We start from the raw sequence: 71,224 nt of genomic DNA, 5'->3' as shown, positions 1-71,224 counted from the left end.
ATTTTTAAGTTCTTTGATAATTTCACATATGTATATTATATATTTTGATTTCTTCCCTCACTCCCACCCAACAATCTCTCTCCTGTTTTTGACATCCCCAATCTCTTCTTTGCAAGCCTCTTGCCTACTTTCATCTCTTTCTGTTTTGTTGGAAAATGAGATCTTTGTTTTTCTTTTTTCTTTCGTGTGTGTGTGTGTGTGTGTGTGTGTGTGTGTGTGTGTGTGTGTGTGTGTGTGTGTGTTTGGGATTTGGTTTTGGTTTTTCGAGACAGGGTTTCTCTGTGTAGCCCTGACTATCCTGAAATTCACTCTGTAGATAAGGCTGGCCTCAAACTCAGATCTACCTGCCTCTGCCTCCCAAGTGCGAGGATTAAAGGCATGCTGGGAAATGGTTTTTTAAAGGTCACCTTTCCCAGGGCCAGGCAAGCCTAGTCTAACACCAGAGCGCATAACTGGGGAAAGGGTGCCCAAACTGGAGACCTGTCCCATCACACTCATCCTGGGAGAAAGGACGTGATGCAGGGCCTGGGAGAGGGTTTGTTTCTACTGGAGGTCGTTGGTTTGGGCGCAAGGTCTTTGACACGCCCTATCCCACATATTTTTCTTTCTCTGGGGTTCCGGCACAGACCCACCCTGTGCTGCCTCTGCCCCTGCCACCCCAGCCGGCCCGGGAGCGAGACGGCAAACTCCTAGAGGTGATCGAGCGCAAACGCTGCGTGTGTAAGGAGATCAAGGCGCGTCACCGCCCCGACCGGGGGCTCTGCAAGCAAGAGAGCATGCCCATTCTCCCCAGCTGGCGGCGGGGGCCTGAACCCCGAAAGTCCGGCACCCCGCCCTGCCGCCGGCAGCACACGGTCCTCTGGGACACTGCCATCTGAGGATGCAGGGGCGGCTTGGGACACTGGATTGGAAGGGGAGGGTCCTGCCCAGGTCTACTTGAGACTTGAGAGATGGGGAACTAGAAGAGGGTTCCTACTAGGCCCATCGTGGGGACTTGAGGTGCCAGTAGCATCCCAAGTAATTTGGGGGAGGAGGAGGGTTTGCTTGATGTTGGAAGGAGGGGTCTGAGCGTGTAGACTCCTTATTGACCTGAAGGCCAAGGTGGAGATCACCATGGGAAAAGGCGGGGCTTGGAGGAAGTTGGGGTGGGACATATAAGAGATTGACTGGAGCAACAGGGAAACAAGCTCTTTCATTGAGAGCGGGGGAGTGGGGAAGGGTATTTATTTTGTTATTTATTTTAGTCTGGAGGGCAATTCTGGGCCCTTCTGACCTACTCCTGAGCAGGAGGTGGAGAAACGAGGCTAAATTTGCACTCTCCCCAAGGCCAGTGCCTAAAGACCTCCGCCATCCTTGCCCGGCTAAAGATTTAGCCGGATGGGTCTGCTTGGGGAGCAGTCAGAGGCAGAGGCTCAGACAGTGACAGTATTTATAGTTTTCCCAGAATTTGGTAGTGAGTGTGGTCTGCTGTAAAACAGGCGTTTTATTTAGTTCTGGGGTAAGGGTCTAGCCAGGGACGGGTGGGATGATGGGGGAAGAGGGAAACTTAAGAGGGTGGAGGGGGTGGGGTATTTATTTAAATTAAAAAAAAAAAAGCTGTCAGGAACTTTTTTTAAATTCCTTTCTTTTCAGAATAATATATTAAAAGACTCATGATCCTAGAGCTGGCTTCTTATATTTACCCGTGTGCTCTGTCTTTTACACGTGTTCCTTTTCCCACAATGCCCTGGGTGGGTGGGAGTCCAAGGTGCCACCTGGAGCCGCCATGATCAGTCACAAGGAAAGGCAGAGTTTGAGGTAAGTGGGAATTCCATCATGCTGTCCATCACACTCTGTGTGTGTGTGTGTGTGTGTGTGTGTGTGTGTGTGTGTGAGAGAGAGAGAGAGAGAGAGAGGAGTGCACTTGTGTGTGTCCCCTAGTGTATGTATGGATACACATGAGGGTGTATGGAGGTCAGAGTCTGATCTCAAGTGCCCTCTGGAACCCTCAGTGATCCTGAAGCTCACTGATTCTGGTAATAGTAGCCGGCTAGGAAGCTCCAGGGATTATCTGCCTGTTCCTACCTGGGATCACAGGTGTGAATACCTGCTTTTCACTTGGGAGCTTGGGGTTCAAACCCAACTCCTTATGCTTGCTAGACAAGGGCACCATCGGTGAACTCATCTCCCCAGCTCTGGTCACTCCAATCTCACTGAGCATCTGCTGCGTTCCTGGCGCACACTGAGGCAGAAGTAGTGCTGGATGCTGACCTTGTAGTCTACTTCGGGAGCTGAAACTCCCAGACTCTGATAGACTGCTGCAGGGCTAACAGAGAAGAGGGCTGCTGTCATCTAAGAACACTAATAAGACAGGTGAGAAGGCCGGGGATATATGTCCTCAGTAGACCATTGGCTTAGAATCTCCCAGGGGAAGGCTGAGGAGGGGTCAGCCGTAGAGTTCTTGTCCAGAATCTCCCAGTAAGGGGCTGGAGATGTGGTTTAATACTTGTGTAAGAGCCAGGCAGTGTAGTGGTGGTTCACACTTTAATCCCAGCATTTGGGAGGCAGAGGCAGGCAGATCTCTGTGAGTTGGAGGCCAGCCTGGTCTACAGGGCGAGTTCCAGGACAGCCAGAGCTGTTGCACAGAGAAACCCTGTCTCCAAAAACAAAACAAAAGTGAGTTAGTTATAAGCCTAAGGGTCAATCACTTATACCACCAATAACAAATAAATAATGGTGAGGCATTAAAACATGATGATAGCTCTATGAAGGTTTTTAGAATGGAAGAAACTCCAGTTAGAAATAAATTAATGGCCTAATTGTAGTGGCTTATGCCTTTAATCCTAGCTCCTGAAGGCTACTTGAAAATAAATAATGCTAATTTGAGAGGGGGGTAAGATAGTGGACAGTAGAGATGCAGTCCTACAATGCCAGCCTTTGAGAGGTGGAGGGAGGGAGATCCAAAGTTCCAGGCTTGCCTGCCTGCGCTATAGAACAAGACCCCATCTCAAAAAACAAAAAGCAACAACAAACACCAATCAGTAGATATTTTTATGCCTGGTTAGAAAAATGAACAGAAGCCAGGGTAGTGGTACAGGCCTGCAATCCCAGAATTTAGACAAAGGCAGGAGGAGCAGGTGTTCAAGGTCAAAGCCAACCTAGGCTCTGAGAGACCCTGCAGAGAAGGAATGGAAAAGGTTGGAGAGATGGCTCAGTGGTTAAGAGCACCTGGGTTTGGTTTCCAGCACCGACAAGCTGGTTCATAGCTGTCTATAACTCCAGTTCCAAGAGATCTGATACCAGCACCAGGCATGTACAGTGTACATACATTCAGTCAAAACATTCATAGACATGACATATGATCTATACTGTACTATAACATGCCTATGTTATAAAGTATTTTTATTACAAATTTGTTTATTTAGAAAAGAAAGGGACCTGATGAGGTGGCTGAAGAGGCCAGGACCTTGCTGCCAGGCTGGCTGGCCTGGCTTTGATCTCCAGGACTGCATAACAGAAGGGGAGCATCAGCATCCCCAGGCTGTTATATGCACACTACGACATGTATACTCACACAGATATGAGTAAACAAAAAATAAAGCAAAAGAAAAATGAAACTAAACAGTACATTAATAACAGCAGCAAGAGTCATAATGTGGGGCCGGGCATGGTGGTACCAACCTTTAGTCCCAGGACTCAGAAGGCAGAGACAGGCAGACCTCTGTGAGTTTGAGGCCAGCCTGGTCTACATAATGAGTTCCAGGGCTCTAATAGTGAGATGCTGTCTCAAAAAATAAAACTGAAAAAAATCATAACATGGTCCTAGGGTTGTGGCTTAGATGGTAGAATGCTTACCTCATATGTTCAGAGCCCTGAGTAAGCCCATAGTAAGTCTGGGGCCTGTATATAAAAAATTATTATATGTCTGTATAATAACTATTATACATAATATTGTATGTAGTGAGTAACTTTAATATACAAATGTTTGTTTAATAAGTAATAGATCAATTAATAAAATCAACCTATAGAATCATTTAAAAAGGAAATCTGGAGAGTACATCCCTGTTCATAACACACACACACACACATACACCACCACCACTCCCACAGTGGACTGGAGAGTGACTCAGCAGATAAGAGCACTGATATCTCCTGTAGAGGGTGCAGGTTTGGTTCCTAGAAGCCTCATGGTTCACAAACATCTGTAACTCCCTCTTCTGACACCCTCTTCTGACCTCATGCTACACAGGACACAGCAGGCAAACACTCACAATAAATGAAGTAAATCTAAAACCAAAACGCAATAAATTAAAAAGCAACAAGCACCTGGTGTGAGAACTCAGAGGGGAAAAAATGCTTGTCACCAAGCCTAATGAACTAAGTTCGATCCCCAGAACCCATACAAAGGTAGATGGAGAAAATGAACTCTACAAAGTTATCCTCTGACCTTGACAGGAACACCGGGGACAGGATACACACACACACACACACACACACACACACACACACACACACACACACACCAAATATCTTAGGATAAAAGGGGCTGGGTGGTGGTGGCATATGTCTTTAATGTCAGCACTTGAGAGACAGAGACAGTCAGATCTCTGAGTTCAAAGCCAGCCTGGTCTACAGAGTAAGTTCCAGGACAGTTAGGATTGATACTCAGAGAAACCCTGTCTCGAAAAATCAAAGAAAAATAAAACAAAAAGCCAGGCAGTGGTGATGCACACCTTTAATCCCAGCACCTGGGAGGCAGAGGCAGGTGGATCTCTGTGAGTTTGAGGCCAGCCTGGTTTATAGAGCAAGATCCAGGACAGCCTCCAAAGCTACAGAGAAACCCTGTCTTCAAAAAACAAAACAAAACAACCCCCCCAAAAGAAAGAACAAAAAGAAAGAAAGAAAAAGATAAAAGGGTAAGATTTGTTTGAATAAACAAGAGTAAGGACTTGTCCTACATTTAAATTACTTAATAACAAAAGATGACAGTTTTCAAATGAATTTACCATAGCCCTAAGGGATTCATTTGGAAACTTGATAAAATTTGAAAGTTCATCCAGAATGATAATAGGGAAAACCAGAACATTCTGAAACAAAGTAATAGAGTGACCTGCCTTCCTGAACACTAAACATAAAATCAGAACATGTCAGCCCTAGAACAGAGCTCAAATATCAAATAATTCATCGGAGTAAGGAGCCCCAAGAGACCCTAGCATCTCACACTTCCCAAAGAGGGGGCTATCAGAAAGTAGTTTGGGAGTAGTTGGCTCTTGCAGGATGCTTGTGATCCCAGCACTCAGGAGGAAGAGGCAGCAGATCTCTGAGTTCGAGGCCAGCCTGATCTACAGAACAAGTTCCAGGACAGCCAGGACTATAAAAAAGGAACCCTGTCTCAGAAAATTTTTTTTAAAAAATAAAAAATTCTTTTTTTAAGGGCTTATGAGATGGTTCAGAGGATAGAGGTGCTTGTCACCAAGCCTGAGTGGTAGACTCCCACAAGTTGTCCTCTGACATCCACAAACATGCTGTGACATGCATGTATCCCTCATCATACCCACCCTCACACAGAATAAGTAAAATGTAGTGATTTTTTTTAAAGTAAGGATATAAAGATAGCTCAATGCTGTAAAGTGCTTACTGAGGGAGAATAAATAAAAGCTATGTATGTAAGTTCATACTTCTAATCCCTGCCCAGAGGAGGTGAGATGGGGTTCCCTAGGGCTTACTGCTGGCCAGCCAGCCTAGCTGAGTTCATGGGCTCCAAGCCATTGAAGAGACTTTCTCAGAAAACAAGGTGAATGGCACCTCAGGGTGTGTCACCCAAACTTGACCTCTGGCCTCCATGTGCATTTGCGCTCACACCCACATGCACTGGGTGCAAACACACAGACACTTGAAACTGATTTTAACATCCTATGTTGAGGCTCACATCTATAATCGCAGCACCGGGGAAGCTGAAAACGGAATGCTGTGAGTTTGACGACAGCTTGGTATACATAATGAGTTCTAGGATTGCATGGGCTACACAGTGAGATCCTCAACAACAACAACCAGTAGAACCAAATCTAAAATTTTCAAGTGTGTGTGTGTGTGTGTGTGTGTGTGTGTGTGTGCATTTTGAATTCAGGTACACATTTTTAATTTAGGCATGTGTGTGTCAGGGTGAATATTCGGAGGTCAGAAAACAACTGCAGGTGTCCATCCTTGCCTTTTTCTTGCCTGATTCATTTATTTTTATTTTATATGCATTAATGTTTTGCCTGCATGTGTATCTGTATGAGGTTATTGAATCCTCTGGATCTGGAAGAGCAGCCAGTGTTCTTAACCTCTGTCTGAGCTGTCTCTCCAGCCCCAACTGTTCTCCCTTCCTTGAGATGGGGTTTTCTTCTCACAAGGGCCAGACCAACCTCAAACTTGCTATGTAGCCAAGGATGACTTTGAACTCCCGACTCTCCTGATTTTACCTTCTGATTTACAGTGGTGCTGGGGTCAAACCCCTTGTACATGTTAGGCAAGCATGCTGACAACTGAACTACATTCCCAGCCCATCTGTGTTTCTTTTAATGGTTTTTAATTATGTATGTGCATGCATGTCTTGTGTGTGGTTGTGCATGTGAGTACAAGTGCCCTTGAAGGCACTGGGTCTCCTGGGGCTAGAATTACAGATGGGTGTGAACTAACTGCCTGATATGGGTGGTGGGAACCAAACTTTGGTCCTTTGCAAGAACAGTATGTGCTCCTAACCACTGAGCCATCTCTCCAGCCCCCTAAACTCCTATAAAAGCTAACTTAGAACCCGGTGGTGATGGTACACACCTTTAATCCAGCACTTGGGAAACAGTGAGAGAGGCAGACCTCCGAGTTCCAGGCCAACCTTGTCTACAGAGCAAGTTTCAGGACATCCAGAGCTACACAGAGGAATCCTGTCTGGAAAAAAATAAAGTTCACAGTTAACTCAGGACCTGGGAGATGGCTCAGCAGGTAGAGGTGCTTGCTGCCAAGCTTGATGACTTGAGTTTGATCCCTGGAACTCACAGGAGGGAAGGAGAGAATCAGTTCCTACAAGTTGTCCTCTACACCCATCTGTGGCATGTGGGTGTTCACACATATTCATACACAAAATAAATAAATATAATAAGATTTAACGTTTCCTAACATCATGTGTGGTGGCAGCCTTGGCTGTCCTAGAACTCACTCTGTAGACCAGGCTGGCCTCTAACTCAGAGATCTGCCTGCCTCTGCTGGGATTAAAGGCGTGTGCACTACTGTGTATGTCTGTGTTCCATATTTTTTAACAAGGTCTTGGCAGATGCATCTGGAGACAGATTATTACTCTATAAAGACATTTAATAAAATATTTCTCAAAGACAAGAACAATCAAAGAAACAAAAAACATTTGCCAGGCAGTGGTGGCACATTCCTTTAATCCCAGTACTCGGGAGGCAGAAGCAGGCAGATCTCTGTGAGGTCCAGGCCAGCCTGGTCTACACGGTGAGTTCCAGGGCAGCTTGGGTTGTCTTGAAAAAAAAAAAGTCCTAAAATAGATGGTGCTGGAATACTGAAATATGAATAAAATGACGTGTGAAGTTTGGCATTTGCTTCAAAATAAAATAAGAACAGGAGATGACCATGGTGGCCATGAGTATTCCCTGGAGGGATTACAATGGGCACATGAGTATTCCCTGAAAGTATTTTGTCTGAAAAGGAGTTTGAAATTTTCCACAATTTTCAAAATTGTTTAAGTCAGTATGACAAGTCAAAAATCTTTCCTCTTTTGGGAAAATAAAATGAGGGCTGGGATAGATAGCTAGGAAATCCCTCCTATAATAGACAACACCAGCTCTAAAAATACCCCCCCTTTTTGAGACAGTCTTATGTAGCCCAGGCTGGCCTCAAATATAGCCAAGGATGACCTTTAATGTCGGACCCTCCAACCATCTCCTGAGCACATAAGCCACTATGACCAATTTATGCACTGAAGGGATTGAACCTAGGGCTTCGTGCATGCCAATTAAGTACTCTACCAACAGAGTCGTTGACTCAGCTTCTAAAAAAATAGTCCCCTTCCTTTTTACAGAAGCAATGTGTGTAAGGTCGAAAATTTCTGGGCACTAAGAAGCAGAGCTAAAGGTATTTCCACTACCCACAAATTAGAGTTTACTGTATATTACAGAAAACTTTCTCTGCATATGTATGTGTACACTAAAACCAAAATCAGGCCATTGAGCATGTTTTAAGATGTATTTATTTGTTAATATTGGGGAAGGGTGGGGCTTGAGTGCCAGGGCATTGGTGTGGAGGTCAGCCCTCTCCTCTCCTCTCACCCTGCTGGAAGAATATAGACTGGGAAGGACTAGGGAAGTGGGCACGTCATTTATGTATCCATGGGGGAGTCATCATCCACTTGGGGTGTAGACCTTTCATTGTATCTCCTAAAGGCCACTCACACTCCTGCCCATAGCTAACCCCACCCCATTGCTCTGTAAGGAAGCATGAGAGGCTTGCTAGTTTCCCTGGGTGAATGCTGGAGTCCTATCTCCCTCGTCACTCGTGGCTTGTCGTTGGGACCTTGGGAGGAAGAGTAGGTGTTACACCTCTCCCAGGGAAGGAATTTTTAAGCAATATTTTCACACTTTTGAATCTCACACTTCTGTGACAAGTACTTGACCCACTGAGCCATCTCTCTAACCCCCTCATATTTCTTTGTTTTTAATTTTCATTACATTACTTATGTGCTTCTGTGGATGAATAGGTGTGTAAAGGTGCGCACGCTCCACAGAGAAAATGGAGGTCAGAGAACACCTTGTGGGAGTCACTTCTCTCCTCCCATCATGTGGGCCCTAGAATCAAACTCAGATCATCAGCCATGGTAGCAAGTGCCTTAACCTCTGGACCTGTTTGGGTTTAAGACAAAGTTGCATGTAGCTCATGTTGGCCTTGAGCTTCCAATTTAGGAAGGATGGACCTTGAATTTCTGATCCTCCTGCCCCCACCTCCCAGTGCCAGGGTTGCAGGAATGAACCATCCTGCCTTGTGGAATAGCATGGGCTAGTTGCCTTGGAGAACATAAAATCTCTAATGAGCTTGGTTGCTTCCTCAAAACACCGCCTACAGTTCACAGGAAGTGGGAGCTAGAGGATCCCAGGCCTTCCTCTTCAGGTCTCAGTGTCCCTGTACATGCAGAGAGACAGCCCACCTTGAGTGTCCAGTTTCCATGTCTCTGTCACCTACATGAGGGTGTGGGGCATGTTGTCTGGGCTCATCCAGCCCACTTTGTCCTCTGTCCACACCCTGGGGCAATCTCTGGTTACCAAAAATGGCTGACAGCCAGAACTCAGGTCGCGAGTCCCAGAGATGGCATTGCCACTGTATCAAAAACTTTCCGCTGACCAGATGGTGACCCTTCCTGATTGTGTTTGGCATTCCTTCCTTAAAGCTCAGGGATGGGTGGGACGGGATAGGAGCATGTACACATTCCAGAAACTTCAGTCATGAGGGGAAACCTGGAAAAATTAGAACCAGAGGGAAATTTTTAAATATATGCAGTATTTATTTCATGGCCCCCTTCCTATCTGGATTTACTAGGCTCATCTAGTAACTTAAAAGATAACTTTGCATTCGGGTCATGTACCGCTATGGTTGGTTTACTTAAAGACATAAAAGTAAAAAAAAATGTTGGGAAACATTCCCTCTTCCCCCTTCTCTGCATTTTAAGGTTGGGCTGGGTGAGCAAAAGATGTGGAGGAAAACCCATCTATCTTCTCCCACTGGGTTTTTGTTTGTCTGTTTGTTTGTTTTTGAGACAGACTCTCACATACTCCAGACTGAGTATCAACTCACTATATAGCCAAGGGTGATCTTGAACTCACCATCCTTCTTCTTCAACCCCTCAAGTGCTGGAATTACAAGTGTCTGCTATCATATCTGGGTTCCTTTTCTTACACCTCCATCCTTGGGTAGTATTGGATTTTATTTGAAACAAGGTCTCCTGTAGTCCAGACTGATCTCTAACTTGCTATGTAGGCAAGGATTACCTTAGTCCTGATCCTCCCTGCCTTCACCTCCCACATGCTGGGATTACAGATTTATTTGCCAGGTGGTAATGGCAAATGCCTTTAATCCCAGCACTCAGCAGGCAGAGGCAGGAGGATCTCTGTGAGTTCAAGGCCATCCTGGTCTACCGACAGTTCCAGGACAGTTAGGGCTGTTCCACAGAAAAACCCTGTCTTGAGAAAAAGAAAAGGTTTATTTATGTGCATGTGAGTATGTGTGTATGTGGATGACAAAAAAGGATGTGTATCCTCTGGAGCTGTAGTTAGAGGCAGTTATGAGCCACTGAACATGAGTGCTGAACCAAATGCAGGTTCTGTGGAAGAGCAGCAAGTATTCTCAACCCTCTCTCCATCCTCTAGAATCTTTCATATGCAACATGTTTCCTTGGAGAAAGAAAGGACCAGGACCCCCACAGCAACAAATCACAACTGGGGCCCATGACAAGTTAACTCTGAGAATCCTGAGGGGGAGATGACCACTCCCTTCCCATGTCCACTTGCTTCCCAGCCTGCTGCCAAGAAAGAAACACAGAAATGGGAACGCTTCCCTTTCTTTGATTCTGCCTAAGAGGGGGGGTCTTCTGGTGGAGAGGGGACGGTGGCCCTGCCTACCATTAGACCAACACACCCGCTCTCCTTTCAAATTTAATTTTTCAAAAATTTTATTTTATGTATATGTGTGTTTTGTGTGTCTAGGCACCACATGTATGCCTGGTGTCTGTGGAAGCCAGACGAGGGCATCAGACCCTCTGCAAGTGGACTAACAGATTGTTGTGAGCTGCCTTGTAGGTGGTGGGAATCAAACCCAGGCCCTTAGGAAGAGGAACTAGGGCTCTTAACCACTGAGCTATCTCTTTAGTCCCTGCCCAGTTTGTTAAAACAGGTTCTTACTATATAGCCCTGAAAGACTAGTTCAGGCTGGCCTAGAACTCACAGAGGTAAGCCTGCTTCTGCCTCCTGAGTGACAGGTTGAAGGTGTTCACCACACCTGGTTTATATTCTCTCTTTCTCTCTCTCTTTCTTGTTTATTTTTATTTTTAATTGTGTGTATTTGCTCTGGCAAGCGGGACATGTACCCGTGAGTTCAGGTGCCCACAGAGGCCAAAAGAGAGTGTCAGCTTTTCTGGAGCTGGAGTTACAGGCATTTGTGAGCTGCCTGATGCGGGTGCTGGGAACTGAGCCTTCTGCAAGAATAGCAAGTGCTCCTAAACCCTGAGTCTTCTCTTTCACCCAAACACCATTCTGGCTTTGTGGAGTCGAGGAGAAGGGGTATAGGAGTCCAGCATGAAGGCCAACCTTTGCTGCCGGAAGTGAAGAACGTAAAATCATTAGATGGGGCTCAGTGGAGGAGGCAAGCAGAGCAGCTGCCTGTCTCAGAGGATGGAAAGGATAACTGAAGATGACCAGAAAGTTGGGGTGCATTCAGCTCAGTGCACACAGTCCAGTCTCTGGTGGTTTGAATGGAAATGGCCCCCTTGGTTCATAGGGAGTGGTGCTGTCAGGAGTTGTGACCTTTTGTTGGAGAAAGTATCACTGGGGATGGGCTTTCAGGGTTCAGATGCTCAAGCCAGGTTCAGTCTCTCTCTCTCTCTTCCTGCTGCTTGCTGATCTAGATGCAGAACTCTCAGCAACCTCTCCAGCACCATGTCTGCCTGCACGCCACCATGCTTCCTGCCATGACCATAATGGACTGATCCTCCAAACCTGTAAGCAGCCCCAATTATGTCTCCCTTTCAAAGAGTTGCTGTGGTCATGGTGTCTCTTCACTGCAATAGAAACCCTAACTAAGACACAGTTCAAGAAGAGAACATGGTGCCCACAATATGTGCTCTTTGAAAGTTAGAATATGGGTCTTGCCCACCTCTCCTGGGACATTGTTGTCATTACTGAGAGTGGGAGGCTGAGCTACAGAGACCAGTGATACCACTAAATGTCCTACAGTGCACAGGACAGCCCCTCCCTACAACAAACAGTATCTGGTTTGAGTGCCAATATTGTGTTGAAGGCAAGGAGGCCTGAAAGGGGCTGGAGAGATGACTCAGGGTTCAGGAGTGTGTGTGTGTGTGTGTGTGTGTGTGTGTGTGTGTGTGTGTGTGTGTGTGTTGGCAGCAACCATCCTAATCATCCTCATCCAACCTTGGAAGGTTAAACTAATCATATATGCATGCCTACGTGTGATTCCGAAATCAGCATCCCCAGCTTCATCCTCTTACCTTGCCTGCAGAAGAACAGGGCAGTTTGCCCTAGGCTCACCCTAAAATAGCACATCTGCTCTTGAACTCACTATGGAATCGAAACCACCTGCCATGCCCTGCCCGGCCAGTAGTATCAAGGTCCACATCCCTCAGCTGAAATCTTTATGTAGACATCTTTATGTATGACTCCTTTTTTTGCCTCACATACAGTCTTGATTAATTAAGATATCAGATTCGCTGCTTCAAAACAGACTCCAATAACAGTGACCTAGCCTAAGTAGGGGGTTGTTTCTTCCTTGTATAACTATCTAGACATTAGCAGTCTAGAGCAGATGTGTGGTTCCAGTGGAACAGCAGACAGGCTCTGTCTGGTTCCCTGATATCCCTGCGATGTTGCCTTTGATTCACAAGGTCTGCCAGAGTAGTTTAAGACCAACTCCACTTTTTGTGCATCAGGATGGTACCTTGTGATATAATAGACACTGCCTCCAACCCATGCAGCACCAAAGATACTAGTGACATCAGGTTCAACTACAGACAATTGACTTTTCTTTCTTTCTTTCTTTCTTTCTTTCTTTTTTTTCCAGATATAGGTCAGTTGGTAGAAGCCTGGGTTTGTGGCTCAGTGGCAGAACCCCTGTCTAGAATCCCCCAGTAAGGGGCTGGAGGCATGGCTCAGGGGTATGAAGTGCTTATCTGTCATGGACAAGGTTTGAGTTCTGTCACCCAGGGCTATCAGAGAAGAAAAAAGGGTTCTTCAGTGGATAGTCATGGGTCCTCTGTTGCCCATATATTCATACCTTGTTTAAAAGGAAAATTAAGAGCTGAAGAGAAAAATGACAACAGCTTAACACAACTATATAAGAATGTTGTGATAAGCCTGGTGGTGATGGCACATGCCTTTAATCCCAGCACTCGGGAGGCAGAGGCAGGTGGATCTCTGTGAGTTCGAGGCCAGCCTGGTCTACAGAGTGAGCTCCAGGACAGGCTCCAAAGCTACAGAAAAACCCTGTCCCAAAAAAACAAAACAATCAAAAAACAAAACAAAGAAAAAAGAATGTGTTGTGAGGCCATAAGGATCATGAAAGGCCATTGATAGTGGCCTGGGGTGATGGCTCAGTGATTAACAGTCCTTATTTGTTCAATCATGGGTACCTGAGGTCAAGTTCCCACATAATCCTAACCAACATAAAAAGCCAGGTGTGGCCCCACACCTGTAACCCCAGCTCTAGTAGAAGACAGGAGGAGTGCTGGGGGCTTTCCGGCAGCCAGATGAACTCCAGGGTCAGAGAGAGACCCTGTTTCAAGAGAATAACCTGGAGTAATAGAGAGGACATCTTACACCTGTGCATATATATGAATGGTTACACACATGTGCATACAACACACACACACACACACACACACACACACACACACACACACACACACGGTCACTGCCAAATGAGTGGTAATAAAAGACTTTTTTTCTGTTTCTTCTTTTTGTTTGTTTTATGAGGCCTGGAACTTGCTATGTATGAAGATCAGGGCTGCCTCTGCCTCCCAAGTGTTGGCATCAAAGCATGAACCACCACACCCAGGATCAATTTTCTTTTTCTTTTCTTTTAAAGTAGTGTCACTATGTAGCCCAGGCTAGCTTTGAACACTTAGTTCTCTTGTCTCCTTCTCCCTGGCTCTGAGATGACCGTGAGTGCCACTACACCCAGCTCACTTCGGTGAAAGACATCTAGAGATAATAATCTTGTTCTGTGCTTTTTTAAAATTTAAATTAGAAACAAGCTTTTTTTAAACATGTCAATCCCAGTTCCCTCCTCCTCCCCTGCTCCCCACCAACCCCCATCCCGTCCCCTTTTTGCTCCCCAGAAAGCCTGTCATATCATTTGGAGCAGGGCCTAGGCCCTTTCATTCTGTGCTTTTTAACCCAAGTCTAAGAAGTTACCTGCGAAGACTGGATTGAATGTGCCTGGGCTTTTCTATCTCTCAACTTTCTGCACTTTCTGTTTAAGGATCTGAGTTATGGGCTTTTGAAACAGCTTAGCAAGTAAAGGTGCCTGCTACCAAGACTGATGACCCAAGTTCAATCCCCTGGACCTATTTGGTGGAAGGACAGAATCAATTCCAGCAAGTTGTCCTGTGGGCTGTGGCAAGTATGTACCGTATATAATCAACCAATCAAAAAAAAAAAGCTGGGCGGTGGTGGCTCACACCTATTAGCCCAGCAATCTGGAAGTCTGTGTGTGTGTGTGTGTGTGTGTGTGTGTGGTGGGGAACGCGACACACAGGCAGATCTTCGTGAGTTCAAGGCTAGCCTGATCTACAAAGCAACTTGTAGAACAACTAGAACTGTCAACACAGAGAAACTCTGTTTCAAATAAATAAATTAATGATTAACTAATATCTGGGTTATGTGTCTGGTTTGGGGCATTTGTTTCCCTTTTACCTCCCCTTTCTTGATATTCTTTGTTTCTCTATAATTCTGTCTTCCAACCTCAGCTGGCCCATCCATGTCCTTGCTGTGTAATTGTCACATATAAATCTCAAGTCTTTTCCTATCCGATGCACATATTAAGCAGTTTGATCAGCCCTGCCCTTAATTTAAAATGCAAAAGAACAGAATGTCCCAGGCCTCCATCTTGATCTCATTCCACCAAATCACACCTTCTTGCTTGGTCTTCCAGTTAATTAATTAATGTGCGGATTTGTCAGGTGAGATGTAGGCACAGGTTGAAAAGCCAGTGTGCTGGAAGGTTCCTCACCGAGTGCCCCACCTCTTTACACTTCTGACCTGCTCCTCTGATTCAACAGTTCGCAAAGTTGGGTTCCTCCCTGTTCCTAAGTGACAAGTCTGTGCATCTGTTTCTTGATATTTCAGTGTTATAATCTGCGAGCTTTTCAAAACAGGAAATGAGCCGGGCGGTGGTGGCACACACCTTTAATCCCAGCACTCAGGAGGCAGAGGCAGGTGGATCTCATTGAGTTCAAGACTAGCCAGGTCTATAGAGCGAGTTCCAGGACAGCCAGGACAATGAGACCCTGTCTTTGGGAGAAAAAAAGAAGTTCAAGGTAGTCTTCAGCTGTAGCGACATAGCAAATTCTGGCTCAGCCTGGGTTACAGGAGATCCTGTCTCAAAAGAAGACAAAACATTAAAGCTGCAGTTCCAAGACTTTGTTAATCACACATCAATCAATAATTTTCCCATCCGGAGTAGTCAGTGTCCTAAACTAACCATCTTCAAGTGTCTTGTGTTGCTTTGGGGGTCACATGTAGCTCAGGCTGGCCTTGAACTCACTATCTAGCTGACAGCCTTGAATTTGTGCTGTCAAGAGGGGGGATGCACAAACTTTCTCAAATTAATGTTTTATTTATCTGTATGGGTGTTTTTCTTGTATGTATGTTGGTATACCACTATATTTCTATATTGTTTACACTGATCCGTGTAATAGACTATGGTTATAGTTTTTCTCTTGGGGTTTCTTTTCCTGGAATTGTTCCAATTTTTTTATTGCCCGTCTATGTGTATGGTGCGTTTGTCCCCATGTGTGTACAGCTGTGCACATGATCCTGGAGGCCAGAACTCAACCCCAAGTGCCTCTCCTCAGAACTTGCCAAGTAGGCCATATGGGTGGGTAGGAAAGCCCCAGGGATGTATTCTGTCTCCCAGGGCTGGGATTACAAGAATCCACCACCAAACCCAGCTTTTTGGTTTGTTTGGTTTGGTTTTGGAGACAGGATTTCTCTTTGTAGACCAGCCTGGCCTTGAACTCACAGAGATCTGCCTGCTTCTGCCTCCCCAGCGCTGGCATTAAAGGCATGAGCCACCACTCCACTTGTGGCCCTGTTCTAATCTGTAAGAGACTTCCTTTCACCTTTATTTTCTAGCCCTTACATTGAATCTTTCTTTTTATTTAGTGTGTATGTGTGTGTGTGTGAGAGAGAGAGCGCTGACTGTTGATGTATTTATGTGTGTGAGTGTGTGTATGTGTTTGCATGTGTGTGAGGGGGTATGTGTGTGACTGAGTATCTGAATGTGTGTATGTGTGTGTATGAGTATGTATGTATAGGTGAGAGTGTGTTTATGTGTGTGTGAGTGTGCATGCATATGTGTGTGTGTGTGACAGTGTGAGTGTGTGTACATGTGTGTGTGTCTATGTGTCTGTGTGTGCATGTGTTATACTCATGAGCACAGGGGCCAGAGGAGGACATCAGGCGTGCTGCTCCCTCAGTCTCTGCTTTATTCCCTTGTCAGGGTCTCTCACAGAGAACCTACAGCTCAGCTGGCAGCCAGCAAGTCCCAGCAATCCTCCTGCGTCTGCGTCTGCCCCTCACAATGATGAAGTTACAGGTTCACTCAGACACTGGCTTTTTTTTTTTTTTTTTTTTTTTTTTTTTTTTTTTTCCTGAGGCCCTGGGTACTCGCTTCAGGGCAGAAACATCTATTCTTATCTAATCCAGCAAACAACAATATTAATCTTTTAAAGCCTTTCTTCCTTTTATTTTTTTTGCTCCTGCTTCCCCCAAGGACACTTGTGTGTGCTTCCTTTTGGTTCCTTCTCAGACACCAAAAGCTGGTTGACCTTCAGCTCCCTATTTATATATCAATACCCTTGTGCTAGGCACTTCATCCAGAGAGGACACCATCCATCACACACAGGGTGTGGAGGAAGATGTGAGAACCCTGGCTCCTAGAATTTAAGAAGGTAGTGAAGGCAGGGAGAGGACATTTGAAGGTCCCACCTTGCTAACAGTCCCCTCCCCTCAAGCCTTAGCTGGGGTCAGCCTCATTTAACCTCTCCAGAAGGTCATTGTTGCATCTTGAACTCCTATGATAAGAAGGTCATCGCCTTGTTCTTGGTAGGAGACTCTGTTTCTCACACCCTCCCAAGCTGGGGATGGAATCCACATTTTTGTGCATGTTGGGCAAGTGTGCTTGCCCACAGGAGCCATGCGCACAACCCCTCACTGCAGAATTCTAGGCAAGTGTGTTACCACTGAGTTACATTTCTAGCCTCTTACTGGGGGATTTCTAGAAGGTTTAGCCACTGAGCCACACCCCAGCCCCTCACTGGGGGATTCTAGGCAGGGGCTGTATTTCCTAGCTATGCACCCCATTCCCTGACTAGACTCTAGACTCCCCCAGTGGGGGGCTGTAGGCGCGGATGTGACTAAGCAGTAGATTCATTGCCTATCATACAAAAGTCCTTAGCAACACACACACTCCCACACACACACACACACACACAGAGTACAGAAAGTCTGCCAGACCCTCCCAAGTTAAGTGCCTATTCTCTGTGTACTCTCAGCGCCGAGTGTACATCCGTTCTCATTGTGTCAGTCATCTTTGCTGCACTACAAATTACTTCCAAGCTTAGTGTTTGAAACTGACAGCTCTCATTTACTGTCTCATGGCTCTGTGGGCTGGGCGCGAAGGGCATGATGGGATTGACTTGGCTCTGCTCCGCAGTGTCTGGGGCCTCAGCTGGAAGTCCTGAGGCTAGAGGGCTGAAGTCACCTGCAAGCTTGACTGATGCTGGCTGTTCAGCAGATGACTCACTCACCTGGCAAGCAGGTTGGGACTGGCTGTTGGCAGCCTGCCTCTGTTCCCCCTGGGTGGCCCTCTCCCCAGGCTGTCTGAAAAGTCTCCGTGGTATGGCAGCTGACTTTTCCCAAGATGGATGATTCTAGACAGTGGTGGTGCAAGTACCACCTACCCACCTCCGTGTGTGTGTGTGTGTGTGTGTGTGTGTGTGTGTGTGTGTGTGTGCAAGCCAGAGTTCAGTGGCAGATGTGGTCTTTCCTAATAGCTTTCTACCTTATTTATTTAGTCCTATTTTATGAGTTTGCCTGCACGTATATGTAAATGCACCTTGTATGTGCCACGCTCAAGGGGGTCAGGAGAGAGCGTCAGAACCCTGAGTCTGTAGTAACAGATAGTTGTGCATAGCCATGTGGGTGCTGGGACCCAAATCCAGGCCTTCTGCAAGAACAGCAAGTGCTCTTAACTACTGAGCCATCTCTCCAGCCTCCATTACATTTATTGTATCATATATTCTTCAGTACATGTCATACACAAATGGGATGTATTTGGATCATATCCACTGGTCACTTCTCCTCTCCAAGTCCTTCTACATTCCCTCATTCTCCTCCAGACTTCATATCTGCTCCTGCTTGCTAATAATCTATGGAATTCACTGTTAAGAGTGGTTTCTTGTGAGCCCTTCCCCTTATTTTTGAGACAAACTATGCCACACCCTCTCACTTGCTGAGTGTGATGGCTGAGGGAATCTAGAGTCATCTCTGAGACAATCCTCTTCACACCAGTGAGGAATGATCTAGTTCAGGTTAGCCTCTGGGCATGACTCTGGGATTATCTCGGTCCAGTTAATTGGGGCGGGGAAGCCCTTCCATTGTGGATAGTACTGTGCTATTCCCTGAGCAGCGGCCTTGTCCCTGTACACAAAGGACAACGGGGAGGGCTGGTGAGATGCTTAATGCAAGTGGTTCTCAACCTTCCAAATGCTGCAACCGTTTAATACAGCTCCTCCTCATGTTGTGGTGACCCCCAACCATAAAATTAATTTCCTTGCTACTTCATAGCTGTAATCTTGCTATTGTTATGAACCATAATGTAAATATCTGATATGCAGGATAACAACTGTCTGACCCCTGTGGGGATCATTACTCACAGGTTGAGATCTAATGGCTTAATGGGTAAAGGTGCTTATCACCAAGTCTGAGGACCTGGCTTTGATCCCTTAGATCCACAAGGCGAAAGGAGAGAAACAGCTCCTGCATCTTGTCTCTGACCTCCACCTGTGCACGCTCTGCACACAAGGTAAAATAAATAAATCAATGTAATTAAACAATATTTGTGTAAGAGAAAGTGAGCTAAGCTGTGTCCTTGCTTCCCTCCAGACGGTGACTATTGGGACCAGCTCCAACCTCCAGCTGCCTTGCCTCCCAACAACCATGGACTATACCTCACACTCTGAGCCCAAGAAAACCCTTTCTCCCTTAAGTTGCTTTTGTCAGAGTGTTTCATCACAGTGACAGGAAAAGAGGCCACGAGACTAGACAAACACAAGAGGGCTCCCCAGTACCCATCCCCACTTCCTTGGTCACCTAACCTTTGAAGATGCACTTACGCACACTGTCATTTCCATCACACACTGCTTGTTGGCATCGAGTCTCAGATTCTAAGACGCAGTTGGGAACTGGTGAATGAAACCCTACTTTGCCGTATAACTGGGCACAGTGGCGTATGCCTGTGTTCCCAGAGTTGGTAGGTGGGCTTGGGAGGACCAAGGAGTTCCAGATGATCCCTGATTATGTAGGAAATTCAAAGCCAGCCTGGACTATACCTCAAAAAAGAAACTCTAAATTAAATTAAAACAATTTGCCATGTGCACAGCTGCATCACTCTCCTGCCATAATTTCCTTTCCACCATGATGGACTGTGTACCCCCAAACTGTGAGCCAGCATAACCCCTTCCTTTTTTGTCAGATACTTTACGGAAGCAAAGAGAGGGGTAATGAATACAATGGCTGAGTCACTCTTACCATTAACGGCAAAGGCTGGTGAGACAGGGGCGCCTTTGTATATTCCCACTTCCAGTTTACCCAGAAACAACTAAGGTACCGCTTCCTTTTCAGGGGAGTTAGGGACACAAGGGGGAAAACCAGTTAGTGCCAGCAGATATTTGGGCCTGTGAGCACACCAAGCATCAATTATGGAATAGATAAAGTATATGTTTCCTTTACACACAGAGTTCAACTGTATGTAAATAAGAGATTAATGGAAGTACACGTTCACTGAAATGTAATTATGGTTCTGTTACTGTTTGGCTTCTTTTTTTTGTCAACACAGCTATCTTTATGAGGACCATAAAAATCTTTTTAATGTTAAAAGAGATGGAGGGGCTGGAGAGATGACTCACTGGCTAAGAGCACTGGCTGCTCTGACAGAGGGCCTGAGTTCAATTCCCAGCATCCACATGGCAGTTCACAAGCATCTGTAACTACAGTCTCAGCGAACCCCAGGGCACCAGGAACTCATGAGGTATGCTGATAAACATGCAGACAAAATGTCTGTGCAAATAAATAATAAATAAATAAAATGAAATGTAAAAGAGATAAACCAAAAGAACCAGGCATGGTGGCTTGGGGAGGTAGAGGCAGAAGGATCAGAAGATCAGGGCCATCTTTAGCTACTTACAGAGTTTGAGATCAGCCCAGGTCTCAAGCCAACAAAAGGAACGTGAGTAAGAGAGAGATCTCTAAGATTAGTGTTCCAGGTGTGCTGGTATATATGCAAAATTAAATAAATACTAGGATGACTATATGATACTAAACAACCATGGAAAAGAATGAAGAGACTCCCAAGAACTAATACCGAATAATTTCCAAGATATTAAAAAGTGAATTGAGGGAGCTATTGGGCTACAAGTTGTGCATTTGCTTATGTTCATTCATGAAGAATCGCATGACTTATCTTTCCCTGGAGTAAAGAGTGGGAGGTAAAACATAAAAAAAAAAAAAAAAAAAAAAAAAAACCAAAAAAAAAACAACCCAACCATCTGTAATTGGGGTAAGAAGAGAGATCTTCCATAATGTAGCCTTCATAATTTTTGGATTTTGAATCATAAGACTGTTTTGCTCATGTTTAAAAAACAAAGTAAGGGGGTTGGGGATGTGGCTTGGTGGTAGAAAGCTTCCTTAGCGTGTACAAGGTCCAGGGTTTTAGCCACAGCATCACCAATAAAAAATAAAGTAAATATTTGTCTTTTTATAATTTTTTATTTTATGTGTATTAGTGTTTTGTTCACATATATTTCTGTTTACCACATGTGTGACTAGTGCCTGTGAATACCAGAAGAGGGTGTTGGATCCTGTAGAACTGGACTTTCAGACAATTGTAAGCCATCATTTGGATGCTGAGAATGAAACTCTAGTCTTCTGCAAAAGCAACAAGCATTCTTTTTTTTTTTTTTTAACTTTTATTCTTTGCAATTTCCCCTCCCTCCACTCTTCCCCAGTTCCTCTTCATGCCTCCTATCTCCCCTAGATCAGCCTCTTCTCTGTTTCCCTTCAAACACACAACACACACACACAGAGAGAGAGAGAGAGAGAGAGAGAGAGAGAGAGAGAGAGAGAGACAGAGACAGAGAATCTACATGAGTGACCCTGATCCTGGCAACAAGTACTCATACCAATGAGCCAACTCTTTAGCCCTCTTGTGTTTGTTTTAGGTTTTTTTTTTGTTGTTGTTGTTTTTTTGAGACAGGCTTTCTCTGTGTCGCTTTGGAGCATGTTCTGGTACTCACTTTATTTTTATTGTTTAAAATATTATTCTTCAGTGATTTCTATTTATGTTTTATTTAGTGTGTCTGTGTGTGCATGGGTGGGAACATGCCATGGAATCTGCGTGGAGGTCAAAGGACAACTTGTGGGTGTGTGTCCTTACACCACCTTGGTCCTAGGATGAAGACTCGGTTGGAAGGCTTCTTGGCGCGCTTTCCTGCTAAGCCATCTCTAAGGTCTCTTTTGACAGCCTCTCATATATACACGGATGACAGTTTGCTCATTCTCCACTACTTTTGGGGATCATTTCAAATTCGCCTGCTCCTACAGCTCTTCTGCTCTGGCCTCTTACCTCTGCTTTCTCCTGGCTGCCGCCCTCCCCTCACTCCCCAGGGGGTCCATTCCCTTCCGCATCCATACTGTTGTTCATATTGTCTCTGCCTGGAAGCCCCCCCACCCCCCCACCCAAGCTGCTCACTCATGCAGTTTCCTGAAAAGATTTCTTGCCACCAGGGTACACAAGAGTGTTCAGAGGACGAAGGTGCTTGCTGCCAAGCCAGACTCCCTGGGTTCAATCCCTGGACACATGTGGTAAAAGGAGAGGACTGACCACTGCAAGGTATTCTCTGACCTTCACAGCAATGCTATGGCACATGTGTGCACACATGCACACACACACGTGTAAAAAATTGTCATTGTATAGTTGGCATTTTCTGTGGGCTGCCAACAAGCTCCCAAATAAAGACATGGAGTCTTATTATTAATTACGAATGCTTGGCCTTAGCTTAGGCTTGTTCCATTAGATCTTTTAACTTAATTTAACCTGTTTCTATTCATCTACATTTTGCCTTGGGGATTTTTTACCTTTCTTTCATTCTGTATGTCCTACTTCCCTGCTTCCTCTGTGTCTGGCTGGCTGATCTGGTATCTCTTTTCTTCCTCCTACTTACTGTCTCTGCCAAGAATTCTCATCTATACCTCCTCCCTCACTATTGATCCTAGACCAGTCAGGGGAGAGAGGACCCCTGTAGCCCCCTGATCTTAATAAAATAGGAAGCTGGATGTGGCGGTGCACGCCTTTAGTACAGCACTCAGGAGACAGAGGCAGTCAGGTCTCTGTGAGTTCATGGCCAGCCTGGTGTACAGAGTGAGTTCCAGGACAGCCAGAGCTACACAGAACCCCTATTTTGAAAAACTGAAGAGAGAACTAGAGAGACAGAGAGAGAGAGAGAGAGAGAGAGAGAGAGAGAGAGAGAGAGGTGCAGAGGGAGGAGAATCAGGGGTTCAAGCCTACCCTGGGCTATATAATGAGCTCAAGGTTTGAGGCAGAATGAACTACATGGAACCCTGTCTTTTTGTTTTGTTTTGTTTGTTTCAAGACAGGATTTCTCTGTTCTGAACTCACTCTGTAGACCAGGTTGGCCTAGAACTCAGAGATCCTCGTGCCTCTGCCTCCCAAAGGCTGGAATTAAAGGTGTTCACTACCACAGCCTGGCTGATGGAACTCTGTCTTTAAAAAAGTAATAATAAGACCACTGAGATACCAGTGCGTAAAGAAGCTTGTCTTGCCATCCTAATGATTATAAGTTCAACTCTCCTGAACTCATGTAAAGATGGAGAGAACCAGCTCCACAGAGTTGTCCTCTGAGCACCACTCTGGCACTGTGTTGTGTGTGCACCCCCATCACACACACACACACACACACACACACACACATTAATATATTATAAGCAAATATTTTAAAGTCTGGTGTGGTGACTCACACGTGCAATCCTGCATTAATCAGGAATGTGATGTAGAAGAATCAATTTGATGACTGGCCTACATAGGGAGACCCTGCGTCATACTACCCCATATCTCCCAAAAAAATAGACACAAAAAAGAAAATATAAAACTGACACAAAGCAGAGTCCTGGTGGCACAAACCTTTAAGCACTCAGGAGGCAGAGGCAAGCAGATCTCAGAGTTTCAGACCAGTGTGGTCTCCAAAAGACTCCCAGGGCAGCCAAGGCTACGCAGAAAAACCCCGTCTTGAAAAACAAAACAAAACAAAAACAAACCAACAAAACCAACAATAAAACCATACAACTCTAGACTGGAGGATGAAACCAGTGGTGTCCTAAGTGACTCTGGTGTCTCCACAGAGCCTACACCCTCGAGGGAAGTCAACTGTAGTGTGGAGTTTTCTCTCAGCCCACTACACTGAGTCTATCCAGATCCCCTACCCTCCTGGGATGCCGTGCGCACACCAACCAGTGTTATCATGGTGCCAAGACAGAACCCATTGTCTGCTTTATCTCTGCAGTCAGACTACGTCTGCCAAGACCAGGGAGTGGGCTCTACATTCAAAAAACGTTACATGAAGATGGGATTAGAATCAGGCCTTGACGAGTGGAGATAATTTTAACTGTTGCTGTGGATGCGAAGAGGCTCGTGGACACTCAGTGTGAGGCAACGAACGGGAAGCAAAGGAGGATGGGGTATGACCAACGGCAGAAGACCTGCAGTCTGCAGCAGCTATACACAAGGGCTTGTGTGCACATGCGCAGGGGAAAGGGCTATGTGAGACAAAGTGGCTTCGGTTTCTTAGGTTTTGATGTTCAGTTACCTCATGTGTCCTACCATAGGCTTGAAATTGCTGTATAATCTTTTTCTTTATTGCTTTGTGCGTGTGCGTGTGCGTGCGTGTGCGTGTGTGTACGAGCACGCGCATCCCCAAGCGTGTGAGCATGCACTGAGGATTGAACCCAGGGCTTTTGGGCAGCCAAGTGCTCTGTGACTTAGGCCACACTCCCAACCCCTCACCGGGAACTTGCTGAAAGAAGTTAGTCACTAGTGGAGCGGTAGGTCCTTGGAGAATCTGTCATCCGTATCCTCTTTCAAGGAGTAAAAACCAAGGGCTGGAGAGATTGCTCAGCGGTTAAGAGGACTGTTCTAGAGGACTGGCGTGCAGTTCTCATCACCCTCATCCTGCAGCTCAAACTGCCTGCAAATTCTGCTCCAGGGGGCCTGACACCCAAATGCAGGTGCACAGACCCACACACAGACACATATGCATGCAACATTCTTTGCCAATCTTACTTTGATTAGTTATGTGTAGGTGTGTGTGTCAGATGTAGGTAGTGCACGTGAGTTTAGGAACCCACAGAGGCCAGAGGTGTTGGATCCTCTGGAGCTGGAGTTACAGACAGTTGTGAAACACTTTACATGGGTTCTGGGAACTGAACTCTGGCCCTCTGGAACAGCAGCCATCTCTTCAGCCCCCACAATATTTTTTTTTCAGTGAAAAGCAATCTTAGCTGTATGTTCTAGCTGTTTTGGGGTTCTGACCAAGTGTGTGGGAACAACTGAACCGTCTAAAACCATGAATCACAACCCCCCCCCACCCCCTCACTCCTGCCAAGACAGGATTTCTCTCTGTGTAGCCCTGGCTGTCCTGGAACTTGCTCTGTAGATCAAGCTGGCCTCAGACTCACAGGGATCTGCCTGCCTCTGCCTCCCAAGTGCTGGGTTGAAATGTGTACACCATCACTGCCCAGCTTTAAAAGGTGCCATGGTGTATGTGTGGACATCAGAGGACAACTTTCAGGAGGCAGTTCTCTCCTACCATGTAGATTCCAGGAATCAAACTCAAGCCATCAGGACAGCATGCACTTTCATCCACTGAGCCATTTTGCTAGCTGCTGTTTAAAAAATGTTCTAAGAGAATAATAAGGAAGTTGGAAAACTGGCTTGGTGGGTAAAGTGCCTGCCAAACTAGCATGAGATAGACTTTTGGCCTCCATATGCACACACATTCATGCACACACACTCATGCACACACTGCTGCACACATATGTGTGTTCAGACACACACACTCGTGCACACACTCCTGCACATATGTGTGCGAGGACGCATACACTTGTATTCTCACACCCCCCCCCCAAAGTCAGGAAGATGGCCTAGTAGGTGAAGCTCTGCTGCACAAGGGGCAAGCCGGAGGGAGAACTGGGGTGTGGAACCCAGAACCCACACAAATGTTGAAAACGCCAGGTGGAAGTGCCAGCGGCCAGGAATCCCAGCATTAGGAAGGTGGAGACAGGCTCCCTCCGCCCCCCCCCCCCGCCAGGCAAGCTGGGTAGCTAGGCTGTCTGTATGGGTAAACTCAGGCTGAAGACCCTTAGGGTTCCAGACAGAGACAGACAGACAGACTGACAGGCAGGCACACACACAAACACACAACAAAACAAATCCCCAAAGCAGAAATCTAAGAGAATGACAAGGCGGGTAAGACTGGGTTGGATGAACATTTTCCAGATGATCAAGTGATTTGCGTTAGGATGATTCAGGTTGATGAGATGCAGTAGGTGTGGCTGACTCCTGCCAAGCCTGATGACCCGAGTGTGATCACCAGAGCCCATACGGTGAAGGAAGAGAACTGACTCATGCAAGTTGTCCTGACCTTCACACATGTGCCACGGCACTCCCCACCATATCACGTTTTACAAAATGAACAAATTTGCACTGAGTCTGTAGCTCGGTCAGTAGGGGGTTTGCCTAACAGACAGGAGGCCCTGACTCAGTCCCCAGCACTGTGCAAACCAGGCGTTGTGGGATGTAGCTTGGCCTTTCTATGAGGCCAAGGATGAAGATGAACGCCTATCTTCATGCCCGTCTGCTGGGGTGACAATCAGGTGCCTCCACACCTGGCTCATGTTGTTTTGTTTCTGTGCACCATAGGTAACATACAGAGTATACATCTTTTGTTGTTTTGTTCTTTCAAGACAGGGTTTCTCTGTGTAGTTCTGGCTGTGCTGGAGCTTGGACTGTAGACCAGGCTGGCCTCAAACTCACAGAGCTCTGCCTGCTTCTGTCTCCAGAGTGCTGGTATTAAAGGTGTGTGCCACCACCATCTGGCTCAAAGTATCCTTCCTTATGTCCTTTCAAATATGTTACAAATCTCTCTGCTAAATGTCTTATGACAAAATCATGACTGTTAGTTGCCAGTCACAACATTTATTAAGTTCACAATTTCACAGCACTTCTGTGGTTCAAATGAAAGGACTTGCTTATCAAAGACTGGAACTCTGATGGCTGCAAAGCAGCATCTTGAGGAGAGGGCATTCCCTGGCCTCCTCAGAGCCATTTCTGCTGCGTTCATGGTGAATCGCCACCGCCTAAGACGTCACAGGACGTACCAGGGAAGCAAGGACAGGGTGCAAAATGCAATCAGAGAAAAGTGGAATTATGGCAAAAGTTTCTAGGAATTTTTTTTACCTCCAAACACGTGTGTGTATGTGTGTGTGCATGTGTGTGTTTACCCTTGGAGGCCAGAAGACATCAGCTCCCCTAGAGCTGGAGTTACAGGCAGTTGTATAACACCTAACAAGGGTGGTAGGAACTGAACTCATGACCTCTGAGAGGGCAGCAAGTGCTCTAACCGCTAAGTCATCTCTCTAGCCACTGCTTTTTTTTTTTTTTTTTCTCCCCACCACAGGGTTTCTCTGTGTAGCCCTGGCTGTCCTGGAACTGTAGACCAGGCTGGCTTTGGACTCAAAGATCCACCTGCCTCTGACTCCCAAATGCTGGGATTAAAGGTGTGTAACACTACCACTGGCCTTCCAGCCCCAATTTAAAAAAGAAATAGTATGTATCCACATGAATGACAACCTCCTAAGTTTCTTGCTTCCAACCTTCTTTGAGACATGGCCTCTTCAATGTTTTTTCTACTACACATGCTAGGCTAGCTGGCCCATGATCATCTTCGTATTTTCATGTCTCCACATTCCATCTCCCCATAGATGTTCTGGGCCAAGCTTACAGTGGGTTATGAGGACTTGAACTCACATCTTGCTTGTACCAAGGTGCTTGCTTTACCAGCTGAACTTCCTGTGTTCCTTTGTCTGGATCCCTGACACTGCTCCATCTCTTTCTGTCCTCTTTCTGCCGTGACATTAGTGACTCTAGTTCTTTGAGTCATCGCTTGTGGTCACTTTGGCTAAGATCACATGTGTTTCTTTGCCCAGCTGCCACTGAAGAACTTGATAGCTCCTGGCACCTCACTAATAAATAAACATTAAAAATGAAGGACAAAAGGAACTAATTTGTCAACAGTGATCTGCTTGCAGCTGCCATTCCCCATCCGCACCCTCTAATGCCATGTTCTTATTTAGGACACAGAAAATGTTAGCAATGATGAAAGACCTGATTTGTTAAGCCCATTGTTGGGGCTTAACAAGTTAGCTAAGCCTGGGACAGGAAGGAGGAGGGTTAGCCCATATCATCTTTTTTTTTTTTTTTTTTTTTTTTTTTTTTTTGAGACAGGATTTCTCTATGTAGCCCTGGCTGTCCTGGAACTTTCTCTATAGACTAGGCTGGCCTCAAACTCACTGAGATCTGCCTGCCTCTGCCTCCCGAGTGCTGGGATTAAAGGTGTGTGCTGCTGCTGTTGCCAGTCACACACACACACACACACACACACACACATACACACACACACACACATCCATAGCACTCATGTGGAGGTCAGAGGACAACCTGTGGGAGTCAGTTCTCTCCTTCCACTATTGTCTATCCTGGGGTTTGAACTCAGGTCCTCAGGATTGCTGCAAGGTCCCTTCACTCACTGAGCAATCTGCAGACTCTCATATGAAATCACTGATGTGGCCCTGAGAAAGTAGGGAAACGGTGGTTAGACCCAAGAGGAGGAAGGTGAAGACCGTTCCCAGGCTGGGGCTTTATTGGGGGCAGGTTGGCATACCTTCAGGGTCATCCTAGTTGCTGCAACACTGAAAAGCTCGTGTCAGTAGAAAGGTCTGGCTGGGGATGTAGCTCAGGCGGTAGACTGCTTGCTTGACTGGCCTGCCTGAAGCTCCGGGTGCCATCCATAAATGACATGGTGGCATATGTTCATTAGCCTGGTACTGGGAGGTAGAGACTGGAAGATTAAAGACTCAGTGTCACCCTCCACTACACAGCGAATTTGAAGCCAGCCTCTCTCTCTCTCTCTCTCTCTCTCTCTCTCTCTCTCACACACACACACACACACACTATAGCATATACATATATTGTTTTTGTTTGAGACAGGGTTTCTCTGTGGCTTTGGAAGCTGTCCTGGAACTACCTCTTGTAGACCAGGCTGGCCTCAAACTCTCAGAGATCCACCTGCTTCTGCCTCGCAAGTGCTGGGACTAAAGGCATGCACCACCACTGCCCGGCATATGTTATAATATATACATTGCTGACAAAGATTTTTTTGTTGTTTGTTTTGTTTTTCAAGACGGAGTTTCACTGTAGCTTTGGAACCTGTCCTGGAACTCACTCTGTAGACCAGGCTAACATCAAACTCAGAGATCTTCCAGTCTCTGTCTGCAGAGTGCCAGGATTAAAGGTGTGTGCCACCACCTCCTGGCTCCTAACAAACTTTTATAAGTGCCCCCATCCCCACTAACTACCTCCTAGCCATCAGACCTCATACTTAGTAGCAACCAAAGAGGTATAACCAACATAGCAGTATACCTCCAAGAATTTGACTTTGTGATAAAGCAAGTATGTGTTTAAGTTAGGACCATAGCTGTGTAGAAGCCAGCTGCCGAATGGTCATGAAAAAGCAAAACCCAAGTAAATGCCATAAGTGGTTTGCAGAAAATGATCTAACACTGGGCTGAGGTTTTGACTTCTCTCTCCTTGGAGCGTTGGCAGGAGCTACACACCCAGGCCGGCCAGTGTTCTGCTTGATTTGTGCAGGAAAATAATGCCTTAGTTTAAAGAACAAAGGTCTGACTCAGGCCAGCACACTGCATACAGGTACGAGCTCTCTGGCCACAACCATCCTGGAGTCAGTCTCTAGTCTGTGCCACCCCCACCCTACCTACCCCCCCAGGGACAAGGAGAATGAGAACCTTGAAGGAAGCCCGCTCAGATGTCATGCAGGTCTCCAGAGTGGCTGGTACCAAGGATTGACAGACTTTAAAAATCAAAGAAGAAACTGGGTGTAGTGCCACACACCTCCAGCTCCAGCATTCTGGAGGCAGAGGCAGGTGGATCTGTGTGAGTTCGAAGCCAGCCTGGTCTACAGAGTGAGTCCCAAGACAGCCAGGGCTACACAGAGAAACCCTGTCTCAAAGGACAAAATCACTATTTATTGGGGCAAGAGAGACGGCTCAGCAGTTATGAGCACTGGCTATTCTTCCAGAGGACGTGGTTCAGTTTCTAGAACCTTCATGGGGGCTCACCACATCTATAACTTCCCGGGATCTAACACCCTCTTCCGGCCTCCACAGGCACCAGGCAAGCATGTAGGGCACTGACACACATGAAAGCAAAACACTCATACACATAGACATTTTTTTAAATTTACCATTTGTTATAGCTCATCATGTGCTGGTTTTTAAATCAGAGCACAGCCAATGAAATTAATGTTTGTTGTTGTTGCTCTTTGTTTTATTTTTAAAGAATAGACCAGGCATTGCGATGCACGTGTTTAATCCTAGCATTTGGGAGGGAGAGGCAGGTGAATCTCTCTGAGTTCAAGGCCAGCCTGTTCTACATATCTAGAAGGTTTATTTTTATGTGTGTGTGGTGTATATGTATGTGTTGTATGTGTATCTCCTAGAGTGCATGCATGTGCCCCACATGCTTGCAGGAGCCCTTGGAAGTCACAAGATGGTTTTGAATCCCTTGGAACTGGAATCACAGATGGTTTTGAACCACCATGTGGATGCTGAGAACTAAACCTGGGTCCTCTGGAAGAGTAAACAATATCGTGGCTCCTGTCCTAAACCCACCATGTTTACCTCACAGTTGGTCAAGTTTCTAGGAGCAGAATTCACAGGTATGCAGAACTGTTTATGGTGGGATGATACGCTGATGTAACGATGTCACATTTGTCCTGTCTTGTTAGACTTTGGGTTGTCCCTGTCTCTTGTCTACTGAGAGTGGTACAGGTATGAGCAATTACATGCATGTGTTTATGAGAGTGGCTGTTGTCAGTTCTTCTAGATATATCATTTAAGATAATTCTATATTTGAGACTATACAAAAACTTCTCACTATCCTCAATGACAATTATTATTTTCTCTGCTTCTTTTTCTTTTCTTTTCTGGCCTCAAACTCACTGTGTAGTTGAGGATGACCTTGAACTTCGGTTCCTCCTGCCTCGCCTCTATTTCCTAACTGCTTGGATGACAGGTATACAAGGCCATGTCTGGTTAAGAATCTCAGTATATTTTGCTTTTGTAGATAGTTTCTATTATGAATCTTGTGTCTAATATGTGTTCAATTAGACAATGCGTTTCATTTGTAGAAGTTAGATTTCAGCCTTTCTTTCAGTTTTGCTTGGCCTGTATGCTTGTTTTTGAGACAAGGTCTCCTGTAGTTGAGCTTGACCTTGAACTCCCTGGCCCTCTCACCTCCACCTCTGGAATACTGAGATCACAGGCGGGTACCACTACATGTGTGTTGTGTGATGTGATGAGAATCAGGCCCCAGCTTTCTGCTTCCTAGACAAGAACCCAACTGACTGACCTACGGTTTCGGCTGTGTGCCGTTCTCCTTGGAGCTTGCTTTTAAGTTCTGTCAGTGGAAGCCAAGTCACCTTTGGTCTGGAGCTAATCTGGCTGCACTGCAGCCTGTGTCTGTGGGAGTTCCAGCACTCTGGCTGCTAGGAATGTGAGCTATTCCCAGCCATGCTTTTCCATAGCTCATTATCTGGACTTCAGTTTCTGTACAACACATGTGCTGATGAGGGCACAGTGACTATCCAAGAGAAGGCTCAGGAGTGACTAGGAATCTCCCTCTCCTTCCCTCTCCTCCTCTTCTCCTTGTCCTTCTTCCTCGTCTTCATCTTCCCCCTCCTCTTCCTCTCTTTCTCCTCCTCTGTTCCCCTCTTCCTTCTCCTTTTCCTTTCCTCCCCCCCCCCCGTGTATCTCTCTCTTGCCTTCCTCCTTTACTTCCTCCTGATGTTTTCCCTCTTCCTACACCTTGCTCTGTAAACTCAAACTGTCTCAGCTTCCAAGACTCAACTCTTGAGACTCGGGTGGGACCCACACAGATTCTGTGTCTCCTTATACATATGGCAGATTGGAAACTGTCTACAGACAGTAAGTTACAGCAATGTTAGAGTTAACAAGCACAGGGACCTAAATTCAACCCCCCTAGTCAGGTATAGTGACAGAAGATTGTGGTCCGAGCCCTAGGTCACAGAGGATCCCTGGAACTTCCTGCCAGCTTAGCATAATCAATAATCTACAGGCCAGTGAAAGACTCTATCTCAAAAACAAGGTGCATGGCACCCAAGGGACAACACCTGAGCTTGACCTCTGGTAAGAATGCTCAAGCACACATGCACACACACACACACACACACACACACCCCTATACATGAATGCCTGTGCACACACAGGATAATATGTGCACAAGCATAGAAGAGAATAAAAGGCCGTTGACTGGGCAAGGGCCCTGATCATATTTCCTATGCACCAGAAGCAGCTGGTCAAATAATGACGATGATATGGTCCCTGAAAACTGAGCTAGTGGTATCTGGGAGACCACACCTGCAAGGCTGGACCTTTCTCTTGCTGATGAGGATGTGTGATCCGTTGACTAACATTCCCAGCCAAGATAGAAATGGAGTAACAAAGGTCTGGGAAGCGCTCATCATTACTATTCTCTGTGTGTGTGTGTGTGTGTGTGTGTGTGTGTGTGTGTGTGTGTGAGAGAGAGAGAGAGAGAGAGAGAGAGAGAGAGAGAGAGAGAGAGAGAGAATGTGTGTTAAGGCCTCAGGAGCCATCCAACCCTTTTTAAAAGTCTTTTTATTTTTAGGTATATTTATTTTATGTGTGGGTATTATGGCTGCATGCATATCTGTATACCACATCCATGCCTAGGGCCCTCAGAGGTCAGAGGAAGGCATAAGATCCCCAGGAGTGAATGGTTGTAAACTACCATGTAGGTTCTGGGAAGCAAACTCAACTATACAGCAAGAGTAACCAGTGCTTTCAACTGTTGAGCGGCATCTTCAGCCCTTTTGTTTTATTATTATTAACCACCTTGATTTTTGTTTATTTGTTTTGGTTTAGGTATTGTTTGTCTGTTTGATACAGAGCATCTCTATGTTGCCCTGGATGTCCTGGAACTTGCTATGTAGACCAGGCAGACCACAGACTCACAGAGATTCACCTGCCTCTGCCTCCAGAGTGCTGGGATTAAAGACATGAATCAGTGCAACAAGCTCTACCTATCTTGTTTTCTGGCACAAGGTCCCTCAGTTGGATCTGGGGTTCTTTGATTGGTTGGTAGTTGGTTGGTACCTACAGATGTACCTGTCTCCACCTTCCCAGAGTTGGGATTACCAGCTTGTACCATTATGCCCAGCTTTTTCAGATTGATTCTAGGAATCCCATTCATGTCTTCCTGCTTGCCTGACTTAGTATTAACCTAGGCCACCACTATTGTTCCCTTCACCCCCAATTATTGGTGTGTGTGTGTGTGTGTGTGTGTGTGTGTGTGTGTGTGTGTGACATGTGAGCCAGTGCCCTGAGGACAGAAAGATGGATCTCTTGGAGCTTGGAGCTCTGGAGGAGCAGTAAATGTTCCTATTTGCTGAGCCACCCCTCCAGCCCTGAAAAACATTTGCTTCCCACCCTCCAAATCACCAGGTTCTGACTTAACTCCACAAGGGCAAAGGGCTCCTACTAGGGAAGCAACCAAGGCTTCCAGCCAGTCACCAAGGCAAGAACAGAAGAGGGTGTCCCGGGCTGCCTGTGCTCTTGCTGATTGTGAGGGGGAAATAGGGTTGTTACTCCCTGATATGGCCTGGGTGGAGTAGTCAGAAGGAGGAAGCACCCGTTGGGTTGCTCTTGCAGACCACACCCTGTAGAAAAAAAAAAACTGACTGAAAGCTATCAGAGTCCAGTGGTCATCTTTATTTTCATTTGCTATCAGTGGTAGGTAAGTATACTGGTTTGTTTAACATTCCAAGAGGTGAAGAAAGAAATTGTTGACTAAAGAGAAGCTAAGAAAGGGATGGACATCACAGGCAAAATGCTGAACTTGAGAAAGTACAGAAGGCTTTCTTTTTTTTTTTTTTTTCCTTTGAGACGGGGTCTCACTATGTAGCCCTGGATGGCCTGAAACTCACTACATAGACCATGCACAATCACATCAGGAAGCAGTGTTAAAATGGACAAAGATGTTCCCCCTGCATATCCCGATGGGACTTAGTGAGTATCACCTCCTTTCAGGGATGAAGTGTATTTGTGGCTATGATAATTGGAGAGGTGACAGAGTAAATTGTCTACTCTCTCTTACATCTGGACTTCTTTTCTTTTCTTTTCTTTTTTTTTTTTAGATATAAAGCTGTTGGCCTGTTACCAGTGTTTCTTATTGGCTAGCTCTGTCTTAAGTATTAATCCATTTCTACATCTGGACTTACGTTTTTTCTTCCAACACTTCACTATGGAAGTGTGTGTGTGTGTGTGTGTGTGTGTGTGTGATCATGTATACAAGTATTTGAAACCAGAGATCAACACCAGCTCCTCAATCATTTTTCACCTTTTTTTGGAGCTCACTAATTTGGCTAGACTGGTTGGCCATCAAGTCCCAGGGATCCTCCTGTCTCTGCCTCCTCAGCTCTAGGATTACAGGTGCAACATGTGTTCTGGGGATCGAACTCAGGTCCTCAAGCTTGCATGGCCAAACTTCACTGGCAGAGCTATCTCCCCAGTCCTGTACTTTCTAGTCTTCATCCTAAGCAACTTTATCTACATAACTCCTGTGTACTGGTGACTCCTAAACTTGTCTCTCTGGCTCTGGCCACTGAAGATGACCTTGAGCCTCTAAAACTCCTGCCTCCACTTACCAAATGCTGGAATTACAGACCTGTGCTACCACTCTGGGCTGTATGCAGTATTGGGGATTGAACCCAGAGCTCAGTGCATGCCAGGCAAGCACTCTCCTAACTGAGATATATCCCTGGCTCCAGAGCAGAGTTTTTAAAATCAAGACTCAGATTCAAATTCTGACAGAGCCACAAACCAGTTTGTGATACACTTCAACATCTTTTTTTGAATAGTCTTTACATAATTTTTTCCTTGTGTGTGTATGCCTCTCTCTCTCTCTCTCTCTCTCTCTCTCTCTCTCTCTGTGTGTGTGTGTGTGTGTGTGTGTGTGTACACACTCATGGAGATCATAAGATAGCTTACAGGGGTCGCTTTTCTTACAGGAGTGAGCTCAGGGATGAAGTTGTAAGGGTTGTTGGCAAATGCCTTCATCCCTTAAGCTATCTTCGGCATCCCACCTCAAGCTTTTAACTTTATAGTGGGGGCTCTACCTACCACATGGTAAATAAAACATCTTTTATAGAGCATTCCCCCTTCTCTGTCTTTCCCTTTCTCCTTCAGCTCCTCCTAGGTCCTCGTCTTTTTTGCTTTGCTTGTCTCTTGCTCAGTCTGGAACAAGCCTTTGAAATTTGGCGGGAATTAGTTCCAGTCTGGAGGATGAGCACCGCGCACGCGCAAAACACCTCCTTCCTCTCGCACGCTAATTTTGCTACCTTAACAACCAATAAGAGTCAGTATAGGAAGCCGTGGCGAGAGGGGGCGGGGACAAGGGGGAGGGTACGCACAGTACTTGCACAGTGGGGGTCTCTGTGAACCAATGGAAGAGGCAGGAGGCCCGGTGACAGTGGGGCGTGGCTCTGGAGGCACCAGCAACCGGAGGCCGTCCCGAATTAGGCCAATCAGAGCGAGGAGGTGGGAGGGGACTAGCCAATCAGCGTGCAAAACAAGACGAGGAAGGGGGCGGCGGAGTCTCTTGCGGTCGAGGCTGCAGGAGCTGGTGTCAGGGTTCCCAGGCGTGCGAAGGCGGCGGAGGCGGGAAAGGAGCGAGCGGTTAAAGGGAGCGACCGCTGACTTGCAGAGGAGCTCGGAGGAAAGATGGTGATGGCGGCTAAGAAGGGCCCGGGCCCAGGTGGCGGGGTCGGAGGGAGCAAAGCGGAGGCTGAAGCGGCTTCGGAGGTGTGGTGCCGCCGAGTGCGGGAGCTGGGCGGCTGCAGCCAGGCCGGGAACCGCCACTGTTTCGAGTGTGCCCAGCGCGGGGTCACCTATGTGGACATCACCGTGGGCAGCTTCGTCTGCACCACCTGCTCCGGCCTCCTGTGAGTGGATCCGGGGAAAAGTGGTTTTGGGATGATGGGAATCCGCAGGAGCTCGGAGCGACCCGGGAGGCCGGGGGCGGGGGGTGGAACCCCGGTATTGGACTTGGTGATAGAAGGTCGCCTGCTGCAGAGATCTGTCGTGGGGGAAAGGGAAACCGCGCAGGGGGACGGAAGGCGCAGCTGGAGTCGCGTTGCGGAGGTTAGGATGGGGGCTGTAGAAGGACACGAGTAGAGGATTGGGGAAACTCCCTGAGGGAGGTGAAGGCGAATTGCAGGTGGGGAGAGTGAAAGTGTGGAGAATTGAAAGGAACTGGGTGGGGTGGGGGAGGGACTTAAAGGGCCAGAAATTGACATAGACCTTTAAAGGAAACTTTAGCTGGGGATGCATTGTATCTCAGTTGGCAGAGTGCTTGCCTAGCATGCTCCGAGCTCCGAGTTTCCATCCACAGCACTGTATAATACCGAGTACTGTGGTACTCGCCTGCAATCCCAGCACCGAGGGGCCTGTGTTCAAGGCCAACTAGGGATACTTGATACTCTCTCCCCTCCACTAAAAAAAGAGGTGGGGGGGGGGGAGGAAAAGAAGTAGGGAAGTCGGGCTTAAGCTAAAAGTGTCCTCCTGTTCGTTCTGGTTTGTGTCTTCAGTAGTACGACGTAGAAGGAGATGGAAAACACTACGTGCTTTAGCCCAGGTTGACAGCTTAAAGTAGCAGGTACGAAGCCAGGGATCAGGTGCAGAGCCTAATCTTTCAGAGCTCTGGAATGCGAGCTAGAGGGTAGATGACTTATGGAATCTAATAAGGGCAGAGAGCCAAAGTGTTATCCTGGCGGACAGCTCAACTTTCCCGAAGAGATAGGGAGCAGAATGGGATAGTCTTTTATTTTTCCTTTCTCTACACCCCCTCTAAAGTTACATTTTATTTGTTTATTTTGTAGACAGCTCAACTTTCCCGAAGAGATAGGGAGCAGAATGGGACATTCTTTTATTTTCCCTTTCTCTACACCCCATGGAACCATTAGGTTCCATGGTTCGTGTGGGGATCAGAAGACAACTTGTAGGAATCAGCAATTTCCTTCTAGTATTTGGGTCCTGGGGCTGGAACTCAGGTCCATAGGCACAGCTACAAGCTCCCATGCTTGCTGAGCCAGCTCAGTAGTATTGTTTTTTTAATTAGATTGAGTCCCATACAGTCCAGGCTGACCTTTCTTGTTTGTTTGACACACACACACACACACACACACACACACACACACACACACACACAAGGTTTTTCTGTGTGTGTTGCGGTGGCTGCCTTGGAACTCATTCTGTAGACCAGACTGGCCTCAAACTCCTGGCAGAGATCATCCTGCCTTTGCCTCCTGAATACTGGGTGGGATTCAAGGTGTCTATCACCATGAAGCCCAGGCTGACCTTTAATTCACTGTGTAGCTGAGGCTAGCTTTGGAACCCCTGATCCTCCTGCCTCTACCTCCCAGGGGCTGGGATTACAGGCACACACTGTCATCCTCAGCTGGGGTCATTCTTAAGTACAGTAAGCCTCATAATTTGGGGAACAGTGGCTTGGTTGTAATATCTACAATGCTACTCCAGCACGGACACTGTTTATTCATGCCCTGTGACTTGTGGTAACATCACTCGATCAGATTTCGTATATGGTAAGCTCCCCCTCCTTAGGGAATTGTTTGATTAGCATCAGGTACCAGATCTTTGGGTTTATAGGGACTTATCTTCCCTGGTTTTTTAGTACAGTGCTTTTTTTTTTTCAATAAGTTCTCTTATTCTTATATGCATAGCAGCCTTAAAAAAAAATAACAGGGAGTATTGTTCTTATGTGACAGATGGGAGATCAAAAGCAGAAAGAGGTTTAGTAATTTACCCAGTGCCATATGGAGGATCCTGTTTCCAGTGTTTGTTATTTAGTATGAGTTATGAGACCAGAAATGAGGATCCAGGAGACAGTTTGGAACTATATCTCTACTCCATTGTTACCCCCCTTTTTTTTTTTCTTTTTGACACAGAGTCTCATGTAGTCCAGCTAGCCTTGAATATGTAGTTGAGGATGAGTTTAAACTTCTGTTCCTTTTTCTCCCACATCCTGAGTGCTGGGATTACAGGTGTGCACTGGTTTGTGAGGTGCTGGGGTCCAATCCAGGCCTTTATGAATGCTAGGAGTGCACATGATTGGGCTGTAGCCCCAGCCCACTCTCAACTGCCAGGTTGAAAGTGATTTTTGGGCAGGTGGTAGTAGCACTGGCCTTTAATCCCTGCACTCAGGAGGAGGCAGAGGCAGTCGGATCTCTGTGAAGTCAAGGCCAGTCTGGTCTACAGAGTGAGTTCCAGAACAGTCAGAGCTACACAAAGAAACCTTCTCATCTCTCTCTCCCTCTGTCTGTCTGTCTCTCTCTCTGTTTCCATACACAGAGGAAAGTGCATGGGTTTGAGGGATGGCTCAGTGGATGAAATACTTGCCATGCCAGCATGAGGACTTGAGTTTAGATCCACAGTACCCAGGTAAATGCCAGTAGGCTGAGGTAGAGCTTGCAATTCTAGCAATTAGGAGGTGGCCATAAGGGATCCATGGACAAGACTGGCTGAATCAGTGAGATTCTGGTCCAGGACAGAGACATTGCCTCAATTGAGTAAGGTGCCCAATGTCAACCACTGGTGTCTGCATGCAAATGCACTCACAACATGGGAACACACATACACAGATATGTCTTCCCTGCCCCTCAAAGGGGAGTAAGTACATCATAGCATGTAGTAAAAAAGAAAGCATAAACCTTGACATCTGTTATGAGAAGAGACATCTGTTTTGTTTCTCTGATGCTTGGGTTTGAATTTACATGTGATAGGCATGAGCGAACCACACATCCCCAGGCCTGGAAAATCAAATTATAGCATTGGATTGAAGTGAAGAGAAGTCTTAATGACTCCTCAGAGCTAGGTCCTAGAAAGAAACTGCTAGGAGAAATATTAATTTGTTCTAGTGGTTAGTGGTGATGGCATGAAAGATAAACTTGTGGGGGCTGGGACTGGAAAGTTGGCTCAGGAGTTAAAAGTACTTGTTTTGTTAAAGACCCAGTTTCAGTTCCCAGCACTCACAAGGCATCTCCCAACTGTCTGTAATTCCAGTTCCAGGGGATCCAACCCCTCTTCTGCCTCCGAAGCACTAGGCATGCATGGTGGTATACAGACATACATACAGACAAAACACTCATTTATACACATATTCTTTGTTTCTTTGTTTTTGTTGTTTTGTGTGGGTTTTTTGTTTTTTGTTTTTTTTGTTTTTGTTTTTTGTTTTTTTTTTTCCGAGACAGGGTCTCACTATGTGACTTCAGATCTTTGAACTCGATCTATAGACCAGGCTGGCCTTGATTTTACAGGGATCTGCTTGCCTCTTCCTCTTCAGTGCTGGGATTAAAGATGTGGGTCACTACCTATCATCTCTATATTCTACATATTCTAAAAATAAATTTAAAAAAATTAGGGGGTGAAGAGATGGCTCAGCGGTTAAGACCACTATCTGCTTTTCCAGAAGTCCTGGGTTCAATTCCCAGCACCCACATGGCAGCTCACAACTGTCTATAACTCCAGTTCCAGAGGACCCCTCACCATCATCACACAGACACACATGCAGGCAAAACATCAATGCACACAAAATAAATAAATCTTTTTTTTTTAAGTACAACAAAACCAGATTCCAATGAGTAATAAAAAATCCACAAATCGTTGGCAGGCAGGGGATATAATATCTCATTAGGTAGAGGGTTGGCCTAGATTTCCTGTAGCCCCATCTTCAATCCTCCACACTATCTCTTACCTGTAATCACATCGCTTGGGTTGACACAAGAGGATGAAAAGTTCAAGGTCATCTTTAGCTACTTAGTGAGTTTGGAGTCAGCCTGTGATCCAGGAGACCTTGTCCTTTAAAAAAGAGAGCTGTCAAAGAACCTGCTGCCAAGCCAGATGACCTGAGTTCAATCCCAGGGATCAGAGGGACCCAAAAGGTGGGAAGAGGAGGGCTGATTCCCCCAAGTTGTCCTTTGACCTCTATGCACAGGCAATGGCACAGGTGTATACACACAGAGAATAAATAAACATGATTAAATTGGGGAGCTGGGCAAGGTCTCACTATGTAGCCCAGGCTGTCCTAGAACAGGTCATATAGACCAGGCTGGTCTCAAGCTTAGAGATCTGCCTCCCACATGCTGGGATCGAAGTGAGGTTTTAGAAAGATAAAAAGTGTGCATGAGCAGGAAATGCTGACACTGTTACCACTGTTCTCTAGATTTTGGTTTCAAGTATCCCCTGATAATCTTTGTCTTCTATAATGAACAACCCTCAACCAGGACAGAAGGGAGGCAAAGGGATCTAGGCCATGATAAAAACCTGATTTCTTTGGCTGGAAAAGTTAACTGCTCCGTATCCTTGCACAATTTGTAGAACCTTGTGCCTCTCCCTCGAGGTCATTGTTACAGCTGTTGGTCTCACTTATGAGAAAGCAAACCCCTGGGCTGGTGAGAGCACTGTGTGGGTAAAGGCACTTGCTGCCAAGCCTGATGACCCGAGCTTGATCCCCTGGACCCCCGTGGTGGTGGGAGGGGAGAACTGACCCCTCCATGTTGTCCTCGGACCTCCACTAGAGCACTGTGACACATGGGCACTGCATACACACACACACACCACACACTACACACACACCATACACAACACACAACACACACACTAGACACACACACACACACCACAGAACATACCACACACATGCATCATACACATCACATATCACACACTGTATATACTACACATCACACACTACACACATACACATCATACACATCACACACACATCATACCATACCACACATCACATACCACACACAGAACACACCACACACAGAACACACCACACACAGAACACACCACAAGCATCACTCACACTACACACATACCATACACCACACACAATATACACCACACACACATCACACATCACACACCACACACACTACACACAGAGGATCTTCTGCTCCCATGGCATTGAGTAAGAACTCAGTCTCAAATGGGATGCCTAGATGGCTCACTGCATAAAGGTTCTTGCTGCCAAGGCTGTCAACCTGAGTTCAATACCCAGAACCTGCTTGGTGGAAAGAAAAAACACTGATTCCAAAAGGTTGTCCTCTGATCTTCATACTCCTAAGTACCTTGACTGGACAATCACACAGAATAATAAATAAAGTATTAGATTGAATGTTTTAAAAGACCGTCAAGTGATGGCTCATACATTAGGATTTTGTGATGGTGGTGAGTTAAAATAGTAATAAACCAACAGCCTGCATACTTACTTATTTGGGTAGTTGACAGGTTACGGTTGAATAACTGAAACCCCCGCCACTCCCTTGTGCTCTCCGGATACAGTAGTAGCAGTTTACCAGCAGCTCCACGTCAGTGGAGCCCGTGGGCTAGAAATAGAGCCTTTCTCTGTGTGAGTATCTAAGTAGTGAGTCTCAAGTCCAGCAGAGCTCAGTGTGCGATGCAGAGCATTGTGTGATGCAAAGAAAAGACCTAGGGAGATGACTCAGCTGCTAAACCCTCTTGCTCATCTTAGTCTGTCCTCTATTGTAATGGTAAAACCCCATGACCAGAAGCAGCTTGGGGAGGAAAGGGCCTATCACTGCCCATCCTGAAGGGAAGTCAAGGCAGGAGCCTGGAGACAGGAACAGGAACAGGCCATGGGTGAACACTGCTTTTGGCTTGCTCTCCGAGGGATCTCAGCTGCCTTTCTTACACAATCCAGGACCACCTGCCCATGGAGGGCTGGGCACTCCCACATGGGTCATTAATCATGACAATGACTGGTTCGTTCCCGTTTGTCAGGAGACCTTAGCTTGTATGTCAGGTTGACAGAAACCAGCCAGTACACCCTCAAAGCATGAGGAACTGAGTTCAAATGCCCAGTACCTTTTGATGAGTTGGTCTCAAGTGCATTTAATCCCAGCGCTCAGGAGGCAGAGGCAGGCAGATCTCTACAAATTCAAGACCAACCTGGTCTACATAGGGAGTACTGGGCCAGGCAGGACTAGGGAATGGCTTCATGTATGTCTGTAACCCCAGGGCTATAGGGAACAGAGAGACAGGAGAGTCACTGGGGTTTGATAGCTCCAGTGAGAGACCCTGTCTCAGGAGAACAAGGTGGAGATCAATAGAGCATCGTACCCAGCATCCTCCTTTGGCCTCCATGAGTGATGTGCACGGACGTGTGTGTCCAACATCCTACACACAGCACAAATTAAATTAAAAATGTAAAGCATAGTCTTTGTAAAGATGAAGAACATATGTTTTTCATTTTTATTTTATTGTGTGTGTGGGTGTTTTGCCTCCGTATATATCTGTGAACTACTATGTGCATTCAAGACCAGAAGAAGCCAGAAGAAGGCCTCAGAGCCACTGGAACTGGAGCCACAGACGGTTGTGGGCCTCCTTGTGGGGGCTGGGAATCAAACCTCTGCCCTCTGGAAGAGCAGCCAGTGCTCTTAACTGCTGAGCCATCTCTCCAGCCTCCTGCATTCCTCTTTTCTTTTCTTTGTGAGACAGGGTTTCATGTAGCCCAGGCTAATCTCAAACTAGCTGTGTAGCCAAAGGTGGCCTTGACCTTCTGGTCCTCCTCCATCTACTTCTCAAGTGGGATTACAGATATGCATTGCCCTACTATACCCAGTTTATGAGACTTGAACCTATGGCTTCAGGCATGCTATCAAGCAACTCTACCAACTGAGCCGCATCCCCGACCCCCGAAGAGCAGATTGAAGAGCAAATACCACCCTTAGCGATCTGGATAGGTTTTATCTCAAAGGCCATTTTTCTGTTGAGTGTAATATAAGCATGGGTATCTTTTAGAGAGGGAGTCTCCTGGGCTCTGTGCAGAACTGCCAGGGTTCCAGTTTACCCCAATTGGCTGACACAGTGGAGATGTCTAGCCAAAGCTTAGTTCCTTAAGGTTTGAGGAAGGGGAAAAAAAAAATCACACTTTATTTATTTATTTTTGTGCATATTTGTTGTGATTGTATGTGTATGTGTGTGCATGCCTATGTCATGGTGTCCATGTGGAGGTCAGAGGACAACTTCCACTGTGTGGGTCCCTGGGTTCATGCTTAGCAGCAGGTACCTTACCCACTGAGCCATCTCACTGGCCAGAATTCCATATTTCGGCATTAGCAGATGGCCTTCCCCAACTGAATGCATGAGTTTATATGTTCACACTTCCTTTGTTTAGACAGGGTTCCTCTGTGTAGCCCTGGCTGGCCTGGAACTCATTCTGTAGACCAGGCTGGCCTTGAACTCAAAGATCTGCCGGCCATGCCTTCTGAATGCTGGGATTAAAGGTGTGCACCACCACCACTTGGCACACTTTTCTGTTGGTTAGTTGGTTGGTTTTTTGAGATAGGGTTTCTCTGTGTAGCTCTGACTGTGCTGGAACTTACTCTGTAGTCCAGGCTGGCCTCAAACTCATGGAGATCCACCTACCTCTGCCTCCTGAGTGCTGGGATTAAAAGCGTGGGCCACCGCCACCCGGCTACACACTTTCCTTTTTTTTAATGAATCTTTTCTCAGCTGTAGCAATAACCTGCCACATTGGTGTTCCTGAGAGAGCTGCTAGTTTGTGTAGTTTCTAAATTTGCATGCATTTGCATACGGGCTGCCACAAATGAAGTTGCCAAATTTGAGCTAGCTTTGATCATTTCGTTTTCTTCCAATCCCTAACTTCTTTCTTTGGCAGTACTGGGGATTGAACTAGAGACCTCATGCATAGGAGGCGAGCACTGTACCAGTAAGTTACAGCCCCAGCCCTCTACTACCTACTTTCTTTAACCAGGATTTAGATGTTTTGGATGTCCCCCAACACACACATATGCTTAAGATTTTTCTTTGTAACCACTTGTATTTATTTATTTGTGTGGGAGTCAGAGGACAGCTGTAAGCATTGGTTCTCTCCTTATACTATGTGGGTCTTGAGAATCCAATTTAGGTCATTAGGCTTGGCAACAAGTACCTTTATCTGCCAAGCCATCTCACAAGCCTTTGTATTGTTTTTGAGACAGGTTCTCACGTAGCCCAGGCTAGCCTCAAACCCCTCTATAACCAAGGGTGGCCTGCTACCTTACAAGTGCTGGGGTTATAGGCATGTGTCACTGGCTTGGTAATGGTTTCATGTGGTCCAGACTGGCCTCTAACTCCCTGTGTATTATGTACTTATAATATTAACTCTCCTACAGGAGGCTGGACCTACCTCTTGACATTGTTACTGAAAAGCATCCATGGAGCTGGTTTGACAGCATGCCATGTGACCCAGCACTTACAAGGCTTAGGCAGCCAGGTAGAGTTTAAGGCCAGCCTGGGTAACATATTGGGACCCTGACCCAAGGAAAAAGCATGTACCAAGTTTTGTATGTTTGTGTACATACATGCATGTGCAAACATACATGTGAGGGTCAGGGTTAAATTTGTGCCAAGTGTCTCCCTCCTTGTTTTTGTTTGTTTGTTTTGTTTTTTTCTGTTTTAAAGGCAGGTTCTCTCACTGGCCGAGACCCCACTGATGAAGTTAGGCTGCCTGACCAGCAAGCAATGGGGAGTGGTCTGCCCGCTTCTCTGGTGCTGATTATAGCCACATACCAACCCATCCCGCTTTCTTTATGTAGGTTCTGGGGATCGAACTCGGGTCCTTGTGCTTGTTCAACAAACGCTGTATGGACTGAGCCATTTCCCTGACCTTGTTCTTTCCCAGGCCTTCTTAAAGTGTGGGTTAAATCACTTCTGGAAAAAGGTGGGAGTCGGTCAGGGTGGCACATTCTGGCAGTCTCAGCACTTGGGAGCTGAAGGCTGCAGGATCAGGATCACATCTTTAGCTGTGTAGCAAGTTGAGGTCAGCCTGGCCTACATGAGATTCCTGCCTCAAATATCTCCCCTTCATCCCTCAAAAAGGAAAAGAAACTAACTTTGATGATACTTCTTTTTTTTTTTCCCAAAGCAGGCCATGCTTCTGTGACCTTGGCTGTTGGGCCCTTATTTAATACTTAAGGTCTCACTAATAGATACTTTCTTAAAACATGATTTATTTTTATTTTATTTGCATCAGTGTTTTGCCTGTGTGTCTGTCTATGTGAGGGTGTCAGATCTTGGAGTTATAGGCAGGTGTGAGCTGCCATGTCAGTGCTAAGAATTGAACCCAGATCCTCTGGAAAAGCAGTCAGTGCTCTTAAACCACTGAGCCATCTCTCCAGCCTCTTAACAGATACTTTTTACTCCTGCCCAACTTTACTTCCACACTGAGCATGAGACTTCAACAGGGGCAGGGCTCCAGGCGGGTTTTTACAGAGACGTGCGCGCGCTGATGTTTCCGGAAGTCCCCACCTGCCATGTGCCTCTGTTTCCCTGCCTGACTTGCCAGATGTGGTTCCTGGATGAGGCACCCTGTCTCTGTGGAAGGCAGGTGTAGTTGGCTGTGCCATCCTTCAGTACTTTTCCATCTGTTTGAATTGGAAAGTACACATGTACCTTGCCCTGTTTATTCCTTTCCTCCCTCCCCTCCCTTGTCTCTCGTAGCCACCTTCACTGGGCAGAGGTAAATGACAGAGTTTCATGTACTATTGATTTAGGGTTCATATATGGGAGTGCATGGGGGTGTGGCTACATGCTGGTGTTGTTCCTCAGGATTCTTCACCTATTTTTGTTTTTTCTGGTTTTGTTTTGTGTTTGAGACACTGTCTCTGTGTAGCTCTGACTATCTTGGAACTCACAGAGATCCACCTGCCTCTGCGTCCCTGGTGCTGAGAGTAAAGGTCCCAGGCCTGTTACACTTTAACCACTTTAACACTAGTTCTCCCTCTGGCCTGGGGCGTCTTTTTTTTTTTTTTTTTTTTTTTTTTTTTTTTTTTTTTTTTGAGACAGTGTTTCCCAATGCAGCCCTGACTGTCCTGTGACTCACTCTGTAGATCAGGCTGGCCTTGAACTCAGAGATCCACCTGCTTCTGCCTGTAGTGAGTGCTGGGATAAAGGTGTCCACCACCATGCCTATCAGCCTGGCTTTGGTTCTGGACATCAAACTCAGAGCCTTGAGCTTTAAAGGTAAATCACTATCCCAAAGACTGTGAGTTCTTCATTTTATATTAGAGGTCCATTAATAACTTGAAAAGCCTCTAAAGAAGTAATTTTTTAAAAAAAAAGGTGAAATGGCATCATAGCATAGGTCTGTAATCCTAGCACTGAAAAAGGATGATTTGGAAACTCAAGCCTAGCCTGGGCTACACAGACCCAATCTCAAAAAGCAAAAGAAGGACCAATAAGATAGCCCATGAGGTAAAGGCACTTGCCGCCAAGCCTGATGACCTGAGTTCAATCCCTAGGCTCCACGCAGTGAAAGGAGAGAACCGACTCCCTGAAGTTGTTCTCTGACCTCCTCATGCATGCACTCTATGGCACACATGTCCCTACACACGTAGACACACAAATAAGTAAGGGAGCCTTCGAGATGGGCCAGTGGGTAAAGGTACTCGTTGGATAGATAGATAGATAATTAGATAGATGGATAGTAAAGGTACTCTCTGGATAGATAGATAGATAGATAGATAATTAGATAGATAGATAGTAAAGGTACTCTCTGGATAGATAGATAGATAGATAGATGATAGTTAGATAGATAGATGATGGATAGATAGATAATTAGATAGATAGTAAAGGTACTCTCTGGATGGATAGATAGATAGATAGATAGATGATAGATAGATAATTAGATAGATAGATAGTAAAGGTACTCTCTGGATGGATAGATAGATAGATGATAGATAGATAGACAGATAGATAGATGGATGATAGATAGATGATAGACAGACAGATGGATACGTTTTTAGGAATAGAACAAGAGAAAAAGAAGCAGCTGGGGGTGGTGGCTCACACCTGTAATCCCAGCACTTGGGAGGTGAGAAAATAAAATAGAGGTGGCAAACAGAAAAGGAGGAAACTGTATAAAGGCTTGAGAGAGGAGAGGAGAGGAGCCAGCCGAGCTGCCAGGCAGGCAGTGCACTCTGCACAACAGAAGTGTTGTTTACATTCACAGTTGAGCAAGGGTGAGTGAAGTGGATTGAAGCAGCATTAGATAGGAAGAGACTTTTACATTAGTGAAATTGACCGTGGAGCAGGGTGAAGAGGGGGCCTTCCTCAGGACTGGTGAAACCCGTAGCAGAGACTTCTTGGCATGTGTCAGAGAAGATGGCTCAGTGGGGGAAAGGCATCCACCCATCATCCGCCCACAAGCCTGAGGACCTGAGTTTAATTCCCAGGAGCCCCTTGTTGGAAATTGCCCTCTGACCTCCCCACTCATGCTCTGGCACAGATGCACATCACATAAATCAATGAAAAGGGCTTATTTATTTGCTTTGTATTATAAAAGAACTAAATGGTTTAGCTGTCCCTTGGTCACAGCAGCAGAGTAGAGCTGCTAACAGTCAAGAAACCCAGATCCAGGGTGTTGAGTCTGAACACAAACATTCAGAGGAAAGGAATTCCCAAGTTTGAATTTGGCACTGATGAGAGGCAACGTTAGATGCTGGGTGGGACTGGGTTTTTTCCACTGTTGACCTGGCAGAACCTTCTAATCTCAGCCTCCCAGCAGGTTTGATGCTCTCATGGATGGAGAGCGAAACAGAAATATAGGCCAGCATGAGGGTGATGAGGTGTGGTAAGGTGGGGATACTTGTGTGCTTAATAAAATCAAAGGGGAGGAAAGAGAGGCAGGGAGAGGCCTGGGAAGGTTCTGGTGTCTGGACATGCATGAAGTTGCCTTTGCAGAGGACTCTGAAGTATTTTCAGTGCTATTAGGAGCCTGGTTATAAAAAGAAAGTAGGGTAGGGGCTGGGGATGTGGCCGTGTGTTGGTGGGATGCTTGCCAAGCGTGTAGGAAGATGCTGGTTGGTCACCAGTAGCTCATACATTGGGCATGGTGGTGCACAGGTATAATCCCATCACTGGGGAGGTAGAAGCACAAGAACCGAGAGCCCAATGCCATCATCGGCGACAGCACAAGTTCAAGGTCCAGCCTGGGCTACACGCTTCAAACAGAGTAGGGAGAGAGAAGGAAAAGAGTTGATAATAACACTGGCTTAAGGCTTGTGCCATAGTAATCCGTTTGCTCTCTACTGCTTCCCCCTGGGGCTGCAGAGATGCCCTGTGGGTAAGAGCTCTGAGTTCGGACCCCCAGCATCCATGTAAGAGTAGGGATGCTGGAGTTGGAGACAGGGTATTGCTGGGACTTGCTGGCTGCCAGCCTTGCTCCAGGTTCTTCAGCCTCTGGGTAGTAAGGCAGGAAGTGACGGAGCAGGACTCTGTCTTTCTCTAACCTCCCCACATTTGGCCATGCGTGCACACACTGCACGCACATTGATTAACTAATTTAAAATTATTGCCCAATTCGGGCTGGGCAAGGAAGTTTAATCTCTGAGTTTGTCTGGCATGGGTTTGCCATCACAGGAGGGCAGTACCTCCTCCTAATTTGGGGTTGAGGGGCTGGGGAGATCCTAAATTTTGTTGGGGACACTGGGTGTGAGCCAGAGGGCTGGGTCTCTTTCATTCCTGGCCAGTGAGTCACCTCTGGCCCATCACATGACCCTGGCACTCACATGACCCTGGCCTGGGCCCAACTAAACACAAAACACCTAGGCCAACTCAGCTGCTGGCAGGAGAGGGCCCTGTTTCTACATCTGTGTTCTCAGCCAGCAGTGGCCTCTGTATGATCCAGAGAGACATAGTCTGACTCATAGGCCCTCTTCCCGAGCTGCAGCCTCCTTGTGGAGTGTTCTCCCCGCCCCCCCCCCCAGACTGACTGTGGTTATTCATAATCCAGTCCCCAGGAATCAAGGTCAGAGCTGTGCTCAGGTACTGTACTACAGAAACATCCTGTTCCTTCAGATGCATTTGGGCTCCTGTTTTTCAGTCACTTCTCAGCCTTTCTTCATCCTGCCATAGGCCTCCCCTCCTCAGACACTCCTCCTGTCCAAGCCCGGGCAGGTCTACTGTTCTTTGTCGTCCATTTTTGATTGATGCCTGCCTGAGGCCCACCTCCTCCTCCTTCCCCTCCTCCCCTTCCCCCTAACAAGGAAGGGCCTTTATGTTTACGACTGCTAACAGTTCCTGGGTGTCCTTTCAGGAAATGTCAGTGACCTTCTTATGATAGGCTTAAAATCTGTTTTTGTAATGTGAACATAATACATTTCCCCATCCCCATGACCTGAGCGCCCTCTTCCTTCCTCACTGGCAGCATCCTGAATCCAGTTCTCTCTAATCCATCAGTGTCTGGCTGGCTGGCATCTGTTGCAGTGAAAGGTACTCTTGCATAGGCTTCTTGAGTCCCCATCCTTGGGTTCTGTTTGATTGGTTGGGTTTTTTTTTTTTTTGGTAGTGAGGAGTGGAACCCAGGGCTTTTAAATGTTAGGCCACTGAGCTACATCACTGTGTGTGTGTGTCTGTCTGTCAGTCTGTCTGAGTGAGCATGTGCACATGCATACGGGAACATGTGCACAGGAGTGTATTTGTGCATGTGTGAGTATACCTGCAAGTGTACATACTTGTGTGGAGGCCCCTGGTCAACCTTGAGAGTTGTCCTTGGGTGCTGTTCACCTTCTCTTTTGACGGAGCCTCAGTGGGACCTACGGCTTGCAGTTTGCCCTGGCTGGCTGACTGACAAGCCATGGAGATCCACCTGTCCCTACCTCCCCAGCCCTGGAGTTACAAGCATATACTGCAGTGCCTGCTTCTTCGAATCAAACTCCGAATCTCAGGCTCTCACAGCAAGCACTGTACAGGTTGAACTACCTCCCCGATGTCTTTTCCCAGTCTTGTTTCAAGGCAGGGTCTCACCCAGTTGCCTAGGTTGGCCTTGAACTGTGTAGCCAAAGCTGTCCTAGAACTTGCAACTCTCCTGCTTCGGCCTCCCAAGTAGCTGAGATTACAGGCCTATGCTATGCCGTGATAATGAATTCCTTGGGTCATTGGATACACTTGGTGGTCGGTCTCAGACCTTTAATTTTTGTATCCCTCCAAGTCCCCATTATAATGCCTTATACTTTGGCAAAGTAAGAGCCTGTTAGTGGCCTGGTGTTGTGGTGCAAGCTGGTAATCTCAGGAATCGAGTGGTAGAGGCAGGGAGATGAAAGGTTCTACGCCAACCTGGACTCCATGAAGAAATAAATGTTGTCTAAGAAACAAAAGGAAAAATGGGCCTGGGAGTGTGGCTCGGTTTGTGGAGTACTTGCCTGGCATGCAGGACGGCTTGGGTTCTGTCGCCAGCACACATAAAACACACCTGTAGTGTGTGCAAACCTGTAGGCCTAGCACTAGGAGGTGGAAGGAGGATGATCAGGAGTTCAAGGTCATCCTCAACTACAAATCGAGTTGGAGGTCAACCTGGGCTACGTGAGAACCCACCTAAAAAGACAAACAAGAAGGGCTTAGTAGTGGAGGGACAAAGGAGAGGATCAAACAGTGGATGGATAGCAAGGTGGACACGGGCTGCAGTGCGGAAGGACCTGGCGCTCTGAACAGGGAGACTCTAGAGGCTAAGCAGGATAAACAATAGAAAGGGTTTATTAAAAGCTGGCTGGAGTGGCTGGGACATACATAGCTCAGTTGGTAGGGTGTTCATGGACCATGCATGAAGCCCCAGGTTCAACCCCCAGCACACATAGAAAGGGATGTGGTCTCCACCACTTGTAATCCCAGCACTTGGGAAGTGGAGGCAGAGGGATTGGGAGCTCAAGGTCATCCTTAACCACATAGGAAGGTCGAGGCCAAACTGGTCTCAAATAGACCCTGTCTCAAAAATAATGAAGGGAAGAAGCAGGCTGACTCAAAAACCAAACCAAATCGAGTCATTACTGAGCATGCTCAGAGGAACCTAGACTACCTGGGAAACCCAATCCCGACAGACTTCAGGGCAGATCCTGTTTAAGAGCTGCTGTTTGCTGCAGGACCCAAGCTCTGCTGTCTGGTTCCCTCTCATCTTTCCTTAGTCATCATCCTCTTGGATGCTGCTTGTCATTTATAAGGGCATTTGGAGAGCCCTTACTCAAAAGTCTAGCAGCAGAATGACTGGAAATGACCTGGTCTGCAGCCTCCTGTGTCCCAGCCTTTGCTAGAATTCCCTTAATGAGCAATTCATCACCCAGGAGCAGCCGCCCTTCTCTGTCCCCTCTGTGGCTTGGCATCTGCCCCTCTCCACACTCTGCCGTCACATCTGCCCCTCTCCACACTCTGCCGTCACTTCGCTGGCATTCTTCCAAACTTGGCAGGGATACCCCAAGTGTGAATGTAGGTATATAGTCCTCAGTTAAATCTTGATTGGATTATTTTACATGTGTGGGCTTTTTGCCTGTATGTATGTCTGTCTACCATTTGGGCACAGTGCTTTCTGAGGCACCAGACCCCCCTGGAACTGGAGTTACAGAGTTACAGATGGTTGTGACCCATCGTGTGGTTCCTGAGAATTCAACTCAGGCCGTCTGCAAGTGCAGCCAGTACTCTAAACTACTGAGCCCCGTGTTTTCATCCATTCATTTCTTTCTTTTTTTTTTTTTTTTTTTTTTTTTTTTTTTTTTTTGAGACAGGGTCTCATATTCCTGGCTAGCCTTGAACTGGCTTATATAGCCAAGGATGGCCTCCTCCACCTCCCAGAGTGGTGGTGATTGCTTGTATCTGCCACCACACTCAGTTTATGCAGGCCTTCATGAAGCATTTACAGTCCCGGAACCGGAACCGGAGCCTACCCAGTGTCTCAGCGCCACAGAGGCCTCAGCAGCAGAGACACTCTTTGTGCATCTGTGGTCTCTCATTTCTTGGCCTAATTTATTTGTTTGGGCTTGGCTGGATTTTAAAGTATAAAGCAAGGAGGACCCGAGGGCTGGGGAGATAGCTCAGTGGGTAAAGACACTTGTCACCAAGCCTCATGGCCTGAATTGGAGCCACGTGGTGGAAGGAGAGAGCAGAGTCCTGCTAGTTGTCCTCTGACCACCACCCATGCACCGTGTAGTGTGCACACAATCAATAAGTAAGTAAATACATTTAAGAAAGGGGAACCCATGAAGCCCCCACCTAGCTGAGCGCAAACACCCCCCACCTCACCCCACCCCCATTTCCCATTAGAACTCCTCCTCACCAGAAGGCCAAGTGAGTAGGGCTAAGAAATCTTTCTTTCCTATTGGAATCCCACAGGGAGTCTGTGGGTAGACCTGGCTCCCCAGGGAGTTAAGAGCCAGCACGGCTGTGAGCCCATGCCATTCTATCTCAAGGTTGAACTTGACTTCTTCCTGCTTTATTAAGAGATCTTGAAGAAAGAAAGCCTTGGGTATTTCTTTGTCCAGATTCGGCTTCCTAAAAGGGGGTGGGGGTGCGGAGGACTGGTCATCCCACCCACAGCTCCATCCTTCTGTTAAGGGCGCGAGGCAGCTGGCTTCCAGATTCCCATTGTGCTCCACACGAGCCTATCTCCTGTGGTTGTCATCGGCATTAGTCAAGGGCCTCCTTTCTACCACGTCTCATGCTAGGGGGAGTCCACGGGACCTCAGGATGTCCCACCATAGATCAACAATAACAGCAGGAAATGGGATGTGGCCGAGTGTCTCAGCTCCCAGAAGTCACCCCTCAGCCTACAGGCCGAGCCAGACAGGATCTGAGCCAATCGAGAGGTGTCCAAATTACAGGTTCTGCCTCCTTCTCCAGAGTCACTGACAGGGTCACAATGTGTCTGTCTCTCATTGGAAGTCTACAGAACGTTCTCATTTACATGTCCCCACCCCTGCCCCGATATTAGGAATTAGCTTTTGGTAGGAATTTTTAAAGTTTTAATTGCGTTTATTTACTTAGTGTATGGACACAAGTGCCGTAGTGCAAATGGAGGTCAGATGAGAATTTTTGTGTGAGTCTTGGATCCTCAGGTCATCAAGCTCTGCAGCAGCAAGCTCCGATACCCACTAAACCATCTTGCTGGCCCTTGGCAGGACTTTCTTGTTGTTGTATAGTGTCCCCTGTTCCCCCTCCCCCTGTATTGAAGATAGAACCCCGGGCCTTGTGTATGATAAACCAACCAATTTTCTTTTCTTTTTTTAAGATTTATTTATTATGTATACAGTGTTCTATTGGCATGTATGCCTAAAGTCCAGGAGAGGGCGCCAGGTCTCATAGATGGTTGTGAGCCACCATGTGGTTGCTGAGAATTGAACTCAGGACCTCTGGAAGAACAGCCAGTGTTCTTAACCTCTGAGCCATCTGTCCATCCCAAGCCAACTGATTTTCAACTGATAAATCATACCCCCAGCCCCTCACTGGGGGATTCCAGGCAGGTGCTCCACCCCTGAGCCACAGCCCAGTCCTGGGATGGGGTCCTAACAAGGGTTATCTTACGTGCTATTGCTTTATTTTTCCTTCTTCACTCACTACATACATACACTGTTGTGGCTTACCTTTCTATCTCTGGCCTACAGGAGAGGTCTGAACCCCCCACATCGAGTCAAGTCTATCTCCATGACAACTTTCACTGAGCCTGAAGTCCTGTTCCTCCAGTCTCGTGGGAATGAGGTGAGCAGCCGCCACTGAGGGAGGAGGCAGCAGGCTGTAGCTATGCCACTTGCTAGCAATACTTTGTCTCAAGATGGTTGGAAAACCCAGTAGTTTCCTGTGCATTTACTTTAATTTAGTTTAATTGTTCATTATTTATTTTCTTTGGGGGGGCGGGGTTTGGAGACAGGGTTTCTCTGTAATGTTTTGGAGCCTGTCCTGGAACTCGCTCTGTAGACCAGGCTGGCCTCGAACTCACAGAGATCCACCTGCCTCTGCCTCCTGAGTGCTAGGATTAAAGGCGTACGCCACCAACACCCAGCGCATTTATTATTTTATTTTTGCTTTTATCTATTTAGAGTGTGTCTGTCTATAGGGGGAGGACAAGGTTCTCTGCTTTCACCATCTGGGTCCCAGGGATCCAGCTCAGGTCATCAGTTTGTCTTACCAGCCCCCAATAGTTTCTTTTGGGATGAATTTCCTATTTTTAGTATGTGCTATCACTTACTTTATGTATGTTGTTTATTTACGTAAGGCCTGACCTATTATTGGCTTATAAACTGGTGGGCAAGGATTCTGTCTGAGTTGTAGTTGCAGCCAGACCCCCCACTGTAGCCAAGCTCAGTAGATATTTTGCCTTTGAAGACATTGATCCGAAGTCATTAGTCAGAGGTCTGCTGATGGTGCCATTCCTATTTCATCCACTGCTCTGGCCCCATCCCTTCAGGTCTGCCGCAAGATCTGGCTGGGCCTTTTTGACGCTCGGACATCGTTGGTACCGGATTCCAGGGACCCTCAGAAAGTGAAGGAGTTTCTCCAAGAAAAATATGAGAAGAAAAGATGGTAAGGGGGAAAAAGGAGGCATGTGTCCAAGGCAGTCCCATATGCAGAGCGTTGCTGGCATTTCCCTAAGAGCAGGCTTTGACTCTGTCTTTTCCTCACCCCAACTCCCAGACTCAATTCCTGTTAAATTCTGACCTCAAAGTCACAAATTGAAACTGGGCATATTAGCCCATGCCTGTCATCCCAGTTCTCGGAAGACTGAGGCAGGAGGATCAGAAATTCAAGTTCATAGCTAGGCAGTGGTAGCACACACTTTTAGTCTCAGTACTCAGGAGGCAGAGGCAGGTGAATCTCTGTGAGTTCAAGGCCAGCCTGGTCTACAGAGCGAGTTCCAGGACAGCTAGAGCTACACACACACACACACACACACACACACACACACACACACACACACACACACAAACCCTGTCTCAAAAGGAAAAAAGAAAGAAATTCAAGGTCATCCTTGGCTACTTTGTGAGCTTTGGGCAAGCCTGGGCTACATGAGACCCCATCTCAAAATAATGAAATAACTAATTGACATGAAAGAAGAATTTGTTATGTACATCACTAACCCTGCAGTTCTGTCTGTTTGAGATATGTAGTCCAGGCTAACCCTGATTTCCCTGCATATCTAAGGATGACCTTGAACTTCAGAGTCTCCTGCTGTTGCCTTCTGAGGGTTGAGACTACATGTGTTCACCACCACACCTGGACTTCATGCATGTTTGGCTGGTGTTCTCCCACTGATCCAAATCCCTAGCCCTAACCCTGCAGATTCGATGTCCTCTCTGTCGGGGGAATGATTGTATCAAGGAGGCATGTCTGTCCATGTCACCTAGTTTCTACAGCTCAGTGAATACTGTATATACACATGTGCATCATGTGTGTACCAGGGCACTTGTGTGGAGGTCAGAGGACAGATTTGTGGAGCAGGTTCTCCTTCCAGGTGGGTCTCAGGGATTGAACTCAGATCGTCAGGCTTGGCAGCAAGCACCTTAACCCACCCAGCCAAATCACCAGCTCTCCATTTCAGTTTTTGAGGCAGGGTCTTTCAATGAACTTGGCACTTGCCAGTTTAGCTAGACTAATTGCTGGTGTGGAGCTGGGGTTACAGATATACTTGCCACCATGTCTGACCTTATGTGGATGCTGAGGGTCTGAACTCAAGTCCTCATGGTTCTACAACAAACACTTTACCCACTGAGCCTGAGACCATTTCCCTGGAGTGTCCTAGCTTTTAAGATGCTTCCAGAATAAGGATTGTATACAGGGAGTGGGGAGGGATTCTCCTCCAGCAGGAGCTAGAGGTTAGGACAGGCTGAGCTCCATGTTGGACAAGGTATAGACTTGTTCTCTGTGGAGGGAGAACTGAGAGGGAGAAATAAGGAAATCTGGTAATGCAGCCAATGATCCTAGCTACTCCAGAGACTGAGGGAGGAGGAGGAGGGGGAGTTCAGGGCCAGCCTGGGCAACTTAGTGAGACCCTGTCTCAAAGTGCAGAAAGGGTTACTGTGTAACCTGTGAAAGGCCCTGTCTTCAATCCCTAGCACTAAGAGACTAAGAGACAGAGTCAGGGAGAAACCCAGAAAGTTAAAGGGGCCTCTAGATGGAAGTTGGAGGGGCTGGAGGGATGGCTTAGCAGTTAAGAGCACTGGCTGCTCTTCCAGAAGATCTGAGTTCAATTTCTAGCACCCACATGGTGGCTCACAACCATCTGTAATGAGATCTGGTGCCCTCTTCTGGTGTGTATGCAGATAGAGCACTCATATAAATCAGATAAATTAATAAAGCTCTAAAGAAAAGAAAAAGGAAATTAGAAAATAAGAAAACTGCTCCATCCAGATCTTTGTGTTTTGTTTTGTTTTTTATGTGCATTGACATTTTGGCTATATGTATATCTGTGTGAAGGTGTCAGAAGTCCTGGAACTGGAGATACAGACAGCTGTGAGCTGCCATGTGGGTTTTGGAATTGAACTCAGGTCCTCTGGAAGAGTAGCCAGTGCTCTTAAACCACTGAGCCACCTCTCTATCCCCGTGTGTGACTTCTTAAAATCAAGATGGCTTGAGATCTCAAAAGAGGAAGGAAAGAAATCATTTTTTGTTTGTTTTTTGGATGGTTTTATTTTTCGAGGCAGGGTTCATCTATGTAGCCTCGGCCAGCCTGGAACTAATTCACTGTAGACCTGGCTGGCCCTAAATGCAGAGGTCTTCTTGCCTCTGCCTCCGTAGTACTGGGATTAAAAGCGTGCACCACCACCACCTGGTAAAATTTGTTATGTTGTACAATTAATGTATGATAATTTAAAAGTTCTTAAAAGAATCTGGGTGTGGTGATACAGGCCTTTAATTCAAGCACTTGGGAGGCAGAGGTAGACAGAGCTCTATGAGTTTGAAGCTAGCCTGGTCTATAGAGCGAGTTCTAGGACAGTCAAGGTTGCATATTAAAACCCTGTCTTGAAAAAAAAAAATCTTTAAAAGAGTAGAAAATAACCACAACCCAGAGAAACCTGAAGGAAATATTTATCAAAATCTGGGCACAGTAGTATACACCTGGAATCCCAGCAGTCTGGGATTGAGGCAGGAGGATCACTTAAGTCATTTATGGGTATTTAGTAACACAGTCTCAAGACGTCAAAACAGTAATGGCAAGAAAGCTTAGCAGGTAAAGGCACCTGATGACCCACCTGCCTGAGTTCAGTCACAGGGACTCACACGGTGGAATGAGACAGCTTGTCCTCTGATCTTCAGTGACACACATGCTTGTACACCTGTGCTTGCACATGTGGCACACACGTGCGCGCGCACACACACACAATAATAATAATAATAATAATAATAATAATAATAATAATAATAATAAACTCTAACATAAAGAAAGGTGCATTAAGATACCCCATGGGCAGCTGGGTATGGTAGATCCTGTCCAAGTGGTCTGGGGGTGTGGCTCAGTGGTAGAGCACCTGCCTAGAATCCCCCAGTGAGGGAGGGACTGGGGTGTGGCTCAGTGGTAGAGCACTTACCTTGCATGCACAAAGCCCAGATTGCAAAAGAGGAAAGGCACACTCAAGAGAACATTGTTAGATCACTAAATTCTTTTTATGCACAAAAAAAGAACCTGTCACTTGTGTTTTCTCAGCCACCTGAGCTAAGCACAGTCCTAGGTTTTCTCTCTTTCACAGCATAACTGTTCTTTCTCACAGGTACGTACCCCCGGAGCAAGTCAAAGGACCATCTTACAGCAAAGGCAGTGCCTCCACCCCTGTCCAGGGCTCTGCCCCGGACGGGAAGCCCGTGCGGACACTTCTGGGAGACCCTGTGCCATCTCTCTCTGATGCTGCCTCCTCTTCGAGCCAGGTGACGCTCCAACCTGATCCTCCCATTCCCACTGAGGTTTGGTTTAGATTGTGGGGGACAGGGACGTCACTTTCCTACATCAGTTCTCCTGGATTTGGCAGACCCGCAGTCCAGGAGCTGGAAGTTGATTCTCAGCCCTGCTGCTTCCTCTAGCTTGCATCTGGTATCTGGGACCCCAGCAGGAAGTGGTGCCTAATGACCTCAGCCCTGACCCTCCCTTCCGAGGATCTGGGACAGTGCTTCCTGTATCCAGCAAAGATGCAGAAGTGAGAACTCCTAGCCACGGAGCAGCACAATGCCAAGCATCCTAGGGCTGCCTCTGCGTGCTCTCAGATACCTGATTCTTGGGGCCAATGTTCTGAGAGAGGATTGGCTGAGTTACATGAGGTGCTTAGAGTTCTGGGGGCACCAGGTACACACATGGTATACATGTATAAATGCAGACAAAACACCCATACATGTAAAACTAAAAGGAAGAGAGCCAGGGTGGTGGTAGTTCACACCTTTAATCCCAGCACTCGGGAGGCAAAGGCAGGTGGATCTCTGTGAGTTTGAGGACAGCCTGGTCTACAGCGTGAGTGCCTAGACAGCCAGGGCTACACAGAGAAGCCCTATCTCAAAAAACAAAAGCAAAAAGAAGAAAAAAAAAAAAAGAGAGAGACACTTAGGTGACTTCTTCATGAGAAGCCTCTCAGCTGAGGGGACCAACTTAGTTTGCCTTCTCTCTGCTTAACTGGGGGCAGCATGGGAGGCTCTGGTGGGGCCCAGGTCATGGCTGGGATTCTGACTGTCACACACAATTCTTTTCCAAGTCTGTCAACCAGTCTCAGGCCCGTACAGCCCAGGCCAGGAGCTCCCAGCCATCCACCAAGAAAGCCAGCACTGACCTGCTGGCCGATATCGGCGGGGACCCCTTTGCCGCTCCCCAGATGGCACCAGCCTTTGCCGCATTCCCAGCCTTTGGAGGTAAGGGCCACCTGTATATGTCTGCACCATATATACTGCAAAGACATTAAGTCCATTGGAGCCTGACTCATCTATGTGGCTGGCAGGATGGGGGCCAAGGGACAGCATGGCCTGTATTTTGGGGTTTAGCCATAAAGCATATCAGTGGGGGCTCCCAGCACCTCCTTTAGCAGTCAAAGAGCCCATTTGGTTGCTTTATCTCTGCTAAGCTGGGAAGAAGGGAGCTGGGTGTAGTGGTGCATGCCTGAAGCTGGAGAATCAAAAGCTGATTCCCATCTTTTTGTGTGTGCATGTACATGTTCATGTGTGTGTACTCAGAGGCCAGAGAACTACCTTGGCTGTTGTTTCTCTGCTTCCCAGCCACCTTTATGTACTTTTTAAAAATATCTATTGACTCTGTGTGTAAATGTTTTGCATATATGTATGTATGTGCATCTCATACATGCCTGGTGCCCACAGAAGTCAGAAGAGGGCTTTGGAATTGGAGTTACAGATGGCTGTGGGTCACCATGTGAGTGCTGGCCATCAAACCCCAGTCCCCTGCAAGAACAAGTGCTCTTAACCATTGAGCCATCTCTCCAGCCCCCAGGCTGCTTTCTGCCCAAGGTGGTACTGCTTTCTTCGGGCTGGGCCCTCCCATATTAGTCAAGAAAATGCCCCATAGACTTGCCCACAGGTCAGACTGATGGAGGTACATCCCCCCCCCCTCTTGTTCTGCTGATGGGGTGGAGATGGAGGTCTCTATATAGCCTTGGCCATCCTAGAACTTACTATATAGACCAGGCTGTCTTTGAACATGCAGAGACTCCCCTGCCTCTGCCTCCCAAATGCTGGGATTAAGCGTGTGCACCACGGTGTCTGGGGGAAGCTCTTTCTCAATTTGAGGTTCCTCTTACTAAATGATGTTAGCAAACTAGCCAGCTATGGTGGTTTGAAAAGAAATGGTCCCCAAAGGGAGGCATGGCTTTGTTGGAGAGAGTGTGGTCTTGTTGGGGGAAGTGCGTCATCGTGAGGGCCGGCTTTGAGGTCTCCTGTGCTCAGGCTATTTCCAGTGAGTCCACTCCCTGTTGCCTTCTGATTAAGATGGAGCCAGCCCTATGTCTGCCTGCACACCACCGTGTTCCCTGCCATGATGATAATGGACTGAGCCTCCTAACTCTAAGCCACCGCCTCAATTAAATGTCTTTCTTTGTAAGAGTTGCTGTGCGTGGTCATGATGTCTCTTCACAGCAGTGGAGACCCTAAGACACCAACACATCTGGCTGTGTTGTATTCCCTCCACCTACAGGCCAGACTCCTTCCCATGGAGGCTTTGCCAACTTCGATGCCTTCAGCAGTAGCCCTGGCACTTCCGCCTTTGGAAGCCTCCCTCCATCGGTCCAAGCCCCATTCCAGGCCCAGCCAGCCCCTGGAGGTAAGCTGCCTCATCTTTTCTTGCTTCTCTGTCAGCATCAGCTGTCCATTTCCATGCATCACCCTCCCTTCCTTCCTTCACATCCCGTTGACTATAAAGGAGACATAAAAAACTGCTTCCGCCAGAAGGGTGTTAAGTGTGGGGGCTGCCACTCATGGACAGAGGGCACTGTGGTTCTATTTTTTCACATGAGGAGAATTGCTACATAGTCAGCACAGATTCTACCCCAAGACGATTTTCTTTCTTTCTGTTCTTTTCCTTTTTTTTTTTTGGCCCCGAGACAGGGCTTTTCTGTATTACTTTGGAGCCTGTCCTGGAACAAAAATTTTCTTTCTTATTTTTTAAAAAATATTTCATTTTACATATTTGCATGTGTGCATGCACACTCAGGCAGGCCCCTGATTGCCATGGCACTCATGTAGAGGTCATATGACAACTTACATGAGTGCTCCTGGGGACCGAACTCAGGACTTCAGATTTGAATAACAAGTGTCCTTACCTGCTAAGCCATCTCGCTGCTCCTCCGACCCAGGCAGAAAATTTCTGACTGGAAATTCTGGAGACCCGAGTCCTATAAAAAAAAATGTGTGCATCCTGTTCTCATTGTCTGCAATATCCTGCCCCAAAGGGTCAAGTGGCTAGGTCAAGTTCAAGATAATCCCCAGACATCCGCACCCAACCTTTCCAAGATCAAAGATCTTCAAAACCAAGGGTTGTGTTTTTAGGAATCACAGGAGACCCTGGATCCCTTTCAAGCCTCCAGTTCTTTCCCAAGCCCCCAGACACGGGTCTCCATAGCCCTAAGGCTGTCTTTCTTCCTTTGGCTGCTCTGGACACCAGGATTTGGCAGCTGAGGGGCTGTAGAAACCAGATGCCTAGGGACAAGCCAATGACTCACTCTCTCCTTTCCTCCTTTGCCCTCCCTTTCCGTTCTCCACCCTCATTGGCAGCCAATCGGATGCTTACTGGAAGTTACAGCTTTGGTGAGTCCTTCTCTGCAGCCCTCAGCCTACTTAAGGTCCTCTGAAGTCTTTAGAAGTGTAGCCGGCAGTGATGGTACACACCTTTAATCCCAGGACTCAGGAAGCAGAGGCAGGCAGATCTTTGTGAGTTCAAGGCCAACCTGGTCTACAGAGTTGGTACCTGGCCAACAAGGGCTACTTAGTGAAACCCTGTCTCAAAAATAAATTTAAAAAGGTAGCCAATGTATGGTAAAGTGTGTAATTAGATTCTATCACCAGAATGAAAAAAATATAGCATTATAAAACGGATGATGTAATTGTGCAACACAGAATGGCAGAACTAAGATTTCCTGACTCTGCCCTTAACATACACAATGTGCCACTCAGAACTGTAGGGCTGCTTTGCTTTGGTTTTGATTGATTGATTGATTGATTGGTTGGTTGGTTGATTGATTGATTTTGTGGTACTGGGAATTGAACATCAGTTTCAAGCAATCATTCTGAGCTACTCCTACTGTATTCTACCACTGAGCTACACCCCCAGCCCCTCACTGGGTGAGTCTAGGCAGGTGCTCTACCACTGAGCCACATCCCCAGCCCCTCACTGGGGGATTCTAGGCAGGTGCTCTACCACTGAGCCACATCCCCAGCCCCTCACTGGGGGATTCTAGGCAGGTGCTCTACCACTGAGTCATGCCCCAAGGTACTCACTGAGGAATGTAGTAAAGCACTTTACTACTGAATTATATCCCTCATCATTTTTAGTTCTAACCAAAATCTAAGTTGTCTATATTGGCCTTGAATTAAGGGAGGTTTTTTGGTTTGTTTTTTTTTTTTTTAATTTTTTTAAATTTATTTTATATAACAAAGTCCATTTAAATGAAAACAAACATTTATACACAGTATTTGGGAATTTGGGCGTTGTTCTTTCCAAACTACTTCCTGCTGGTAAGGGGTGCTGTCATGGGGGATTCGAAGAAGATTCAGAAATTTAAGGGAGGTTTTTAATGTTTTAATTTTTATTTTGTTTTTATTTATAGTTAGGTTGGTATGGTGCTTGCCTAGCTTGTCCACAACTCTAGGTTTGGTCCTTATCATCACATAAGTCAGGCATGGCAGGCCAGGCCTATCATCCTGGCACTCAGCAGTTTGAGTTCATCACCTACATAGGGGGTTCGAGGCCAGCCTGAAATACGTGAGACCCTGTCTGAAAAGACACAGAGAGGGCAAGGGCTGGGGAGATGCCTGCCTATAACACAACTGATTGCATCCCAGATAGAGCTGGTCTCTATCTGGAAGAAGAAAGATAGCAAGAAGAAAGTCCCGAGACTCGCAGCCCTCCCAAGGCATCAGGCCTGGATGTCTCTAACCGCAGATAGTCTATACCCTAACCCATATCCTGCCACTATGGGAAGGAAGGTCCTCACTGTGCACTTGGCTAAGATGAAGTAGAGCTGTTCAGACAGGAGGTAGCTCAGAGGTAAAGCACCTGCCTAGCAAATGTGAGGCCCTGGAGTCCATTCTCAGCAACACAAGGAACAAAGAGATCTGTTGGACTTGCTGAGAAATTTTGAGAGGTGGGTAGCTCTTTTGACAGGTTGCTGGGTTGTATTATTTGTTTTTAGTTTTGCGAGGCAGGGTTTCTCCGTGTAACAACCCTGGCTGTTCTGGAACTCGCTCTGTAGATCAGGCTGGCCTCGAACTCACAGAGATCTGCCTGCCTCTGCCACCCAAGTGCTGGGATTAAAGGCGTGCGCCACCACTGCCCTGTTAGGCTGGGTTTTATTTGTGTAGGCCAGAAGAGTGTACAAAAGGGAGGTTGCTAAACATGTAGTGACTTGAGGCCAACGAGATGGCCCAGTGGGTAAAAAAGCATTTGCCGCCAAGCCCAGTGACCTGAGTTTGATCCCTAGAGCCCACATGATGGGACAAGAGGACCAGCTAGTGTGAGTCCTCTGTTCTCCATCTGCACCCCGCTATGCAAAAAAAAAAAAAAAAAAAAAAAAAGAATATTAAACTGCGGCTGCTTTGGAGCTGGAGATGGCTCCATGGGTGACCTGAGTTTTAAGCCCAGCTCTGCCCTCTAGTGTTCAGAGGGAAGCACTTCCCAGACTGTGAGTCAGCGAGGGTGGAAAAAGCTCACTCTCTGGGGAAGCGGCTGGAACATGGAGACCCAGGCAGCACCGAAGAGTTGACTCATTCCTGGAGGTAGCTGCGTTCCTTCTCTCGCTCAGAAACCCCGTGTGCTCTGAGTCAGGCAGGCAGGGGAAAAGCACGACCCAGATCTACCTGCCTCATATCCTGTGGTTAGAAGCCTGGATGGGGGCTATCGAGATGACTCAGTGAGTTAAAGGCGCTTGCTGTGCAAGCCTGGTGACCCAAGTTCGATCTCCAGAACCTGTGGAAAAAACACTCACACCCACACACAAATAAGTGTTCAAAGAGAGAAAGTGAGAGAGAGAGAGAGAGAGAGAGAGTGAGAGAGAGAGAGAGAGAGAGAGAAATACAGACTTTTGAGGAAGCAGAGCATAGAAATTCAAATTACAGTGTTGGGGTATCTGAAAGAAACCAGAACGGAACTGGAATGTGACTTGGTGGCAGAGTACTTACCTATTGTCCACAATGCCTGGTTCCCTACCCGGCACCACTGGGGGTGGGGGAGGGGGTACTGAGTGTGGTGGCCTCCCAACACTCAGGAAGCTGAGTAGGATTGCTACAAGTTGGAGGTTTACCTGGGCTACGCAGTGAGACCCCGTCTGAAAACATGAAAGGCTTGGGACATAGCTCCATAGTAGGGCACTTACCTAAGTACACAGATCCGAGATTCCTGAAACTGTAGACCAGGCTAACCTCAAATTCAGACATGGGCCTGCCTCTGCCTTCTGAATGCTGAGATTAAAGGTGTGTATCACCATTGCCCAGCTAACTAATTAAATTTTTTTAAATAATTAGGAGCTAGGACTATCACTCAGTTGATAGTGTTTATCTTATACACACAAAGTCCTAGACCAAGTCCCTAGCCCTATATATTCCAGGCATACTTGTAAGCCCAGCACTTAGGAGGCTGAGACAAGGGGATAGAGGAGAGTTCAAGGACACCCTGGGCTATATATTGAGATCCTGTCTCAAAAAAATAAAAAGAAAAGAAAAGAAAGAAAAAGAAAAAAAAGAGAGAGAGGAAGGAGCCAGCTGGTAGTGGCATTCACCTTTAATCCCAGCACTCAGCAGCAATCAGGAGGCAGAGCAGGTGCATCTCTGTGAATTTGAGGCCAGCCTGGTCGACAGAGGGAGTTCCAGGACAGGTTTCAAAGCTACAGAGAAACTGTCTCAGAGAGAGAGAGAGAGAGCGGCATGCCATTTTGCTAAAGAGACAGGCAGACAGGCACCTGTCTAGGACAGATCCAGCTGTATGGCATGAAGGAAGACAACCAAGATAAGGGTGGTGGTTTACAGCACCGGGGAGCTAGAAAGGCTGGGCGGTTGCCTTACCCAGGAGTTCAGCAGATGCGCTCCGGCACGCTAGGTGGTCATGGGAAAGCTGGGCTGGCTCAGAGAGTCCAGGAGGTGCCTTACCTGTCATCATTCCACGCCTCACCCTCCACACCCCACCTCCATGCCCTCTCCTGCCCCTTGCATCCAGTCTCATCCAGCTTCTTTGTTTTATCTCGTCGTCCAGGGAGCAGCCAGATGTCTGCATTCGGGGTTGCTCCTCTTGCGGCTGCCACTCAGCCCAACAGCCTGGCAGATGTGGGTGGCCTCCTGGGACCCAGGGTGGCAGCTGGAGGTCTCCCTGGCAGGTGGGTCCAGACGTGAAGGTGACTCACCTGAAGGTCGGTGGCATTGTCCCAGACGGATAGCGCCTGATGGCGCACTTGTTACTCCCCCTCCCCCCGGCTCCCTGGCCTGGCCGGGGTTCCACAGTGGGCTTGTCCCCTTGCTCTGTTCTTCCTGGAGGATGCCCATTCCCACCTCTCTCCCTGTGCCACAGTGTCTTCGGGATGCCCAGCCAGGTTCCTGCATTACAGTCGGCTGTGCCAGGTGTCCACGGCAATGCAGGACTAACCTTTGGAGGTGAGTCTACCCCTGGAGACCTGGGTGGGAGACGCAGCCCCAGAATTGAGGGGACTCAAAACATCTTTTTTCCAACCCCTCTCTCTCTCTCTCTACTGTGTGCAGCCTTCACCAACCCCTTCACCACCCCTGCCCAACCCCAGCTGCCTTCTACCAACCCGTTCCAGCCCAATGGCCTGGCCTCGGGTAAGTCCAGAGCTGCCTTCCTCCTTTTTAGAGTGCAGAGTCCCCCGACCCTGTGCCTCTCGCTACCAAAGAGTAGTCAGCCACCCACAACTCCCCACCTGTGTCCACCAGCCCAGGCCACGTCCATCTACAGAGCCAAGCCACCCAGTGGGCTGAAAGTAGAAGCGTCCATGCCATAACAAACAGAATCTCACAGAAAAATCACACAGGTCAGGCATGATGGTGCCCCCACGCCCAGTACCAGTACTGCCTAAGAGGATCACAAGTTCAAGGACAGACTGGGGTATACAGAATGGTCCAGGCCACCCCTGGTCTATATAAAGTGACCCTTTCTCAAAAATAAAAGGAAGAGAAAGAAGAAGGAAGGGGTGGGTGGAGAAGAGGGAGGGAAGAGGGAGAACAACATGCCTTTTTCCTAGTCGTTTCTGAAGCGTGTGTTCCCATTGGCCGACGGTGTCATGATGCTGTTTGCATCCCCTATCCAGATCCCTTGGGGCATCCACCCTTTACCCCCATCAGTGCCCCAAGCCTAAGGTACCAGAGAATCACAGTGAAACACAGATCCTTATCCCTGTCCTTCTCAGCAAGGCCTTGCAGCGCCTTCCACTTACCCCCCACAGCCTCTGTAGTGTACCCTCAGACTCCTCAAATTCCCTTAGCTGGATGAAGTCCCGGGGCCAGGAAGAGAAGGAGACCACCTAGAGAAAGCTGAGCTACATGCGTGCTGGGTGCTTCGAATCCCTTAGCTCTCTCAGTGGCCCTGTGAGATGGGTACCATGTCCACTCTAGGGATCAAGGTGGAGCTGAGCAGGGTGGCACAGGTCTGTCATCCCAGCACTAGGGATGCAGAGGTGAGGATTGGAGTTCAAGGTCATCTTTACATACAGAGTTCAAGGACAGCTTGGGAGAGTGGGGGAAGACAGGGAATGAGAACAGTCACGATTCACCTTGTCTCTGTTATTTTTAAAGGGCCCAGTTTGGTGCGGTTCACAAGAACTGTGCCCGCCTAGCCAAGAGCCCCGGGTGCAGGGAGATCACAGGGTTGGTAGCTTCTGGGGGGAATTGGGGACACTGAATGAATCTCTGTATTCATTCAAGGTCCTTCCACTGTGGAAAAAGTGACCCCATTTCCCGATTGGGGGGAAAACCTGTTGTCCTCTCTCCTGCCTGAAGTTCACCTGAGCCTCCTCCCATCTCTGACTCCACAGGGCCTGGCTTCGGGATGAGCAGTGTTGGGCCTGGCCTCCTCCAGCCAGTGCCACCCACAGGGGCATTTGCCAGCCCCTTTCCTGCAGCGATGTTCCCCACACAGACTGCACTGACCGAGCAGCAGAATGGTAAGAGGGCTGGGTGTGAGCCCCATCTCCTCCATGCTTCCCACTGTATGTTAGTACAGTGTGGCACACAGGACCCCACACATGCTCTTTATGTAAATGGCATGTCATTTACACAGAGTCCCTGCACACTTGGTGTGCACACTATAATCCCAGCCACCCAAGAGGCTACAGTAAGTTCAAGACCTGACTGGATACTTAGACTCCATCTCAAAACTGAGGAGGCCAGAGATGTAGCTCACTGGTAGACAGCCCTTGCCTGGCGTAAGTGAGGCACTGGGTTTCATTCCCAGTACAATAAAGAAGGGAGGAATTTACACACACACAAACACACACCTTCCTCTCTGTGTATATGTGTGTGTGTGTGTATATACATACATACAAATATATGTATATATATACAAATACATATACATATATATATCCTTTTAGGAGGAATTTTAATTTTGTGTGTATGGGTGTTTTGCCTGCATGATGGTACTTGTGCATGCAGTGCCCAAAGAGGCCAGCAGAGGGTATCAGACCCCATGTACTGAGCTGCAAATGGTTTGAGCTACCATTATTCCTAATGGGATTTGAACCCTGGTCCTCTAGAAGAGTGACCTGTGTCCTTGTTTTTTTTTTGTTTGTTTGTTTGTTTGTTTGTTTGTTTTGTGGGGGTTGGTCCGAGACAGGGATTTTCTCTGTAGTTCTAGCTGTCCTGGAACTCACTCTCTAGACCAGGTTGGCCCCGAAATCAGAGATCCACCTGCCCCTTCCTCTCGAATGCTGGGACTAAAGGTGTGTGCCACCACTGCCTGGCTCAGGGTCTTAATTTTTAAATTTAATTACTTATATGTTTGTGTGTCTCTGAACACAGAGACCAGAAAAAGGTATCAGAATCTTTGGAACTGAAGTTATTATTTGTGAGTTATCCCATGTGGATACTGGGAACCCAACTTGGGTCCTCTGCAAGAGTAACATATGCTCTTAACCACTGTGCACATCCATGCACACCCATACATGCGTGCACACACACACATAAATACAACTTTAAATATTTTTAAATATGTATTTTTGGGGGGTGTTGTTTTTGAGATGAGGTCTCTATGTAGCCCTAACTGTCCTGGAACTCACTCTGTAGACCAGGCTGGCCTTGAACTAAAAGATTACCTGGCCCTGCCTCCTGAGTGTTGAGATTAAAGTTGTACACCACAACTGCCTGGCCAAAACATTTTTAAAGATATTTTTTCAGCCCATAGTTGCTTGAATCTCAGGAAAACAAACCTATGGGGGGAGGGGTGCCTGAATTTTGCAGACACAGAAACTCTTTCTGACTAGTGGGGGACCAGATGAGCTATAGACCTGGCGACTCCATACTTTCCTTTCGAGAATTCCGGAAGGGTCTCTCCTGGGTGTTCTCTGCGGATGTCGCAAATGGCTCCCCTCCAGGAAGGTGACAGATACACTCAGCCAAAGTATTGTTCTTGCCTCTTAGGCTCTTCTTTTTGTGATTTGGGAACCTCCAAGCTGGGGCAGAGGCCTCTGAGCCAGGCGCCTGGGATCTCTACCAATCCCTTCATGGTGAGTACTGCACTGTGACACTGGAGACGCATCTTTCCAGCAGATGGTAATGTGGGATATAACTAAGATCCCATCTGCTTGTGCATGTGTGTGTGTGTGTGTGTGTGTGTGTGTGTGTGTGTATGCGCGCGTGCGCGCACGTGACCATGCACCCACCGATACCAAAGGAGGTGTCTTTTGGCGGTCCTTCTGTATCACCCAGCTAGACTGGTGGCCAAACTTCCTTTCACTGTCCCCACAACCCTGGGGTTGCAGGTGTATGAGTGAGCCAGCAGCCTCTTTCCTGGGTGTCGATTGGTGCTCCTGCTTGCATAGCAAGCACTTTTACCCTGAGAATCGTCTCTTAAGAATTTATTTGTTGTGCATTGGTGTTCTGCCTGTGTACGGGTGTTAGGTCCCTGGAGACAGTTGTGAGCTGCCACGTGGATGCTGGGAATTGAACCCGGGTCCTCTGAGACAACAGCCAGTGCTCTGAACCACTGAGCCATCTCTCCAGCCTCCCTCCTGCCCCTTTTTTGAGACTGGGTCACACTTTGTAGCTCAGGCTGGCCTAGACCTCATGGCCCTGCCGCCTCAGCCTTCTGAATGCTGGGATCTCGGGTGTGCATCACCACACAGGGCCACTCTGGACCCCACTCGCTCCACCTCCCATCCATCTCCCTTGCTCTGTTGATCCTTGAGCACAGTTATGTTCTGTGGCTTCCAGCAGTCTAACCTATTAACCTTTTGCTCTTTCTTTCCAGACTGGAGCCTCAGCATTTGCCTCCAAACCTCCAACCACAAACCCATTCTTGTAGCACTGTGTCCTTGGGGGAAGAAAGGGCTCTCCCCTACTTGGAGGGGGAGGCTCTTCCGTCTCCTTAGAGCTCTGGTGACCATCGGCCTGTGGGGCATGTCTGTGGGTCTGAGGCTGGGTTTGGGCCTGGTTTGCAGGGTTAGGGAACCGGGAAGAGGGGAGGTCCTGACCAGTAGCCTGAGGCTGTGGATGAATCAGACTGTGGCCTCCTGGTCTGCCTCTCAGAGGCTTCCTCCTTGCTTACTGTCACCTACCCAGAAAGAAGCCCAGAAGGAACAAAGACACCCTTACCAGGAGGCTCCACAGCGTGTATTTCTGTCAAATTATTAAGTATGAAGATAGCCCTCTATCCTATCCCTCCTGGCCTGTGGCAAGAGAAGTTAGCAGCCTTCCCCTGAGGGAGCAGCTGCTCCACACCCAACCTTCCAAAGCTGCCTCACTCCTCCCAGACAGAAGCAAAGCCGGGAATGTAGGGTAAAGAGGAAGCCTGGTGTTGACAGCCAGCAGACAGCCCTGGGACTGGGAAGCTTCTGGTGTCCAGTACTTTTGTTTTCCTTCCTCCATCTCCATTCTCCTTCCCAGGCTGCCCCCATCCTGGCACTCAGATGTGGGAGGTTTACCTACAGAGTGTATGTGCCCAGCTCCTTTCAAGCACTTTAGTTAGCTGTGTCATGTTTGGATACCAGTGTTTTATATTTATAAATAGAGAATTTTCTAATATAGCCTATTATATACATACATATATAGATATATATAGATACACACACACACACACACACACACATACACGTAAACAGATATACACTCAGCCATTCTTCCTCTCTCAGACAACTTGGGGGATGGAGCTGAGCTTGGCACAGGCCTGTAATCCTAGAACTTGGGCGACTGAGATAGGAGGATCACAAGTTCAAAGCTAGCCTGGGCTATAGAGGGAGTTCAAGACTGGTTTGGGTAGCTTAGCGAGACTGTCTCAAAATGAAGTAAAAAGATAAAAAGTAAAAAAGAGGGCTCAGCATGTAGTTGAGTGGTAGAGCCAGGCCTAGAATCCCCCAGTGAGGGGCTGGGGTGTGGCTCAGTGTTAGAATCCTCCTACGAATTTGAGGTATAAGATGACCCCTGTCTGTGCCTGGATAATCGAACCTGGAGCCCAAGGGGTAGAGAGAGGATAGCCATGTCCTCATTCTCTCCACAACACATGCAAACATCCATGAACATGTACCCTAGAGCCTAGGGTTTGTAATGAAAAGGTCTGCGATTGGCTGGGGAATTTGTTCTTTCTTCACATTCCTCCCGCTGCTCCCAGATATCTGCACCAAAGCTTGTTTGGAGGCAATGTTGGAAAAGACTGCATCTGAAAGAAAAAAATGGCTCTCGGTGTCTTGCTTTGTGCCAGCTGGAGTGGACACAGTCAGTCAACACCACTGATCCTTGACTTGGCTCTTCCGATCTGCACTGTCTGGGCTGATAAACATGTGACCTCTGCCAAAGGCTGAACTGTGTACCCTCTGTTAGCAAGAGGAAGGGACAGTGAGGGCCCCCAATCTGGAGCTGGAGCTAGTGTCATGGGGCAGGCAGGGACACAGGTGCCGCAGGGATTTGGTAAGTAAACAGGACCCCGCCGCCACCAGAGTTCTCAGCGCTGCTGTCTGCAGGTCCTCACCTGGGGCTGTTGTGTCAGCAGCCAGGTGTTTGGGCTGTTTGTGCCTGGGATAAATCCTCCTCTGTCCCCTTGAGAAGAGACCTGGGCCTTGGCCTTGCCGTTTACCCCAGCAGGCCTGGAGAGGCCCCGCCTTTCAGACCTCAGCCAAGAGTTCCTAGCCCTTTAGACTATTCATTCTTAGGATTTCTCTGGGCCTTCCACAGGGACCAGCAAAGGGATGGGGGAATTAGGTTATCAGTTTCTTTGCTTTATAGAGTTTTCTGGAAAGATTTCTAGCTCTTAACTATTTGCTAAGCCAGACCTAGCCTTCCCTCTTTACAAGAAGATTCAGTCCCTCACTGTTTCCTACTTTTCTGGGAAGGGGGGAGGAGGGAGAGCACCCAGCTGGCCCCTAGCCTTTGTACCAGATTTTTCCATTTTTTCTGTTTCCCTTCTGAATTTTTTTTTTTGTTGTTTTGTTTTTTTTTTGTTTGTTTGTTTTGGTCATCCTTAGTGTCACTGTTCCCCCCACCACCACCAAGTCAGTGTAGCTCAGGCTACCCTCAGACTCTTAATCCTGCTGTCTCAGCCTCCAAACACTAAGGTTTCCTCTGTCCTGCCTGCTTTTTGCTGCTGCTGTTTTTGAGCCCTATGTAGGTCTGACTTGCCTGGAACTGGCTGTGTAGCCTGGGCTGGCCTCAGATTCACTGTGTAACCAAGTATGACCAAATTAATGAAGCGCTACCATGGTTCTCTGAGGTGCTGGTGATCAGGCCCAGGCTTCATGCATGGCGGGCAAGCACACTCCCCAAAGAGCCACATCTCTGTTTCTGGTGCTTCCCTTTCCCCTCAT

The 71,224-nt window shown here is 47.2% G+C and overlaps 2 protein-coding genes across 6 annotated transcripts in view; both read left to right on the top strand.

Moving 5' to 3' along the window:
* The window catches only part of Nyap1 (neuronal tyrosine phosphorylated phosphoinositide-3-kinase adaptor 1), a 10,591-nt gene extending 9,051 nt beyond the window's left edge, over positions 1–1,540 (top strand). For all 4 annotated transcript variants that reach the window (XM_051205182.1, XM_051205179.1, XM_051205181.1 and 1 more), the window contains exon 7: positions 627–1,540. In XM_051205182.1, coding sequence (XP_051061139.1) covers positions 627–878 — 252 coding nt within the window. In that variant the 3' untranslated portion in view covers positions 879–1,540. The remainder of the gene's footprint in view (positions 1–626) is intronic.
* Positions 1,541–35,280: 33,740 nt separating this feature from the next.
* On the top strand, positions 35,281–69,474 carry Agfg2 (ArfGAP with FG repeats 2). 2 transcript variants are annotated; one of them, XM_051205183.1, is made up of 13 exons: positions 35,281–35,659; positions 53,189–53,282; positions 53,989–54,104; positions 57,287–57,440; positions 58,253–58,406; positions 59,695–59,820; positions 60,771–60,803; positions 64,459–64,579; positions 64,771–64,853; positions 64,959–65,039; positions 66,248–66,376; positions 67,851–67,936; positions 68,680–69,474. In XM_051205183.1, exons 1-13 carry the CDS (start codon positions 35,439–35,441, stop codon positions 68,731–68,733), a joined length of 1,452 nt encoding a protein of 483 aa, XP_051061140.1. In that variant the 5' UTR covers positions 35,281–35,438; the 3' UTR covers positions 68,734–69,474. The 2 variants fall into 2 exon arrangements, with proteins under 2 accessions (XP_051061140.1, XP_051061141.1); XM_051205184.1 differs by lacking the exon at positions 60,771–60,803 and having other exon boundaries at positions 35,282–35,659.
* Positions 69,475–71,224: the final 1,750 nt, after the last annotated feature.

This window comes from Phodopus roborovskii, unplaced genomic scaffold (genome assembly GCF_943737965.1).
Source record: "Phodopus roborovskii unplaced genomic scaffold, PHOROB, whole genome shotgun sequence".
Taxonomy (NCBI): domain Eukaryota; kingdom Metazoa; phylum Chordata; class Mammalia; order Rodentia; family Cricetidae; genus Phodopus; species Phodopus roborovskii.
This window is presented reverse-complemented; position numbering and strand designations above follow the sequence as displayed.

Coding starts and splice junctions, on each gene's coding strand:
- Agfg2 (XM_051205183.1), top strand. CDS start 35,439: ATGGTGATGGCGGCTAAGAAGGGCCCGGGCCCAGGTGGCGGGGTCGGA. Junction 53,283..53,988: donor TCCAGTCTCGTGGGAATGAG/GTGAGCAGCCGC, acceptor CCATCCCTTCAG/GTCTGCCGCAAGATCTGGCT. Junction 54,105..57,286: donor AAATATGAGAAGAAAAGATG/GTAAGGGGGAAA, acceptor TCTTTCTCACAG/GTACGTACCCCCGGAGCAAG.